The sequence below is a fragment of the Carya illinoinensis genome, chromosome 1, assembly GCF_018687715.1.
Source record: "Carya illinoinensis cultivar Pawnee chromosome 1, C.illinoinensisPawnee_v1, whole genome shotgun sequence".
Classification (NCBI taxonomy): Eukaryota; Viridiplantae; Streptophyta; class Magnoliopsida; order Fagales; family Juglandaceae; genus Carya; species Carya illinoinensis.
In genome coordinates this window covers 2,508,262-2,580,350 of record NC_056752.1, presented here as the reverse complement: position 1 = coordinate 2,580,350, position 72,089 = coordinate 2,508,262, and the positions used below count along the sequence as shown (strand labels likewise).

Here is a 72,089-nt window from a genome sequence, read left to right as displayed (position 1 = left end):
TTCGCTGGTGAGGGCTAGAGGATGCTTGGCTACGAACACGCGGGGTGTGGAACTGGGCATCGCTCGTTAGGTGTCACATGCGTGGTGGTACTCTGCGGTGTGGCACTGGAGCCAGGGTGTGCGGATGACCCCTAGGGGAGGTCATGGTGCATACAGATAAAAATGGATTTTGGTTTGAGACGGTTATAGAGGCTAAATGTGACTTTTGGCGTGGTTTTTGGAAAAGATTTGTTTTTGGACCAAATGGAATTTTTGGCGTGTGTGGAAAATTATGTTTTATGGGTTTTGTGCATTGGGCATGCTTCATGCATTTTGTTTGAGTTCTATATCTTTTTATCTGGTGGTGTTTGGGTTTTACTTACCTGCGGTACCATTTTTGGTTCCGTAGCTTTTGGTGCAGGTTTTGAGGATGAGGAGGAGGAGGCTGAGCCCGAGGATGCGGCTCCGCCGGGTTGCTGATGTTGTGCTTTATATTTGGTTTAAAACTATATTAGTGTTTTGTAATATTTTATGTATGTTTTAAACAGTTTGTATTACGTTAAGAGAAAAATTCTGGTACTTAGTTATATGACTTTCGTTATCCGCTGCGTGTTTCTTCGTGCACATATGTTGCCTTTGCACACACTTGGCACCGTCGTTAGGGTGGTGACCCGGGTTGTCACCATCCGGACGTCTCAACTTCCCCGTGTCCGTGCGTGGAAATTTGGGGGTGTCACAGGTGGTATCAGAGTGGTTTGGCTCTGGGTAAAACCACAAGTCCCGTAGGTAGTACCAGAATATTTTTTTTAAAGTTGTGTTTTGAAAATTATGTTAAGTACAGTTATTTAATTTGTTTTATTTGTTAGAGCTTGTTTGTTTGTTTTTATTTATTTGGTTATGTTTTTGCAAGTTGGTTTCTTTTGTTTTCTGTGATGTGGTGTTGGTCTGTGGTTCTGTTTTTGTTTGTTGTTGGTTTTATTTGTTTTTATTTTCTGAAAGGGGGTCAAAGGTTGTGGTGACAGGAAAAATGGAGAGACCAAGGAAATTTACTTAGGAGCCACGGGGCAATACCTCAAGGGATGACCCCATAGCCGAAGCAATATGGCAGATGACGGAGTTCATGCAGCAGAATATTAGGCCACAACAGACAGGGCCTTGGCCACAACAAGGAGGACCTTGACCACCACAAGGGGGTCCCTGGCCACAACAAGGAGGGCCTTGTCCACAGCAAGGAGGGTTTTGGCCACAGCCAGGATGTAACAGCCCGCTAGAAATTCAATTGTGAAATTTCTATTAACTTTAGGAACCTCGTGAAAACCCCATAAGTTTTCACGAATCCATTAATCGTATAGGTTTTTGTCTAACTACAAAGTTAGTGTTATTATTTACTATGGTATCAGAAGTGTGTTTTTGATTATTGGAGATAGTTAGAAGTGTCAAAATGTATTATGGTTTGTGCCATTAGAATCGGAGGGTTATTTAAAGTCTTATGGCGCAATAACATTTTTTTCATATTTTCGGACAAAACGTCTATTCAAAACTGTAGATATTATTAGATAAAAAGAAATATTTTGAGGTAATTTTCATGAATATTATTGGGTAAAAATATTTTGAGTTGATTTTTATAGATATTATTAGATAAAAATATCTTAAGTTGATTTTTTGTAGATACTATTGGATAGAATATTATGAGATAATCTTTTATAGATATTTTGGGTAGGAGAAAACTACACTCAACTCTCAACTCCAGCCTCATCTCTTCCATATCTCATCCATAAGTATCTCCAGCCACCTCTCCCCACGAAATTATCTTCATTTATACTTTCCATTGAAAGAATATCAAACACTCTCTCTCGGACAGCTTTTAGGAGGTCTTTTGCACACCCATTTCGAAGCTTTTGTAAGTGTTTTATCATAAAGTCTCCTCCATATACGTTGTTCCTTTTTTAGTCTAGTTTACATGAATATCTTATTTGCCCCATTTGAAGATCATTTGGTCAGTCAAATATTGTGTAAACTATAGAAAGGTCATTCTGGGAGATAAACTAGAGAATATGTTATAGTTTGGAGTTTTTGACCAAGCTAATGGATAGATATTGGTCCGAAATTTTTATGGAGTATTGTTAACATGTATATGTGACTATTGGTTGAGGATTTTTGCATGATTAAAGGTTTTGATGAAAGATTTTCTTAGATTTAGAAACTTAGAAACTGGAAGAAGAAAAACAGTTTCTGTTTTGAGAAAGTTTAACTCTTTGGTGGTCTAAATCTATTCCAATGACTTTGATAATTTTATTGGAGGATCCTAAACATCTTATATACATGTTATATTATTATTTTGAAGATATTTGGTGTTAGTTTCAAATATATGAAATTTTATGCAAAGAGATATTCAAATAAGCCAAAGTGTGGATATTCTTGGCTAAATTTATGTTTTGGTTAATTTCTAACCATGTGATCTTGAATTAGAAGATTATATATGTTTTAGGACATCCTTTTAAACCATGTGATGGTTTGGTTTGAAGATCATATATTTATAAGTCATAGATCAAGAGATTTATCAAAACTAGTTGAGGAAAAAGTTTCTGTTTTTGGACTAAGTGTAAAACCAAAAACTCCAAATGTTATTTTGTGATTTTGGTGACTTTAGTTTGATGATTTAAAGCATGGTTGATGTTAGGATGATATTATGAATATGTTAGAAGTAAGATTTGATTTTTGAAATTCTTGGAGATGTTTTGATTTAAGGTCAAAACTTGTGATTCAAGTGCTTGGATCTTTTTACAAAAAAAAGTTTGGTGTTAATTATTAACTTTTTCTAAATAGATGTTTTAAGTATGGTTTTGAACTTAGGATTGGAAGATGTTTGTTGCAAAATTTTGGTTTAAGCATGAGTTTTGAAGTTAGAAGGAATTGCAACAAAAATCAAGGGAAATGGCCTATGGATGTTTCGGCCATAGTGTGTTCTTCATAGTTGTGTTTTGTTTTAAATTTTTCTGAGTAGATATTTAAGTTTAGGACAAAATTTACATAAGGAATGTAAATTTTGAAAACTTTTGGAGTTAGTATGCAAAATCTTTAAGTTATGGGTAAAACGGTCATTTTTCCACATGTAGAGAGTAAAATGAAAATTTTACTCTTTAAGTTAGTATTTTTCATATTTTAAATTATTAGTGATTTAGTTCTAACTTTTAGAATCACTAATTACAGTTCCTCGTGGTCGCACTTGAAGTTTCATAAGAAACGCGGAGATCGAGGTAAGTTAGCTTTTAACTTACTAGCAGTCTACTGTGTATGTGTGCTAAGTAAAGGAACTACAGTGTATATATGTGTGTTATCATATATGTCATGCCATGCCAAGTTATCACGTAATTGTCTATTATACAGAATTTATTCTGTCATCAATTTTTATCTGTTACATAATATATTCTGTTATGTATTACTGTACATTACAAGTACGTCATGCTAAGTATGCCATCTATTACATGTATGTCAAGTCATGTAATATTCACTGTTGCAAGTATGTCATGTTAAATATGTTGTCTATTATATGTTATGCCATGTTACGAAATGTTTCTATCTCAAGTTGGTCATGTATTTCAAGTTATGTTCAAGTCACGTTATGTTACGTCAGGGCTTCAGTCCTTTCGTATTCTAGTCACGTTTCATCTTGATTACTTATGTATGGGGTCACAGCAATTGTGACGCATACACTACGTGAGATACAACAATTGTGACACGTAGAATACATGGGGCCACAACAACTGTGGAGTATGTATTTAAGCAGTTAAAGAATAAGTTTTCGTATAATATATGGGGCCACAACAACTGTGGAGTATGTGTTTACAAGTAGAATACATGGGACCACAACAACTGTGGAGTATGTATTTTTCATGTTAAGTCAAGTTTCAGAACAAGTTCATGATAAGTCAAGTTTCAGATCAAGTTCATGTCAAGTTAAGTTAAGTTAATGTTTCAATTTAAGTTATGTCAATTATGCTATGTTGTACGCTAAGTTATGCTTTAATTACTTATGAATTTGATTATGCATTTATGCTTTTACTGTCATGCATGCATCATTAGCTTGTGTGGAAGTTTTTTGTTAACTTACTGAAATTTGTACTCAAATCTCACTCTGGTAGTCCCAACTACCATTCCCCCCGAATGGTAGATCTTGTTACAGGACCTGAAGGAGAATCAGGAGCTGATCAACTAGACACAGTTGACTAAGCGACGGTGCGACGTCAATGTTAATATAGTAGTTACGTAAATTACTACTTATACAATGGAGTTGCATCTTTAGTACTTTTTGGATCATAACCATTTTGGACTAGTGTTGTGATCTATTCAATGAGTTTTTATGTATGAAGTATGTTTTAAGCATTTGGGATATTTTCAATTTGGTGCATAGTATTGCTATAAAAAAAAATTATCCGCTGCGAATATTGCATAATGTTAGATGCATGTTAGGAACATTGCATCTTATATGTCATGAACGGGAGCAGGTAACCTTGTGTTGCATGTCTCGACGCTTCAAATGTCCGTCCGATCCCAAACGAAATTTGGGGGCGTCACACAGGAGATCCTTGGCCACATCAAGGAGGGCCTTGGATGTACCCGGGAGGGTCCAGTAGCATGGTGCAAGCCGGATGCACCTATGAGCGCTTCCTGGCACATAGAACCCCACACTTCACTGGAGAAGATGATCCACTTCAAGCTGGAAAATGGATCAAAGATCTGGAAAGAACATTCGAGGTGTGTGGTTGCACCGAGGCGCAACAGGTACTCTATGCCAGCTATCTGTTGCAAGGCACCGCGTCTGATTTGTGGGATACCAAGAGGGTGATGCTAGAATCAGAATTGGGATCTTTCGCTGCTATGACCTGGCAGCGCTTCAAGAAGAAATTTAATGACCGCTTCTTTCCCGCAGCGGTAAGGAAGCAAAAGGCAAGAGAGTTCTCAAATCTGGTCTAAGAGGGCGTGACAGTGGAACAGTACGCCCGGAGATTCATAGAATTTGGGCGATTTGCTCCTCACCTTATCGCCACAGAGGAGATGCGAGCTGATCGTTTTCAGGAGGGACTACGCCATGACATACTCCGTATGGTGGTCAGCCATCGGATATCCACTTTTCAGGAATTAGTGGATGTGGCCACCCTTGTGGAGCGAGAAAATAATCTGAGTATGGGCTCCCCTCCAGGACATAAGAGGCGGAGTTTTTCTAGGGAAGGAAGCAGCTCGGGTTCGCCCCAGAAATTTGTTCAGCGGACCGGAACTCAACCTCAAACGTCCTTAGGTGTTCGTATGGGAGGACGGATACCAATTTGTGGAGCATGTAATAGAGCTCATGAGGGCGAGTGTCGGGTGAGTAGTGGACCCCAGTGTTACCGGTGCGGCCAAGTGGGACATATTGCTCGGGATTGCCCCGTCAGAGTTCAAGGAAGCCGTGGAAGTAGACACGGTGGAAGAACCAACCCGAGACAAGCAGTGCAAGCCCAGGTTTATGCTGTCACACCCGGAGAGGTGGATGATGAGGCGCCAGCGACCCATGATGCTGGAGTAATTACAGGTATGAACTAATTTAATTTTAAGTTGGATTTAATTTTTGGTGTATTTGGTTTCTCTTTTGTTTTTTTTTGGATTTCATGGGTTGTGTGTTTGGTTCAGGAAGAGTACGTTTGTATGAGTTTTATGCTTGCACTTTGTTTGATTCCGGTGCGTCGCAGTCATTTGTATCTTCCACGTTTGCTCGGGTGTGTAATTTGGTTACGGAACCGTTGCCGAAATCTATGGTAGTGGCTCTACCCGATGGTGAAATGGTGTGGTGTTCCAAGGTTGCTTTGGGATGCCCGTTAAATTTTGATGGAAGGTTCTTGGATGCTGATTTGGTGGTGTTTAAGCTGTTGGGTTTTGATATCATCCTCGGGATGGATTGGCTATACCGATATTCTGCGAGTATTAATTGCAGAAGTCGGATAATTACCTTTCAGCTTCCAGATGGTGATTGTCTGGAATTTGCAGGGAGTAAGTTAAAAGAAAAGCTGGTAATTATATCGGCAATTCAAGCAAAAAGGGAGATTGCATGGGGAGTGGATGCATTCTTGGTTCAGATGGTGTCCACGCCGTCCGAGGAGAAGTCTTTGGCAGACATTCCAGTTGTGGAAGAATTCCCCGATGTGTTTGTGGACGATTTGCCCGGACTACCCCCTGTGCGAGAAATGGAATTTGTTATAGACTTGGAACCTGGAGCGGCTCCTGTGCATAAAGCTCCTTATCGCATGGCACCGGCTGAATTAAAAGAGTTGAAGACTCAGTTGCAAGAGCTGGTAGAGAAGGGATTTATTCAGCCTAGTACTTCACCGTGGGGTGCACCAGTTTTGTTTGTTAAAAAGAAAGATGGAACCCTCCGTATGTGCATAGATTATCGGGAATTGAATAAGGTGACCATAAAAAATAAATATCCTCTCCCGTGGATAGATGATTTATTTGATCAACTTCAAAGAGCAGCCGTGTTCTCTAAAATTGATCTGAGGTCAGGATACTACCAGCTGAGGATCAGAGATAAGGATGTGCCTAAAACTGCTTTCAGGTCGAGGTATGGGCATTATGAATTTAAGGTGATGCCGTTTGGGTTAGCTAATGCCCCTGCTACTTTCATGGATTTAATGAATCGAGTATTTCGACCTTATCTGGATTCATTTGTGGTAGTATTCATCGACAATATTCTGATTTATTCCCGAGATGTTGAAGAGCACGTGTATCATCTTCGTCTGGTACTTGGGAAATTCATAGAACACCAATTGTACGCCAAGTTCAGCAAGTGTGAATTCTGGTTGGAAGAAGTTAAATTTCTTGGGCATGTAATTTCCCGAGACGGAGTGGCTGTTGATCCTAGTAAGGAAGAAGCCATTTTGTCATGGCAGCGCCCGACTACAGTCCGCGAGATCCGGAGTTTCTTGGGGCTCCCCGGGTACTACCGAAGATTTGTAGCGGGTTTTGCTCGCCTATCTGGACCTCTCACAGCTTTGACTCGGAAGAATACAGAATTTGTTTGGTCAGATAAGTGTGAGAGAAGCTTCCAAGATTTAAAGAACAGGTTAACTACGGCACCAGTGTTAGCGCTCCCAGAACCGCATAAGCCTTTCGTAGTCTTCAGTGATGCGTCTAAGTTTGGTTTGGGTTGTGTCCTTATGTAGGAAGGACGGGTTGTAGCCTATGCATCTCGTCAGCTAAAGGACCATGAGAAGAATTATCCAACGCACGATCTAGAATTGGCTGCGATTGTCTTTGCTCTCAAGATTTGGCGGCACTTCTTGTATGGGGAAGCTTGTGAGGTATTTACTGATCACAAGAGCTTGAAGTATTTATTTTCCCAGAAAAATCTGAATATGAGGCAGAGGCGATGGCTAGAGCTAATCAGTGACTATCAGTGTGAGATCAAGTACCATCCGGGGAAGGCTAATATAGTTGCTGATGCTTTGAGCCGGAAGTCGCACTTGGAAGATGAAGCCGAGCCGTCAGAATTGGATTCGCTGCTTTGTGGGATGAGAAGGCTCCTTATTGAGAGTTCGCAACAAGAAGAGATTTTATCTTCAGTTTTGGATATTTGGGTAACCGATTTTGAAGAATTGAAGACTCTTAAAAGGAAGGATCCGAAGCTGCTGAATATCAGAAAAAGAGTCAGAAAATCTCGAGGGCCGTTGCATTATAGCATGGATAACAATGAGATACTTCGGTTCCGAGATCGCAGAGTGGTCCCTAAAGATTCAGAATTCAAGGAGCGGATCATGGCGGAAGCTCATGTGGCCCCTTATTCAGTTCATCCCGGCAGTACAAAGATGTATCAGGACTTGAAGAAAAATTACTGGTGGGATGGAATGAAGAAGGATATTGCCTTATATGTTGAGAAATGCCACACATGCCGTCAAGTGAAGGCCGAGCATCAAAGACCTGCAGGTATGCTCCAACCCCTCCCTATTCCTGAGTGGAAATGGGATGACATCACGATGGACTTTGTAGTGGGTTTGCCGAGAACGCCTAGTGGGAAAAATTCTGTTTGGGTGATTGTTGACCGATTAACGAAAAGTGCTCATTTCTTGCCTGTCAATAACACCGATTCCTTGGGTAAGTTGACCCGCTTGTATGTCAAGGAGATAGTGCGGCTGCACGGCATACCAACGAGTATAGTGTTAGATCGAGACCCGAGGTTCACGTCGCAGTTCTGGAAGAGTTTGCAGGCAGTTTTGGGTACTAAGTTGAAGTTCAGTACTGCATATCACCCGCAGACAGACGGCCAATCAGAGCGCACAATTCAGACCCTTGAAGACATGTTGCGAGCATGTGTCATGGAATTTCAAGGGAGTTGGGAAAATCATTTGCCACTCATCGAGTTTGCGTATAATAATAGCTTCCATGCGACCATTCAGATGGCTCCCTATGAAGCTCTTTATGGGAGAAAGTGCAGGTCGCCCTTGTGTTGGGATGAAGTCGGGGAGAGTAGGATAATTGGACCCGAAATAATTCAAGAGATGCAAAGCCAAGTCCGGATCATCAGAGATAAAATGGCAGCAGCTCAGAGTCGCCAGAAAAGCTACGCTGATACCAGGAGGAGAGAGTTGTCTTTTGAAGTTGGTGATTGGGTTTATCTTAAAGTCTCTCCCATGAGAGGTGTTAAGCGTTTTGGTAAGAAGAGGAAGTTGGATCCGAGGTATGTCGGCCCTTTTCAGATTCTAGAGAAGATAGGGTCCGTCACCTATAGAGTTGCTTTGCCAGGATATTTTGGGGATATTCATGATGTCTTCCATGTATCATCCCTGAAGAAGAGCTTTGGATAGCAAGAGCCACGCTTCGTCGACCCAGCGGGTATTCAATTGCAACCGGATCTCACTTATGAAGTTGTTCCGTCGCAGATCATGGATTGGAATGAGCAACAGTTGAGGTCCAAGACGATACCTTTGGTTAAAGTGGCTTGGGGAGATCCGTTAGCTCAAGACTTCTCTTGGGAGCGAGTAGTGGACATGAGGGAGCAGTACCCGTACTTGTTTGAAGGATGAAGGTATGTATCTTAATCTTGGTCACAGATGGTTTGTGTGTTTTTATGTGGCTTCTTTAAGTTGGTGGTTGATCTTGCAAATTTCGAGGACGAAATTTGTTTTTAAGGGAGGGAGGATGTGATGACCCGCTTTCGCATGTATTTTCACTGAAAGGTTGTTTTTATTTTAATTAATATATTAGTTTATTTATTTTTAATTTATTACATTTTAAAAATTGGTTTTTAATTTATTTGATGATGTGTTTTATTTCTTTTAGTCTTTTTACTGTTTTTAATCTCGTTTCAGCGGGTTTGTTTTGTTTTCCCGGAATGAGGATTAGACCTCATCTTTTCCTACATCTCTTTTCCCTTTTTCTTTTTTTTTTCTTTTTCTCTTTTTCTTCTTTCTTTTTCTTTCTTTTTCTCTTTTATCTTTCTTTTCTTTTTTCTTCTTCTCCTTCCTCCTGATCGGCTCTCTCCCTCTCTCTCCTCACCCACGCCGTGCAACACCAAACCCCCCGACCCACCGCCGTCTGGCCACCGTGCGGCACACCGCCCATACCGTTCGACTCCCCTCCCTTCGGCGCAACCCCCCACCAATTCTCAGCCCCATCCGGCCAGCAGTTTGGCCGGAAAACCCCCTTAAAGCCTCCACGGTTTTTGCTCCGATTCGCCGCCGTCGCTCCACCTCCGGCCACCATTTCTTCACCACTTCATCACCGGTCCCTTGCCGTCCTAACCCACCTATTTTCGGCCTCTAATGGTCACCGGAACAGCTCCCACGAGCTAGCTTTCCTTTTTGGGAAATCCGGCCTCTCTCTGCCGTTTCTGCCGCCACCCACGGCCAACCACCACTTCCAATAGCTTCATAATCATCCTTAGACCATTTTCTATCAATCCCAAGCCCTGGTTTGTCCCCGTTCAAAAGTGGGTATTTTACAACCCACGGCCACAGTGAATTTTCACTGTAACGTTGCTTTTCCTCTGCCGTTTGCAACGCCGAGTGTTTTTTAAAATTACCGTATAGCGCTGTAAGTATTTTCCAAACTCTATTTTCAGATTTAAATATATATTGCTCATTCAATTATTTTATCTTCTGGTTGGTTGATTCTAGACTGAGTTCGAGGAGTTCGGGGGTCGGATGGATGGAGGACGAAGTTGCTTGTTTTATTGAATTATGTTGATAGTTTATTTTTTGTGCATTGATATGACATTACATGGTGCATGCACGTGTGTTTTTGTTCAAGTGTGAAAAGCCTGTATATTGGCGTAAGTGGACTTACGGGTGCGTGTGTATCACGACCCCAAGCCAGGATGAGGTATTATCCCAGTGGAGCTCCTCTGGTCACTCGGGAGTGGAATAAACTGAGTGATGTCCCCTGAGTTGTCGCTGGGCGACAACGGGAGCGGAGGCTAGGGGTTGCTTGGCTATGAACGCGCCGGGCGCGGAACCGGGCATCGACCTACGCACCGACTCCGTGGCCCTTCGCTGGTGAGGGCTAGAGGATGCTTGGCTACGAACACGCGGAGCGTGGAACTGGGCATCGCGCGTTAGGTGTCAAATGCGTGGTGGTACTCTGCGGTGTGGCACTGGAGCCAGGGTGTGCGGATGACCCCTAGGGGAGGTCATGGTGCATACAGATAAAAATGGATTTTGGTTTGAGACGGTTATAGAGGCCAAATGTGACTTTTGGCGTGGTTTTTGAAAAAGATGTGTTTTTGGGCCAAATGAGATTTTTGGCGTGTGTGGAAAATTATGTTTTATGGGTTTTGTGCATTGGGCATGCTTCATGCATTTTGTTTGAGTTCTATGTCTTTTTATCTGGTGGTGTTTGGGTTTTACTTACCTGCGGTACTATTTTTGGTTCCGTAGCTTTTGGTGCAGGTTTTGAGGATGAGGAGGAGGAGGCTCAGCTCGAGGATGCGGCTCTGCCGGGTTGCTGATGTTGTGCTTTATATTTGGTTTAAAACTATATTAGTGTTTTGTAATATTTTATGTATGTTTTAAACAGTTTGTATTACGTTAAGAGAAAAATTCTGGTACTTAGTTATATGACTTTCGTTATCTGCTGCGTGTTTCTTCGTACACATATATTGCCTTTGCACACACTTAGCACCGTCGTTAGGGTGGTGACCCGGGTTGTCACCATCCGGACGTCTCAACTTCCCCATGTCTGTGTGTGGGAATTTGGGGGTGTCACATTAAAGGATTCGAAACTACGATAAATACATCATTGCTATTCTTAATTTTGTTTCCTAAATAATTGGCGAGGAAAAAAAGGGATGAAAGTATTTCTTTAATCTTAATACCAGATCAATGGCATTGGAATAATCATTTGCTCTAGTTAGCCATATTTTTTTACAAGTTATCTTCATTTTCAACTACATTAGAATAGGCATGCATTAATGTTGCATTTGGATAATGAGATAATCTCATATATTCTGTAAATAATAATAAAATATTAAATAGTAATAAAAAATAATAAAAAGTAAAAAATAATGAATAGTAATGAAATATTCTCATAATACTCTAAAGCCAAACTAGCCCTAAATAGACAAACTTGTTTTTGTTTAAAAAATTTAAAAAGTAAAGTGTGCCCCTTTTGTCATATGCAAAAAGTAAAAAGATTAGGTTTGAATTTTTTGAAAAGTAAAGTGTGCTCCTTTTGTCATATGCAAAAAGTAAAAGATTGGGTTTGAATTTTTTTAAAAAGTAAAGTGTGCTCATTTTGTCATATGCCAAAAGTTAAAGATTATGTTTGAAATATTTGAAAAATGAATGATGTTGTCTTTGACAATTGAAAAAGAATAACCTTTTATTTGAATTTTTTGAAAAAGTGAATGATGTTGTCTTTGACATGTAAATCTTTTTAAATTTGAATATGAAGTCTTATATGCCTATAAATAGATCATTTGAGAGTTTCAAATTTACAACATCAAGAGTATACAACATTTATTCAAATATTTCACTCTCTCTTCTTTAAGTATTGAGCCTTAATTTTTGTTCATTTTGAGAGATATAGTTTGCACTGTATTGTTCTTATTCCACTCATTGAGGAGTGTTTTCTGATAACCTACCCACTATCAGCTCTTGTATCAGTAAAATGGTGTGTATAACTCTTGTGCGTGTAGAAAATATTCTACACAGGGAATAGTTGAATCACCACGTGTAAGGTGATTGCAAGTGTAAAGGGTGTTCTACACAGATCCTTTATAACAGTATTGTTCAAAGGTGTAATAAGTTTCTATCTCCACCTGAAAGAGATTGAACAATGAATTTGAGAATTCTCAAGGGGTAGCTTGAGGCGAAAACGTAGACAGTGGGGCCGAATCTCGTTAACATACTGAGTTTGCTTCTCTCTTACCCTTATTCTTTATATTTATTACTATTTCATATTTTGTTTATATTTTATATTGTATATTTGATTTATAATTGTTATTTTTTTTAATACAACTCAATTCATCTCTCTCTTGTGTTAGTCATCTAGGCAACACTTGTCTTTAGGTATAGTGATTCAACATACTTGTTAAGAAGTGTAAGTTAGATAAATAATATAATATTCTTATTTTCTTTCTTTGGTTTTGATTCTTGAATGCTATTTCCAATTTCTTGAGTTTGGTGTGGTTTTCATCACTTTTCTCTTTGTAACATCTCTCTCCTACTCTTTCTCAATATTTTGTTTTTGTTGGTTTCACTTTCTAAACTCTCGAGGATGAACTAATTACTCCAACATCTCAACTAGCTACAAGATGAAATGCAGGAAAAAATAAAATTAACATTTCACTTTCTATTGTCTTTAACTAAAGACAATAGAAATAAATGATTTGTAGAGAAAAGAGTTTTTTTTTTTTTTTTTCATCTTTTGAACTCTCTCTCTCTCTCTCTCTCTCTCTCTCTCTCTCTCTCTCTCAAACTCTAGCAAATCGCCCATCCCAGTATTTCGTACTCTTCGCCAAGGGGAGGAGGGTTGGTGCTTCGGCTCTACCTGCCTCCCCTCCTCACCGGTCAAGGCTTTCTTTATTTCCGTTTAGTTATGTCTTTTTTTGGTTTGTTTTTATGTGTTTTTCTAGTAACACCATCACTTACCGATCTACTGCCTTCCAGTGATCAAAGGCCGACACGCACCCCTCTTCAGCAGATTCCCCAGGTGCCGATAATCCTGCGAACGGCAGAAATTAGCTTTTTTGTGTGGCGCGTATGGCTCATGCGCGACCTATGCCGCGAGTAAGATTCACGCGCCTCCGTGTTTCAGGGAGTCTTCTGCCGCCACGCACGACAGTATCTGGATCAGCGCCGTCAGATCTTTCAGATTTGGCTGTTTTTCACTTTCTAGAGTGGTTGCTACGCTATGTTCTAGCTTTCCCTAATCTAGGATCAAGTAAAAGTGGATGTGATAAGATTATTTGACGGAAGGATAAAAGCATGGCGCCACCTTTAACCAAATGACAAAAACAACAAGATATGATAAGATTATTTAAAATTCTAAACCTTGATATGTTCTGATAAATCTTGTAAGAGATATGTACAACAAACGAGCCTATATATATATATATGTAATCTTTGAGATTTGGAGATGATCACCTTTTAACTGATTTTGACGTCGAAGTGTTTATAGGAAGAGCCCCCCTCGAGTCTCATCAACGAAGAACGACTGAGCAGTAGAAGATTAGAAGTGAGATACGTCCCAATAATTATAAAAAAAAAATCAATATTGATACTGAGTTTCAAAATTTTGTTGAGCACTACTGATTGATTTCCTCTCCCCTAATCTTTTTTTTTTTTTTTTTTTGGGGTACAATTGTGTCTATATTTGTCACGAGAAACTACAAAAATCTTAAATATATTAAAGTGAAGACAGAGACTATTGTGTGTCGAAGTAATTTCCATCGATCGTTGAAAATAATAAATTATAACGACCATTTTATTTTTGTCAAGACTTTACAAGAAAAACGATCCTTTAATTTTTTGTCACAATTTTACGATCTAAATTGGAAACGAGAAAATTTTATAAGTTGGGTTTTACATCATTTATTAAATAAGTAAAAAATGATATAGAGCCTACTTCGTATGCTTATATATCTTTCTCCCACCTAACGTTATTAAGTTTAGATTGAACATTGATTCCCTTACAATGACTTTTATGAATGCATTAAAAGACTTGACTAAATTTAAATGCAAAATGCTGATTTAATTTGATATGTTATATATATATATATATATATGATTAAATGACATTAATTTCAATTACATATATTATACAGCTGTACTTTTTTTTTCTAATCACTATACAGTTGTACTTGAGTGTATATATAGTGTAATTTTAAACAGCAGCCTGTATTTTTTCACATTATTTAAATATGTGATTTTATTTTTTTATATATTTTTATTTTATATTTAAAAAATTTTGATACATTGGGTGTGAGGCTGCTGTATAGTATGTCTCATATATATATATGTGTGTATGTGTGTCTGTTTAAATGAGAGCAATATTTACATTATATAATAATAATAAAAATAATAGGATGATAGATAATGAAATAATGACATTTTTTAAACTATAATAAATGACATTTACGAATTACATTTTCTTGCAAATGCATTCTAATAAGATGTAGCACACTTATACTCCACGCTCTTATCATATTCTTATTTTATTATAGACTATATGGTACATTTATTATTATTAGAATATAATAATAATGTAATGAATAAAAGTTTTAGATGGAGAGGGACTAATACGATGGACGAACGATTGAAACAGTTAAAACGGGCAGTTTTGGTCCCCCGACCCCAACTCATGGTTCCTACCGCAACAGCTACGTCTTAAAACGTTCTTTACGGACCTGAGATTCCGTCTCCCTGTCTCTCCCCTGTTTCTAGATTTCGGTTTGTTTTCCTGCAATCTTGTTGCACACGAATTCAGTTTGTGTGCATGGATCCAGATGTTTGGAGGGAGGGGAAGGAAGAGAAGGAGGGGAATGCGAAGCACGATACGGTGGAGGAGACGCTCCTGATATCCACGGAGTTGGACGACGTAACTCTGGCGGAGCTATCCAAGACTCCCAACTCCAAGCGCATTTCTTGGCACTCATCCTGCACCGTCTCTCTCTCTCTCTCTTCCCGTTTGCAAATCTTTTTCTTTTCCATTTTTTGTGTTCTTTTCTGGATGTCAATGATGTTTGATTCATTGTTGGCAGGGCGAGAAGAGGAAGGCCATGGATAATAAAAAAGAAAGGCTCTCGAGCATCAAGAAGGGCATTCCGGAATCGAAAATTAAGCATGTAAGAGTTTATATTTGCCTCATAAATCTGTACAGCATAATTTCTGTTTGTTGTGGTTTTTTCATACCCAGAAAACGACAGATAGGAGAAAAAGATTTTGGTTTCAATATGCTAAACGAAAATTTTACTTGATGATGGTATGCATGTTAAGTAGAATAGAAACGACATTAAGGAATTGATTTATGTTTTATCTAAAAGTTTACATGCATGCCTTATAACTTTCCGCGACAAGAAGATCAGAATGAGATGGAATTGTTGTTTTGCAAAATGGAACACACAATTAATCGTTAAAACTTACAAATGCCTGAGCAGGCTATATCGAATCAGGCAGCATGGAAGGCGATGAGGTCAGTTGGGCATCTTAAATATGCTTTTGATGTGCTTCAATGTACTTTTTCTCTATGCATTTTTTCTGTCTACTTCATGATGAAATTACGAATCTAATTCTGCTCCTTATTTAAGCTCTAAACAAGGTAAGACTCTAATGGATGGACATGCTGTGATTCGAGCTGAGGAAATTCGGTCAAATCTACCGCCTGAATACCCTAGCTTTGTCAAGTCATTGGTCAGATCACATGTTGCTAGTTGTTTTTGGATGGTAAGCTTTGTTCCAAGTGCACGAATTTAAACTCTTTAGCTGTGATAATGCTGAAGTTGGACAATCTAAAACCATTTGATAGAAATCCCAATGCAGCTGATAGTATTATTGTTGGTGAAACCGAAGGTATTATGTGGGTCAAATTATTTTTCTCTTTTTAAACAAAATATCAGGGGCTTCCTGTGGCATTCTGTAAGGCACACTTACCAGATAAGGATACTCCCATCATTTTGGAAGATGAATGTGGAAAACAACATGAGTTGAAATATATTGCCGTCAAGACAGGATTGAGTTCTGGTTGGAGGCAGTTTTCTGTTGCACACAAATTGCTCGAGGGAGATGTTTTGGTCTTCCAATTAGTTGAACCTACCAAATTTAAGGTGATGATTTTGATTGCTTCTTTTATGTTTATATCGACTGTCACTTCAGTGCTTCTTAATATTGATATGATATGCCAAGATAATATTATCATTAAACATTTATGAGTGGATGTACCAGGATTTGCTAAGTGCGGGGAAACTTATGAGATATCATAAAATACTAAAAATGTGTCCTTCCATGATTCTGTTAAATAATCTTAGAATTTTGGAAATATAACAAATGTATTCCTGAGGGATGAGAGTGCATCAGGTATTTTGATTCCCCTTCACCAGAATCAGTACAATGGATGGGAGAAATGTACTGCCACTGTTGCTTGCGTGTTTCTAGGAATGTGAAGACTCCACTGGTTTTGGCCTGTGTGGAGGATAAACTTTCCAGTATAGTCAATGAGTTCTTTGCTTTCCGGTGTCCACTTCTCATACAAATATACAATATATTAAGGTAGCTGGTTTTACCATCTAACCTTCTGCAAGAGAATACAGTAAATCAATATTACAGTAAGCTGAGCGAAGCACATGATGTCCTTTGTACCATACTTTTTTCTGGTGCAAAGGGATATCAGATTAGGATATCCTAATACAGTCTGCAGTGTATACTTCTTTCTTTTTATCATAATGATATTTTATTACCCTCTCTGAGTTAATATCAACCTTTTTTTGGGGGGCTAATTTATATATATCAACCTCATTTTGTAGGTTTACATAATTAGGCCAAATGATTTGAATGAAGTAGATGGGACTCTTGGCCTTCTAAAATTGAATTCTCAGACAAAACTAAGTGGTGCAGGCAAGTTCACTGATGTCTATATTTGAAAATTGCAATTATTTTCCCATGTATCACAGGAGGCATACATGCATTTAATTTTTTTTCTCATTAATTATTTGTTTTACTATTTCCCTTAGATGTCCTTATACACAAATAAATATAATCCAGGGATGGGTAAAGCAACTTCTAGTAATTCAAAGAGGAAACTGCCGAAGTGTCTACCTATTGGTATCGATGACAAGAAGAAAAAGAGTGGCCTCCCAAAGTCGGTTCCTTACCTTCGGCAGCTGGCAGAACAATCTCAAAGTGACAGTGAAGAGGTCGTTTCAGAAGTTATGGAAGACTTTAAGTTGCCTGGGCGACTTCTTAAGTTCGAAGACATCAAAAGTTTTTTGAATTTCAGCATTCTAGTTGATGGAATGTCCATAGATTCTGAGTTCCCCGATGATATTAGAAAGAAATACTACAAGCTATGCTGCAGTCAGAATGCATTTCTTCACGACCGTCTAGTGAAGGGCATCAATTACAAGTTGGTAGTTGGAATTATATCTGAGACTGTTAACATTGCTTATGCCATAAAAGCTAGCAACCTCATGACTACCTCTCAAGGGGAATTTTCTACTTGGGACAAGACTTTGCTAGGCTTTGAGCATTTGGGCATGGACGTCAAGTTCTTACGCTCTTGGCTACACAGTATCGCAAGCCTTGCCAATGAATCAGAAAGTGAGTCTTACACCAGAAGTTACTTGGAAATTAGAACTGAACGAGGTAGCATAGAAGATGAAATGAGGAATATCGAAGTAAAGCTATCGGAATTAAAGGAGGCATGTTATGGATTTGGTGCTTATATTGATAACATGAAGTCGAAAGCTGAAATCTACGAGCTCAATTTCCAGGGAGAGGTTACCGCTCCCTGGTGAAATTGTTGAAATTGTTCATATGTTTTGGCCTTTCTCAGTTGATCTGCATTGTGGATATATGCTCTTCTAGTCTCCCTGATCTGTAACGTCATAACTTAGAGACAAGAAGACAAGCTATATAAATATAAATATATATCTTCTATATATAAAAAGTGTGTATGAAACGGAAAATCTTGTTTTTCCGTTAAAGTTAACACCGTTTGTTTTAACGGTTTGACACATAAAATGAAGACATAAATGTTGAGAGAGATAGCATTCAATGTTGTTATATGATTTATTAATCTCAATAATTATAATATTAATAGTTTATATAATAATAAGTAATTAAAGATTAGTTATTATATTTTTCTCTCTCTCCTTAACATATACACGTGTATTAGGTGGATAAGAAATGAATCCCTAAATATAATATACGTGTATTATACGTTTCATTAACTCAAATTATTGAGTATTTCAAATTTAAAAATCTCATATAATATATAATATAAGTGTGTTTAATCAAAGTGTTTTTTTTTTCTCCATGGTAGTAGGGCATAGCTTCCGCTAAGTCATATTCCATACGTGGGCTTGTTATGATAGGCACGTGACAAAGGCCGTGATCCTTGAGCTAATCAAGAAAGAGTAAATTCGGCCAACAATTTCAAAATATATTTTATGATTTATATATATGCTATATATAGAAAATATTATACCACAAATTTTATAAAAAGATTATGTTTTAACTTTATGTTGTCCCTGATCGACTCAACCAACAACAAAATAAGAATTTCAATGTTGTCTCTATTGATTGTCTACAGGATGACATAAATTGATGAAATATAATTCAAACATCAAACGACATATATTTTGAACTACCGTTTGTGTTAAACTTTTATTAAATTTTTCATATACATCTTTACTAAAATTATAGATGTTATAAACATGTATTGGATTATAGGATACTTTGAATTAATTTTTTTATTTTCTCCAACATGCTTTAAATTATTAAGTGACATCAATAATTTTTATAAAATATATATTATTTTTTACAAATAATCATTTCATAAAATTAGACAAACGTGCTTTGCACGTTACTCCCACCTAGTATATATATATATAGTAACTCTCGACAAAGTCTTGCATTGAAGATGGAACAAGAAAATTTCCTAAATGGCAGGAAAATTGTGGATAATGTGAGAGTTTTGTATTGTCATTGGATGGCATTTTTCTGTTCCATTAATAAAGTCTTGGATATTGAGATGAGATGAGAAATCTATGAATACTAATGAAATAATATATAAATAGTAATGAAATAATTTAAGTTAAGATATTTTATGTAATTTTAAAAAATAAGAAAAAAAATTAAATAAAAAAATTATAAAGTTAAAATATCATTAGAATATAAAATTTTAATATAATTTTTCTTTTAGAATTTAAAAAATTTAAATTATTTTTTATATTTTCTTTAGAAGTTTAAAAAAATTATAATGATTAAATAATGATTAGATAAAGAAGTTAAAAATTTAAAAATATTTATATTTAGATGATATTTAAATGTTAAAATAAAATAAAATGAGATGGGTTGAAATATCAAAATGACTTTCTTCTAAATTGGAAAGTACAAAAATGCTACTCTTAATCCCGATTGGATTCAACACTTTTTTTTTTTTAATTTAATAATTAAGAAAGTATTTTTAAATGATTTTGTAATTTTTTTAATATTTAAGAATATAAAAATAAAAATAAATAAAAAAATAAAAAAATTCTTTTTACACTTATCGGGACCTGTCTAGTACTGCTCTTAAAAGTACTGTTTTACTGTTCTTTTTTATATTTTTCTTATGGTCTAGTCTACAATTCAACTTTAATGATAAGTACCGTAACGAATCTTTATTTTTGTGTACATAATATTCAGAGAGTATTGACTTGACAAGTAAGATTTTTCGATGCATTTAAATTCACGTGTTATGTCAGTACGTACTATTAAAATATTATATTGCAATAACATGATTTTATAATATATATATATATATATATATATAGAAAGATACTGTTTTAAATGTGCATTGGAACAGCTAGCATGCAGTTTAAATGCCTGAATAATATTTCGAGCAGAAAGAATCAAGTATAGACTCTCATCTTATGCGCTTTTGTAAATAGATCACAGTGCTTTTGGTAACGATAATGTCAATTTTACCTTAGCAAAATATTAACTAAAAAGTAAAAAACTTAATTAAAAATAAAACAAAGACAAAAACCTGAACGTGCATGGGAACGAAGGTTAGAAAAATGACAAACGACAGCTAATGCAGGTAAGAAGTACGAGCCAAGCTTTAAGCTTGAAGAGGAAAACGTTGACCGTTTGACTAATTTAATATTTATCGAGTTAGGGTAAGACAATTTACGTATGGACAGACCTCTGTACCCAATGCACTGCCACCCATCTAACTTTGAGATTGTGATTACTTTTCCTCCAACTATGTGAAGTGTGAACAGCCTGTGGCCAAGCTGTCACATTTATATCACCCTACATCCCAAGGTTGAGCTTTATTTATTTTTGGGTCTTTAGAATACTCATTTTTATATATGGTTAATTTGATAGATGCTGAAACACAAAATTCTTAAATTTGAATCTTGGAAAGTTGCATGGCTAACCAATCTCACATGGAGTTATAACAACTCTTATCTTTCTGTCCACAGAAGGCAATAAGAGTTCTAAAGCCTCCCAATTATATATATAAAAAAGGATAGAGATAGAGATAGATCCTCCAATAAAAGATACAAAGAAGGATCGGATTGGATTCCAAGTCAAAACAATAACCTCTTAATTGCTTAAGAGTAAGTTACAAACTAAATAGAAAATTGATCTAAAGACGGAGGCACATGAACATGATCATACCACAGGTCAAAACATGACTCGGGAAGTTCAATTAACAGCATGCATTTTGTACAGTAAACAGCTACACCAGCAGGAAGAAACATCCATCTAAGTTGAAAACCAACCCATGCACGTCTAACGCAACGCAGTTCAGGACCCTCAAAAGTTCATCCAAACGCGCCGCCTATTTTCCTTCCCAAAAGAATGCCACTCACCTCTATGTATCTATCACCTTCAACAATGCCAGCACAGTATCCCCATCTCCACTTTAATTTGTGTCTTGGACAGACTTAATTCAACATCTCCTGCATTAAGCGATTATCCCAATGAGACAAGTCCGAGATAATAAAACAAAGAGAAGAAAGCACAAAAAAAAAAAAAAAACACAAAGTGGTATTTTTCTTCCTCACCTGCGAAGTGTTGCTAGTATGGGCTTCCTCGTGGATCAAACCAGACCTTTTACTTTCAACCACTCTTTCCACAGACCCTTCACTCTTATCAGCTTTCTTGGACCCGATGTGGGTTCTTTTCAGACCCAGAAGCCCCTTCCACCGAGTCGATCCCTTGGGTGGCCTTGGAGAGATATGTTCATGATCATCATCAACAAGAAGCTCTTCCCTCAGAGTAGTAGTCCTCTGCATCTGGTTGTAATTGTCCTTGAAAGGCAAAAGTCTGCCTTTGAAGAAAAGCTCGTCAGCACTCATCATGGAATAGTTTGCCACGGAAAACTCAAAGTCCGAGGAAACTGGTGCTTCCCTGGAGCTTCTCTCTTGCTTGGTGTTCTGCTGGACATCAAGAAAGTCGCTGGAAAAGGAAATCCTTGGGCTCATTGGAGCGCAGTGGTGACCCTTATGCTCGGAGTTGTACATGTCTAAGCATGCCATGTAGTTTCAAACAAACATGGGAAAAATAAGAGTGAAACAAAAAATAAAACCCTAATAAATTCGACTCGGGACCCTCTTCTACTATTACAACCTCAGTAGATGTTTGTATTTATATCTGAGGTGGTGAGGACCTAAGGGGTAGAGCTTGATGGGGGCCTTTGTTTCTCTTTATCTTTTTTGGAATTACATGCAACACATGCAATGACAAGATGTTTTGTCTTGACTTGTTAAATTGCCATTAAATGATATCCACTAAGCTTGAAGATGCGGCCCCAAAATCTTTACTGTCAGCATCTGATGTTGGTGAAGTTGCTAAGAAGCCCTCTTTCATCTCTCGTAAACAAACCTTCGAATAAAAAAATAAAAAAAAACAAAACTTTTCTTTCTCTGACTCTCTTTGTCCTCTAATAGCCAATTCCCTTGTAGATGTCCGGTGTTTAGGGTACGTAACAATTGAATTCGAAGAGCTCAATAGGAGAGTTTTTACGAAGTTTCCAAGAAAACGCACCTTTTTACTGTAATCTTATCACAGTGGTCAAAACTTGCCGACTTTTGTCATAGATGTTCTTTGAACAATGTGGCAGAAGCAGCAACCTGACAAGATTCTATGCGGATGATCAGGAAGCATAAATCCAACGGTTGTAAATGATGTGGATAATATCATCTGAGTCATATTTTCACAACAATAGTAATTACATAGCACCATAAGCAAAGAATGCATGCACGATTAACAAGCTTACCCGAAATGTGAAAAAAGAAAGAAATGAAAAGGAAGAGTAAGATTTTTAATTTTCTCTAAAATGAGAAGGTGAAAAAAAGGTTGTGGTCAATGACGAAGGTCACTTAGTGGATGAGGACAGTGTATAAACCCTAAAAAGTACTGATGGTTGGGAGATATGAAAAATGGGTTAATGTCTATCATGTAGCCAGGTGTAATGGATGTGATAAGCAACTGAATTATATTTAACTTCAAAAACTTAAAATAAAAATCTCGAATGTCATTTCCAACTTAAAGTAACTTGTATTGGCCTGCAAACTGGCCAATGCTCTTAAATTTTTTTAGTTCAGTTTTGAAAGAGAGAGAGAGGCACAGTGGCAGAGTGCAGAGGGAGTTGGCATGCATTGGCCTGGTTGACTGAGCTTTGACCTATAAGTAAATTAGCAGTGGATGAGCTGGTGATGCCGACGGATCAAAGGGACCACGTGATGATCCGCAGGTTTATTAGGGTTTTTTGATTAAAAAAAAAAAAGTGTGTGTATATATATAGATATATAATTATATATACAGAACTTTTATTATGTCAATCGTAATTGCCAGCCTTTTCGTTTGTTGGCAAAACGAGTGATAAATGCCCTTTTTTTCTCTCTCTATAACCCAATATTTGGAATTACCTTAAAAGATCTTTGGTTCCTATGTGGCGGTAAGAATAATAGGAAAGTGGCTCTAAAGAATCCATAAAATAAAGAAAAAATAACTTCCACCCAAAGGACAATGGTTGTCACCCACATGGTTTAACCAGGACTACTTTTGCAGCTGGCCAGCCAAGTAGGGATAGGACGCGTGGCGTTTTCCCACAAACCAATGCCATTCAGAATACATTATAATGACCAGTCAAAAGCTGCTGAATCAGCAAGACAGAGAGCATGCATGCAAGGCTTTTTGGGGCTTTTTTTTTTTTTTTGTTTTCTGTACCTCGATTTGGTCTCCCATACTGTTAGCAAGCTAGAACTGGGTGTCTTTCGAAGCTCCTCATACTAATTTAAAACTAGCAAAGTTTGATTATATTATTCTCTACCCCATAGATTGTGTGCTTTTTAATTAATATAGGCTCAGTTTCCAATTTCAGATCTGAAGGAATTAAGATGGAGGTATTGGTCTAATCTTTGGGTGCCAATTTATGCAACATTATATATATATATATATATATATATCTATGTGCCCTTGGGCTGCTAGAGTACGGACTACGGAGGCGTACGACTAGCAATCTGATCTTGCAAAACGCTGGATTGGGTTAACACATAGCATGCACACAACAGCATATTTGGGCTATTTCTCATTTTATATGGACAGATTGTGCTGCATAACGTACACATTTTCAGTCTTCTCAATTAGTCAATGGAGGCATCTATAGCGAAGACGGAAACATTCGAATTACTTCCTTTGTTATTTTGAATTGCTTGTCTACTTATGAGATTGTGCTTCGGCTTCGTCTATAATTTGAATCGAAGTAGCTTTCGCATGACATCTTCGTAGATGTATACGATATCGAGTGTATGCCCTGATCTATTGATATTGGACTTGGATTTTCTTAATGAAGTTTAACTCATCCAAAATATGATTTTCATCAATACCCTTTCATCATCTTTTAATGGCATTAAATGATTTGCAGATAATTAAAGAATTAGAAATAGTTTTTCAAAAATTTGATACCATATGAAGAATGATAAAAGCATGATATATAGTTAAAAGGATGAGAATTGATAAATAGTATTTATTAGTTTACAAAAATAACATTAAGTTTTGGTATTGTTATTTTTAACCCTATCAAAATTATGTGACCTATTCAGAGGTGGGTCGTGGGGCACCACACCCCATCTACCAGCCCTCCACCGGCGGTCCCCACTTGGGCGAAAGGGCGACCTCAAGTGTCAGATGTGGGGTGTGCGCCCATATAGCACCTTAGCACAAACGTGGGGATGTGGCCAGGGATGGACCTAGGCCCGTTTGCATTAGGTCCCATCTGCCCGCTTAATGTATATATTAAATAAATTATTTACTTTAATAAAATGATGTCGTTTGGGGATTGACATTCTTTTGATATATGGTTCTAAATAAAAATCACCCCTAACCCTTCCTTAGTCCCTAGAGTCCTCTCTCTCTCTCTCTCTCTCTCTCTCTCTCTCTCTCTCTCTCTCTCTCTCTCTCTCTCTCTCTCTCTCTCTCTGCTAGTTTTATGGCATCGCCGTCATCTCTAATTGTTTATCGTTGTGGTCATTCTTTCCCTCTCTCCGCTGACCCTAGCCAATGTCTCTTTCTCTGATTAGTTTTTGTTCATTGGTTTAATGGTTTGGTTCATTGAACCATGGCCGAATTGTGATGGTTTGAAATTTTGTTTGGTTGTTGTGTCTGGTTGGTGTTTTTGGTGGTTGACTATGAATCTTGGTTGCTGATTGGTGATTTTTTCTCTGGTGACCAAGGGGTAGACAAACAAGGGGGCCAATCCGCCCCCGGCATGCAGATGGGGACGAGATTGGAGTCCGAAGGGGGTAAAACCTTCCCCCCTCCCCCCTTGCCAAGGGTGGGGTGTCGGAATGGGGTACCCCCCAGGTAGCATCCCTAGAAAGAATATTAAACAGACCAACAATTTATTAAATTTAAAATCACTTAATCAATTACTTACATGTAAAATCTCTTAAAAGGTGTCACATTAGTAATGTAAAGGTCTAATCAACAATTTCCAATTTTCTTAAAAAGAACATTTAAAGATGCTAATTAAGTGAAAAAGGATAATATCTCGGTTTTTCCTATGTATGCTTTTGATCTTATTCACGTTCATGCAAAATCTAGGTGCTAACATAGATGCAGGATTAGTTTTATCGGTAACAAATTGATCATCTCAAGCTCTTACTTAAATTTTTAAGTGTTTAATGTTGTCTAAAAAACTTATACAGACAACAATAAATATTATAAAGCTCATGTCATATGTTTATCTCTCACTTTAAGATATTTAAACTCAACAAAAACTTAAGGAGATTTAGCATGTTTTGCTTGTTCTTTAGTATATAAGCATTATTTTGATGTTATTACGATTTTACTCCACCACAAGTGAGATTTCTAATAAAGTTATCGGAGATATCCTCCTCCTTCCTTAATATATATTGGTTGGATCTCTGAAATCTGATTGTCTGCGTGCCCTGATCTTTGGTAGCACAAACCGACGCCGAAGTTCCGAGAGTAATGAGCTCATGACACTACTTCCATCACCAAAAGTGATAGCTAGCTAGACTAGTACGTACTGATCTGTACTTCACTATTTTCATTAACCATTATTATTTTCGAATACAAATTTACACCTGATATGCATTACAATATATAAAATATGTTGATCTATGGCCGTAAAATGTCCATGAAATATAACAGAATCAATTCTCGAGCTCGAGCTTTTTGGGTTATTAATGCACAACTACTGCGTTTAAAGAGAAATGATCATGGATATAAAATTAAAGTCCAACAAGCAACTAGCTGATGATCAGAAGCAAAAGCACCCAAGATGAAAGGGGAAATAATCATAATTCATACACAAATTAATCGATCCCAAACTCATACTTGGAACTAAAAAAGCAAGCTTGCACACATGCACGCACGCACGCACGCACTTACATTATTTAATTCATCAAACGTCGTCAAGATCGATCATTAAATATTTACTCTCGATTGATTTTCATGTGCAAACGTTGTTGGGCGTAGTTCACCAATTTCTCTATTTCGTCCATGTTTCGCAAGTCGATTTGGTTATCGTGATTGGAGTCAGCTTTCTTGATTCCTTGACGAGCCTTCCACCACGCAAACCACTTCCTCAAGCTGGCCAGTGCTTCTTTTAATTCGTCCCGGCTAATTCTTTCATCGTGATTCGCGTCAAACCCACGAAGCCAGGCTTTGAATTCTTCCACTGTCATCTCTCGGTGAGGCTCCACTTGCATGCAGTGCACATTAATCATAGCCATCTCTCAGATCTCTCTGCAGAACTGTATGGCAAATATGCAGATAATAAAGGCTAGGATAATGGTAGCTTAGGAGTTCAGGCAGCTTTGTCAAGCGTGGCCAGCTTTTCTGACCGCATCTTTAGCATTTCTTTAGGACTATATATCTTCTTTAAATAGTTTAAATCCGCACCTTTATTCTTGTAGTCTCTTCCCACCCCCTTTCTCCCTCCATTCTCGAAGGAAAAAATTCTATACCATCTCAATTTTATCCTATTAAGTATTACTATTGCATTGTTATCCTATTAAGTATGATGTGACATATTTATCATTATTAAATGATCATTTATTGCATATTTCTTTTTTATCTAATGGTGATAAATAAGTCACATCTTACTTATTAGAATGAAAATAGGATGAGAGTGTACCGTATAACATTACTCGAATTGTGGAATTCAGGCTTGATAGCTCAAGCAAAAGCCATATATTGTGTTATTCTCTAAGGAAAATAATTTAGCCACAAAGGGATTACACACAATTTAACCCTCAGATTAATATGCTATGATGTGGTATATCAAATTGTAAAGTTATTTTTATTACAAAACAGATCTAGCAGATTTCATGAAGTCATATCAGTTTGTGAGTTCATTTTATGTAATTTTTTTATATCTGTAGTAGCTCTCATTCTCTAATACGGCCGCCGCACTGCATTTACTTCTAATCTTAAAAAAAATCTTCTACAATTCAATAGACGTAGGCACATACTTACCTAACTGTGTAAACTTGATTTCGTGTGTGATTAATTCTATTTTTTTGCATTACTTTTATTCATATCATTCTTAACAACTGAATGACTATCTGTCTAAAATTAGAATAGAACATTACGTTTTAAAAAATAAACAAGTGGTACGTGGTCAGGCATTACGTACAGTAACAAAAGCAAGAACAGTGAGCTAGCTAATTAAGAGTACTGTAGAACAAAAAAAAACAATGAACTTCTGAGTAAGTACCTGTAAAGAAAAAGAAAATGTTGACTAAGTCAATTCAGGAACATATACTATTAATATATATCTTTGACGATTCTATTCCATGAGTGGCCACCCAGATCTGCAAAGCAGATGCTTCACTTGTTATCTGGATGAAGATCATGATATATATTCCCATTTCTTTGTCAATGCTTTTGATCGTTATCTTTGTTATAAACAGACCGGATATAGTAATTTGACCAGGAAAAAAAACAGGGCGAAAAAGAGTAAGAGCTTAATTGGATCGATCATGCAGCAGTAGCACGTAATATTATTATGTATACCATGAATTAAACGCATGGACCGACTAATTCCTGACAAATAATTTATAAACGTAATATACAAGTGATACGATCAAGCTACATCGATCGTTTGAATGGCATAAAATAATCGTAGTTTTTCTTCTGATAAACTTTTGTTGTCGTTTCCTTTAATTGCTTCAATGGAGCTGTAAGCTCCCCGAACATGATCATTAATCATTGATACTTCTTTATACTTTGCTAAAAGGCGGCCTTCAAGATATTCCTGCCCAACCTATTTTTCTATATATGCCCATAGAAAACCTGGCCCCTTATGGAAACTAATTACTCTAAAATCGTAGGGTACGTGGTTGTTGTTGTTATTATATATTAAGGTAATGCGTACCTATGATATCGATATAAGAAAGCAAGAAATTGTAACAAAATGATTGTTATTTTCATTTACATGATGAGGACATGTACATTTAATTTACTGTTCATCCAGATTCTAGCTAGACTGGTACCATGGTGTACTTGTCCTGGAACATAGATTGTGACCCGAGCTGGAATCCGGATGAATCTGGATTTTTAAAACCTAGAAATCTAGATTTTTTTAAAAAAATTTTTAACATAAACCTATTTTATTAAGTCTTTTCAACAAAAAAATAATGTTGAATGGAATATATATTTTTTAATCTAAAAGCCTATATTCTATTACAATTATATATATATATATATAAAGACTATAATTAAATCTTTTTCAAAGTCATGTTGAACATTGTCCATAATAATAAAATATGTCAAGATGGAAAACTAAATTTTATGTTAAAAATAACTAAAGTTAGAAACAACTAATTACCTTTTTCACTAAATGCATCTTAAAAACAAAAATCAATATTTATCATGTAAAATGCATGCAACACGATGTAATTCATTACACATTACATTATATGGTATTTGTACATTACATTACAAAACACAATCACAATATATGAAAATTATATATCTAATGGTCCTATTTTACTATAGGACCCATGAAAATTACATATCTATGGTCTTTTTATAAGCTATAGCAACTACCTATAGCATACCTTCATGTTCATTCAAAAGGAAATAATGTCAACAAATTATACAATAAAAACTAACTCAAAAGAGCATAATTACACAGTAGTTGTAACTGATATGATACATAATTAGCACTTGATGGGGACAAAATAAAAACTAACTCAAAAGAGGATCCTTCAACAGCTTCAAAGGCATTCTCATCTCAAAAGAGCATTCTTTCCCAAGTCAAATCATCAAGAGCATCAACAAGAAATTAAGCATAAAAAGGAAAAGTCTGACCATTTTCTTCAATCTCTCTTGCTCAAGTTCTCTACTTTCCTTAAATTTATTCTTCTCAATCTCATTAGAGTTGTGTCCACATTATGGCTCAATAGTATTAGCTAAAATCTCCACAGTATTAGTTGAAATCTCTTGCATCATTCACATTACATATTTGATAATTCTATGGTCGCCCACTTTTTCTAAAACCCCTTGATTTGCGTATTTAGTTTGGAAAAAATGTCAATAATTCACATCTTGAGAAAAGAAACCATCTTTAACCTCAAGTTGTGATCTTTCACAAGTGTCTTGTTGTACTAGTAACAAACAACTAACAACCAACATTGGTTGGTACCAATGGTTCCCAAACTTTGAGGCCCAAAAATTGAAAAAGGTTCTCATGCTCTGATGGTGCAAGAGCTTTTTGTCGTTTTAATATATATATCCAATAGACAACCAGACAAATATACTTAGGTCCTTTCAGGTTAAGGAAATTCCCTGTATAATTTGATTGTCATTGTCTTAGCTTTATTACTTTTGCAGTTTGTTTTTTCCACCCAAGCTCGTTCTAAACCTTATTTATTCCAATTCAATAAGAGGGTTTTAATGTTTTTTGATGCATTGTTTAAAGGCCAAAACTTTCCACACCAGATCTAGAAAGAAACTCCTAAATCCAATCTGAATAACAATACCCATATATTAGAGCACATCAAGGATTCTAAGATCTACAAATAAATAGAAAATAAATGCGAATTATGGGATGAGATCTAAGATCAGTAGATCTAGAACAAAAAAGCAAAAACAACTCAAAACCAAGTCTTAGATCTAAGAGTAGTAGGGTTTCGACACTCGACAGAGGAAGGCTAGGGTTTCGGCGAGAGAGAGAGAGAGAGAGAGAGAGAGAGAGAGAGAGAGAGAGAGAGAGAGATGAGAGAGAGAGAGAGAGAGAGAGAGAGAGAGAGAGAGAGAGAGAGAGAGAGAGAGAGAGAGAGAGAGAGACCCAATTCACTCACCATATGCTACATTTTGAGTTATCACTTAACAGTTCAACCCTGATCTACCCTAACTCGACAAATCCACTTTAGTCTTTTTCCATTTCGTATCTTCTTTGTTCCTTGCCCTCCCATCACCTACTTCCATGAAAGGCCATAACGCAAGAAAAATCCCATTAAAGAGAAAGGCGTAAGAAACCCCAATAAACAAAACACAATAGATAAACTAAAATTAATATGTTCACATCGAAGAGACACAAAAGCAAAGAGAACCCATCACAAAACTCAAAACTCATGACAGAAGCACATCATGAAATACCAAAATTTCCCTCACCTGCTCGTGGACTAGGACCTTGATGTGAGAGAGAGAGAGAGAGAGAGAGAGAGAGAGAGAGAGAGAGAGAGAGATGAAGATGACAGAGCGACAGAGAGCGATGAAGACGAAGACATGACCAACGGAGCTTTGATCGATAGAAGAGGCTAGGGTTTCGGAGAGAGAGAGAGAGAGAGAGAGAGAGAGAGAGAGAGAGAGAGAGAGAGAGAGAGAGAGAGAGAGAGAGAGAGAGATGACAGAGTGACAGAGAGCGATGAAGACGAAGACATGACCAACGGAGCTTTGATCGATAGAAGAGGCTAGGGTTTCGGAGAGAGAGAGAGAGAGAGAGAGAGAGAGAGAGAGAGAGAGAGAGAGAGAGAGAGATGACAGAGCGACAGAGAGCGATGAAGACGAAGACATGACCAACGGAGCTTTGATCGATAGAAGAGGCTAGGGTTTCGACGAGAGAGAGAGAGAGAGAGAGAGAGAGAGAGAGAGAGAGAGAGAGAGAGAGAGAGAGAGAGAGAGAGATCTGAAGAGTGAATTCAAGAAGAGTTTCGTTTTGCGTATTAGCACAAAAATGCCGCCATTCATTTTGATATGAGTTTCTTTTTTAAACCCGAGTACTAGGTTTTGCCATGCAATTATCGGGCTGGGAAAAAACCCAACTCAGATGAACAACCCTACTTAAATACAAGAAATAAGATAAATTATAGCCTAAAATTCAGAGATTGCATCATAAAGGATGAATCTATATAGTACATGATAAGATAAATATGGAAAAATAAAGTACATAATGTTATTTGCTTAGTAACTATAGAATCAATAAGCTGATCTTTAATTTGCAAATTTGTGGCTTGATTCAGACATAAATGTAAAGATGTTGATCAGCTGGAATTGTTTAAAGAGGTCTCGCGAACACCCCCCCCCCCCCGGGGGGCGCAAGCTAATGGGGAGCCAACAAATCATTAGCTTGTCATGAAAGCGGCGAAAACGAGTAGTGGTAAGTCCCTTGGTGAAAATATCATCATGTTGATCTGCAGAGGAGATATGTCTGAGCTAAATATCCTAGCTTATTCAATAATTTTTCTCTAATGAAGTGGAAGTGGAAGTGAAAATCCACTTCAATATGTTTGGCCCAAGCTGCATGGAATATTGGGTTAGAGGCAAGTGAGATGGTTCCCATTTTGATTTGTCGCATTAAACTGTTGGGTCTAAAGTAAGAAAAATTCACAAGTCTCGAATGAGTATTCTCAACCAATACAGTTAAGTTGTTGCAAGAGCTAAGGACCTATATTTTGCTCTAGTACTACTGCGTGAGACAAATGGTTGCTTCTTAACACTAAAAAAAAAAATGAGACAAGGACGAAGATAAATGCCAAAACCACTAATTGGTCTTTCATCATCTACAGAACCAGCACAATTCAAGTTACAAAAGGATGTGAGTGCAAGAGAACCTTTGATGAAATTCAATCCATGATTAATTGTCTATTTGAGATAACGTAAGACCCTTTTGGTTGGTGTCTAGTGAGATATAGTGAGGAAGTGTAGAAACAGACCGTTGATTGATGGAGTAGATAATCTCAAGTCTTATCAAGGTGTAATACTATAAAGGCCCCACAGCTTTTTGCCATGGCAAGGACCACTCTTATGGTTGCTGGTTTGACTATTGGGCTTAAGGTCTTGGTGTTGTCAATATCATCCATTTGATAAAAGCCTTTAGCTATAAGGTGTACTTTATACTTGTCAAGTGGGTCCATCGAACTTCTATTTAGCCTTAAGCACCCATTTGCAATGAATGAAACTTTGATTACTGGGTCGTGGACATGGTGTCCATGTTTGATTGGCTTGGAGGGGATTGAATTATTTGGTCATGGCTTCCTACCATTCTAAAGACTTGGCAACTTGGTTGAAGGTTTTAGGTTCAAAGGGCATAAGGGTTGTATGAAATGCTTGAATGTGATCTTTTGTAGAGTAATAGTGGTGGTAATTTGGAAATGATTTTGGATGAGATGTATTTGTTTTGGATCTTGTGGTCATGTAGTGACAAGGTTGGGGTAAATTGGAAGGAGGGGTGGTAAAGGATGTAAGGGAGGTTGGTTGAAAAGGTGAGGAGGAACAAAATCAGAGCGACATTAACTTTTGGCCCCTCAAGATTTTTTGAAAATTCAAAATACCCCCTAAATTTTATTCATACTTAAATTTTATTCATACTTTTCTAAATATAGAAAATGGCCTCCCAAAAAATTTATAATCCCTATATTCTCTCAAAAAAAATTTTAAAATTTCAATATATCTAGAAATGTTTGTCTCCAATTTTATTTCTCATAGTCCCAAAGTTTTGTATAATTTATATATATTATCTATTTTCAAGGATTTAGCCTTGCCAAAATTAAATTAAAACTAAGTTTAGTAGAAATAACAAGCTTATTAATATAAATCTTAAAGTTTTTTTATACAATATTAAGCTTCTTAATATGGAATCCAAAAATACAAGAAAACTCATTTTTAAGGTTGATGATTTATATGAAAAATGGTTGAGATGTTTTATTCTCCAGAATTCATTGAGCAAGAAAACTTTATTTAATGTCTAAATTATAGCATTACATGCTTAATGTGATACAAAAATATCTAAATCCTTAATGAAACTTGATAAGCTATTTTACATACTAAAATGAAATATGACCTTCTATAAGTTCACTTGATAGTTTCTATGAACAAAATAAATTCTAAATATTTTATTACAAAAATAATAATGCATAAATATTATTCCATAAAACATTATTGTTAGAAATCTGAGACATATATTAAGTTATGTTTTTGGAATCTTATTTCTATGTGTATGTAGCAAATTATTGAGATATAACTTTATATGTAGTTATGTTTTTATGATTTTTTTAATCTATTTTTATTTTACATAAATGTGTCACATGATAGAAAATTTAGCCCCCTCATAAAAATTGCTGGTTTCACCCTTGAGGAGGAAGGATCAATGTTTGTGTGTGAGGTGTTAGGTGATGAGGAAGTAAGGGGAGTTGATTTAGATGGAGGACTAATGTCATTAATAGTAGTGGAAAGTAGAGAGGGCAAAGAAATTGCAGATAAACCATTACATGAGTAGAATCCTTGGAGGGCAGCAAGGAAGTAGATGTGAAAATATCCCTTCCTAGGAAACATTATCCATCAAATGTGAGAGCTAGCATATGTATATCTTGTTTGTTGTGGGAGCAAGAGAGTGGTATCCATGAGGGTTATAGGGATGACAAAAAAATGCATTTCTTAGTTCGAAACTCTAGCTTGTGTTGATTGTATGGTGTGAGGTAAGGAAAACAAGCACAACTAAATGTTTTGAATGAACGATAATTAGAGAATTTGTGAAATAATTTGATGTAAGAAGGAGAGAGTTGAAGAACTGGAGTGGGAAGACGATTTATGAGGTAAACAGGGGTTGAGAAGGCATATGTCCAAAGTTTTTTTTGGTAGGTAAGAGGTGGAAAGAAGAGCTAAACATGTTTTCACAATGTGGAGATGCTTTGTTTCAACTAGTCCATTTTGTTGGGCTATATGAGGACATGAAATGCGATGATGAACGCTGTGTGTGGTGAGAAACCATTTGAATAGAAGGAAGGTGAATTCACCCCCCCCCCCCCCCCCCCCCTTTCTCTCTTAAAAAAAATAGATTGGAAGCTTTTGATCTTGTGGGAGATAGGGGAAAGAATCATGTGAATCTTGAGTAATCATCCACGAAGATTACATAATATTGAAATCAATCAACATATTTTATAGGCGAAGACCAAACATCATGAGGATGTATTAGGTCAAGAGGAGAAGGTCTTCTGAGAACTTTTAGTAAAAGGTAATATCTTATTCTTAGATAATTGACAAGCTTCGCATAGATGAGGAGAGCCTATAGTACTGACTGGTAGTTGAAATTCCTAGACTATGTGATTAACAATATTCTTAGAAGGATGCTTGAGTCTAGTGTGCCAATTGGGAAGGGAGGTTTGACACCAAGAAAAGCTACAGGTGGGTGGGCTTTATTGATAAGCAATTGTTTGAGATGCATGAGATACAATCCATATTCACTCTTGCCTTGTAAAAGGATTCTTTGTATGTGGTTGTCCTTCATAAAGAAATTATAAGCAGTGAGTATAAAACGACAATGGTTATCAGCACAAAATTTTTTAATAGACAACAAATTAGCATAAGCTTATGGACAATGAAGTATGTTATATAAGTGCAAAAAAGAACAATTAGTGAGGATAGAAGTTGGAACCCATATTAGAAATGGGCATATTTGACCCATTCCCAACAGTAACTGCCTCAGTTTCATAAAATGGTTGGTTGAGTAAGAGATTTTCAAGCTAGGAAGTTATGTGATTATTGGCTGCACTATCTACAAACCAAGGTTTATCAGTATCTTCATTGGAGGCCATATTGGTTTTGGTAATCAATGCAACTAGCTGGAAGGATTGGTGGTGTCCTTGTTCGGAAAAGCCCATTAGGTGATAACAATTTAAAACTTGACGACTAGTTTTTCCACAAATTTGGCAAGGAAGTCTATTTTGTGGAGTGAAACAGTAGTATTTTTAGACCTAGAGTTCTGGTTGGTGGTATTGGAGGAGGGTCAATTTTGCTAATATCAAGGATAAAAGTTCTTGGTAGAGGTTTGAGTTTTGATCTTGCAAAGAGGAAATGATTTTCTTGGTTTGTTGGAGAACATAGCAAGAGAGTTTGAGTTAAGAAGCAAAGATCGATTGTGGGATTTTAGTAAAGTTTCAAAGTTGAGGAGTTATGCTTGAAATTATTCAAAACTCATTAGATGGTCTTGGGTGGCCAAAGATAATGAGGTAATAAATGGGGTATAAAAGAGATGAAGACCATTAACAATATAGTTAATCATATCTTCATCATTAACTGCTCTTCCCACAGCAGCTTGTTGATCTGCATATTGGATGGCAAGTTGGAGACAGGAGGTGCATGGTTTGGACTCATGTCTAAATGCTTGGAGTTGCCTTTTCAAGTCTGCTACACGAGATCTAGACTAAGATGCAAACCAAGTAGCCAGAGTTGTCTAGACTTGCCTAGATGTATAGAGACCACACACAGTGGCCAACACGCCTTACGTGGGTGTAGCATCAAGCCCAGCTTAAAATAAATTATTAGTTTTTTTTCAAATTAAGGACATATGCAGAATTAATGGAAGGGACTTAATTATCCTTTGAGTCGGAAGAAAATGAGGTGGGCTTGGCTCAATACCATCGATAAAGCCCACCAACTCATAGGTCACCAACATAGAAAGGGATTGGGACAACCATAGAAGATAATTATGTTGATCAAGTTTGATTGAGATCAATTGAATAAAGTTTGCGATAAATCAAAGGTATCAACCACAAGGCTACTGATATCATGAGCACTAGTATTGGTTTATGTATCTTCATCTTCATTTTTAAATTTGAATAATATCTATTTAAATTCAACTACATTGACTTATGCATCTCCAAATTTTTGCATAGTTATGAATAATATTTCTTCAAATTTGAAGAAATATTATTTACTCTTTAAACATTATTTTACTATTTATTCTCTCTCCTACCCATTAAAATCAACTTTGTATAATTTATATTAAGATAATTTTGATATATGAAATTTGTATTAAATTGATAATACAAAGTGGGTGCTAATTGAAAAATATATATAAAAAAATAATTTTAGGAAAAGAATAAAAAATAAATAAAATAATAATATTTATTATCATTTGGTTCAAAGATGCATAATCCAATGTAGGAGTTTTTCTTGATAGGCAAAATCAATTTTCAAAAAATGTAATTTTGAAGATACATATAGAAAAACCAATGCTAGTGAGTTGGTCTTTAATTTGCTGATCTGTGCCCTGATTGTGGCATAAATGTAGAGATGTTGATGAGCTAGAACTGTCTGAAAAGGTTTGGTTAACAATCAATGCCTCACAATTTGAGGACAAAGAATTATCTCAAGCTTTTAAATATAGAGCAATCCTAAGCTATATATATATATATATATATATTTATCTTAAATTATGTTTTTGAGGGAGCAAGGTCAGTGCATGGTGGGCATCCTAAGCCCTAATCTGTTATTGGAGAAGCCTATTTTTTCTTCACAATAGTCATTAAATTGACTGGTGCCTTGCTAGAAGCACGACAATGATCATGAATGATGAATCCAATTAGTCCTGATCCATGATATGCTTATTCTTACTCCCTCTTTTTTTTTTACGAATCAGACTTCTTTAATTATTTTGCACTTTTCATATACATGATAATTAATTACAATGTGAAACCTTATGAGATCATGTTCAACAAGTATATAGATAATTTGCATAATTGAGATTTGGATTAGGACTTTCTGTAATCTTCTATCCATAAACACTTTCTATAATCGGGCAGAGACAGGCAAAATATGTGGACCTTACCGTATTTAATGTTAGATTGTCTATAGTGCCTAGCCAAGAACGAATTAAATATCGTGGAATCCACTTATTGTCAATTTCACACCAATTGTAGAACAGTTCTGCTGGGTACAACCAGGATCTCCAAGCGGGGGGTAATCAGTCATACATAAGAGCCTACTGGGAATAAAAAAATAAATAAAATAAAAGGCAAAAAAGCAAAATGAAAAAGAGAAAAAGGCATAAGCAAAAGCATCGTTTCCATTTATGCACTCTTTGAGACCTTTCCAATGGCAGACATGGAACGGCATTGAGTTTCCATGGCAATGAGTTTGAAATGTCGATGGATGGCTTCAGAGTCACAAGTGCTTCAGCATCCCCGTATCTGATCCAACAGGGAAGGGAAAGCAGTGAAGAAGAAGATGTTTCGTGAAAGTCGTTTGGGGGTTTAGGTAAAGTCCATGTTGACTCTTTAAAGTCCAAACAAGTGACTACCTGTAGATCTGAGAGATAATAAATGCATTTCTATGCTGATTCCTTAAATTTTCAATCTTCTTCCTTTTCACGCTCGCCACAACATTTAGCACCTCAAGTCCCTTTCCAAATGCTATTTTACTCCATACCTAGATGGTTATGAGTGTGAAATCTGGGTATGGAGTAAAATTTTGAAGAATTTGCACAAATAAATCGATATGTTCACCTTTTGAGTTTTGCGTTTGAGCTGAAAATTTTCATGGGTTGTTCGACAAAATCTTGCATCCAAGAAAAGAAAGAAAAAGTGAAAAGCTTTGAATTTTCTTCAGTCTTAATCAAACTCACAAAGCAAAATTTTTCAATATATATATATATATATATAGAGAGAGAGAGAGAGAGAGAGAGAGAGAGAGAGAGAGAGAGAGAGAGAATGTATTGCTAGAACTAATACTCATAGACGGTTCTGTACACTTTGCCTAACCCATCAAGTTTTTACGGTAAAGCAGACTTTGCCTAACCTCCATAAGAAAGGGGAGGATGAAGGAGAAGTTTGGAGAGAAGGAGTCAGATGGAGAGAAGAAAAAGAGAAAAAAATGCACGGCGGTTCCCCATCCGGTTGGATTCAGTATTGTTCATGGTAGAAAGTACATAATTGCAAGTAGATAATTGTAGTGGATCTTTGTCCTTGGGGTTCACATGGACATGATCACCAAATATTAGGTCTTTCTTTAATAAGTTTCAAGCCTTCCTTTGCTACATACGTTTCAAATTTGGGGCCCAAGTGTATGTATATCTTTGGAAAGTACCGTTCTTGCCTCTATCAATGGTAAGCTATTAGGAAACGATTGTTTAAGTTATCTAAGTGTAAGCTAAAACTTGTAATTATCACTTCAATGCAATTAGTAGGATCGATTGAGTTGTAGTTCAATTAATTAGTATATATGTCCTTATGTTGTAGGAGGGATGCTACTCATCATCCCATACTACATATTTTACGTATTTTAATATTATTTTTTATTTTTATTATTTTTATTTTATTCTTGTTAAACTAATTGACTTGTTCCATTTATCATCTATACACCACATTTTTTATAGGAAAAATTAAAAAAAAAATTAAAATATGTATGGTGTGTGGTGTGTATGGATAATAAGTAGAATTATTCTTTAATTAATACACAATTTTTGTAATGTGAACTTAGAATTATCAAAACTTATAAATGACGCAACATTTGCACCATTCGTTAGCCCAAATCACTTATCTTAATTTTCACCTACTTTTTCATCCATTCTAACTCATGTCATAATTAAGGTCATTTGGATCAATGGGCAACACTTTAATTTCTCACAAAGAGAACCGATCAAGGATCAAATCCGCCTCCCCAGGTATTAAAAAAAAAAAAAAAAGAACTCATGTCACAGTTGGGAGATCAGGCACTACATTGTGCAAATAATATGTAAGTTTTAATATTTTCTGAGGCACATTATAAAATGTGATCTAATTAGAGGGCGATGAGTATATTTTTCCCTTTTCTTATTTCTACTATTGGTTCGAAACTAATTAATGGGGCATATATATGAATAAGAAACTTAAAAAAGATATTGATTAATTATTATTCATTATTTAAATGAAGACATGATCAAACTATTTCCCTTGTACTCTAGAAACTTGAATGCTATCATGTTCTTAAGACAAAACCTACTAGCTAGCTATATGCTTATCCAGGTTCATTAATAAACACATCACAAATTGAGGTTTCAAAATACACACACACACACACACACACACACACACACATGAACAAGGAAATTAAGCACAATAATAGAAATTAATGGATCCCATTCAGATACATAAGCATTTTTATTATCTTACTTGATCATCTCATTTCAATTAATCCTATTGATCAGATTATGAAAAGCTAACACATCCACATGACATGCTCAAGTACTCCTAGAAAGTTCAAAGTGAAAACAATCATGGCCGTTTCTTGATGCCTGCCATCATGCTCATAAATTCATTTATATCAACAAAACCATCCCCATCGGTGTCTACTGCTTTCACCATTTTCCTGCAAGCCTGAAGGCTGCAGACCTCTCCTAACTTTTTCAGAATCTGCAACAATTCCTCAGCACTTATTTTACCATCCCCATCCAAATCATACACACGAAAAGCACTTTGAATGTCAGATGCATTTACCCCACCTCCAATGTTGAATACCTCCATGAACTCGTTGAAATCAATGAAACCGTCTCCATCAGAATCGATCATCTGAAATTCCTTAGCCATCTCGGTTTCAGGAACTTGAATTCCTCCATCCAGTAGTACCCTTTGTGCTAACTTATATTCCTCCTTCGAGAGTTTCCCATCTTTGTTGGAGTCAAATTTATCGAACACCCGTCTCATCTCCTCCACGTTTAGCTGTAAACACTTCGACGTGTTTGAGCATTGCCTCTCCTTGGAGATGCTCGACTGGACTGGTTTTGATGGGGGCTTGATTGAAATTCCATACTGGAAATTGAGAAAACTCAAGTTCGACATTCTTTAATGGTGCTGCACGTTGTAGTACTACTGTTGCTGCATGCGCGTATATATATATATATATATATATTTATACATATATCATGTAGGCTTTACATTCGTGGTTTCATCTTTCAAAGAAGATCAATTAAGTTTAAGGGAGAACTTAATATGAATTATTCTCTTTCTCGTTCTAATCTTAAAGGAGTGGACAAGCATGAAACGTCGCTTGGTTACATAGATGAGATGAGATGAGATAAGATAAGATGTTTTAAATAGTAATAAATAAAATATTATTATAATATAATTTTTGAATATTAATTTTGTATTGGGATTTGAAAAAGTTAGATTGTTTATTATATTTTGTATTGGAATTTGAAAAATGTGTAATGATGAGATGAGATGAGATGAGATGAGATGAAATTTTTGGTTTTGGCTAACCAAACAAGGATCACATGGAGATAAGGTATAAAGTTGAAAAAATTCGATTCCAAGCCTATGAAGCTCATCACATGGAGATAAGGTATAAAGTTTGTGTAAAGAAAAAGGAATTCTCTCTCTAAAAAGTTGAGATGCGTGTCATTGATTCTCCTTCTAAATTCCATATGCTTAAAATATATATGTTCGATCATCACGCCTGGAATATATAAAGCAGAAATATTATACATATATATATACATATATTAGGAAATTACTACTTAATACTCTTAAATCTATGAGTTTTGCTATAAAATCTATAAAATATTATATGCTAATTATTAAATTGTTTCGATTTCAAGATGGGCCGGGCTGGGCCGGGCAGTCAGAACGTACTTCCACTCTATCACAAGATCCATGTCCTTAAAATTATTTATGCCTTGCAATCACCATTGCTGACCAACATTTGCATTTCTTCTTCTTCGTCTTCTTGATCTTTTCAACAATATCGATCTCAACCAAAGTTAGCTAAGGACATAATTTGCACGATGATTAATGCACTTTCTTAACTAATAGTTAATTCACTCGCCTCTTTTATTTCGACCGCAACTAATTTTAATTGTCGTATTCAACTAATATTTCTCCGACTCTCCCACCAATGCATGCATGCAGAAAGACTCTTGTGTTGTAAGATCGTCCTGGTGATCATTTTATATAGATAAACTTCTCATTTTATCAGAAGACAGTTATTATAGTACGTATCGACAGTTTAAATTAATTAGAAATATTCAGTTTGGAAATGTGAATTTCTCTAAGATTTTTCAACATAACGGAAACAAAAAATAAAGAAATAAATCCTTTATAATGATGTAACCAGTTCTATAACATGTGTCTCTATATTATATATATACAAGCAAAAACACAAGACGTTGCATGGTGTCTCACTAAAACGTAGTACAGTACTACTGTTGAGGAAAACTAACCATCGTATTAGAAGAACTGCAAAATCCTTGTGGGGTGACCGAGGCTCCCTGTGGGTCCCCCTTGGATTCGTCCACGGCCACGTTGGTCGCCGCATGCAAAAACCGACATAATAACTTTATAAGTGATATAATTATATATTAAGATTCGAAAGGAGTTGGGTAATCAGCTTACAGTTTTGTAGTATACACACCAAACATATCATTAATATATTTATAAAAACGACAAAACTTCAATACGTTTAATGTAAGATAACATGGCAGACTTAATTCACATCAGTACCATGTTTGGTACATTAATAAAAAAAAAAAAAAAAAGTCTCATTTTGGTGATCTTGATCATGTCTAGATCTCACTCTTCGCAGGATAAATAAAGTTTGATCACGGAACTTAATTATATGAAATTTCAATAGGAAATTGATCACCTTTAAAAACATAACCTATTCCAAATATATAAGAACCATTTTAAGTTTTCCATATAATATATATATCAATTTCCATTAAGGAAAAAACTACTTGCATGAGGTAATCAATACAAATAATATAAATGGAAAATTCAAGTTATCCCATATTCCTTGACCGGAAATACATGCAGCCGGCCATGAAAAAACTTCTAGCAACTTAATTCGATGCATGCATTAATATTCCTTTTCTAGCTAGAACTTCAAATTACCAGATTCCGATACACGTACATATTGATCGAAGTGATGGTACTACGTACAATATATAGCAGAAACGTCTCGAAAGGACCTAATTATAAGCTAATTAGCATTAAGAAACTAAAACTACACTAATTTCCCACAGAAATTGCATATGATTCATGCTAAATTAGGAGAAGCGAATGAACTGAGCAACGCCTTCATGTCGTAATTATATAAAACTCATTCAAATTAAAGGAACTTCAAATTTACAAAACTCTTAAGTGCTGGGGATCAGTAAACACACGACTAAAAAAAAAGGACCAACTATATATGAGCTCTCTCTCTCTCTCTCTTCAATCGGCCTATGGTCTATAACTTAATTTACTGTGAACCTTTGAGCGCTAATCCTAATTTAAGAGCACGACTGATAGTAAGCCGTTAAGGTGATCACCTTCATTATGACTACGTGCTTCCACCACACAAGTACCAGTGAGTTCTTTGGCTCTGTCTACTTGTAGTGGCCAATCTGTTCTCATCAACACAACCACCATTACAGCAGCACACACAGCCTGGGCAGCTAGCAAGCCGAACCAAAGGCCTAACAATCCCATGTCCATCACGAAGCCCATGAAAATTGCCACCGGCAATCCGAAGCCGTAGAAAGACACCAGGTTGATGTTTGCTCCCAAACTTGGCCTTGCACTGCCCCTCAGCACCCCACAAACTGTGGTCTGCGGGCAGTTCCCGAGTTCACAGAGTCCCACCACCTGCATTGCCACCGCCGTCAATGACAGTATCTCTTCATCGGTGGTGAAAATCCTACCCCAAGCGTTTCTCATGGTCATCATGAACAGCATGGCCTTGAGGCCGGTGAGAATGGCAAATGAGAGTGCAACAATGGACGATTTCTTCGCTTTATTAGGTCGGTTTGCGCCTAGCTCATTGCCAACCCGCGTTGACACGGCTTGGTTCAATGCAATTGGGAAGTTGTAAACTAATGCAGTTGCCTGTATAAGAATTCCCATGGTGGCCACTGCCTCGGTGGCGTTTGCGAGGAGCCCTGAAAGTAGTATAATTATCTCGTACCACCACCACTCTAAGCACAAGGAGATACAACTAGGGATGGCTTGGCCGAGAATTGGTTTCCAATCCTTGAAGCATTGGCATGACCAGCCTTGCCATGATTGCTTACAAGTACCAGAAATGCGTATGTAAAGCAAAAGCATGACAAGGAGATTTAGGTCTGTTAAGGCGCCGGCCAAGGCAATGCTCCGGATGCCGAGATTAAGATTATGGACGATGAAAAAGTTAATTGGTGCGTGAAGAGTGAGAGAGAAAGCGGCGCTAAGCATGAGAGGGAGTGTTATATTTTGGGTTCTGAGGTAGATTTTGAGAGGGTTGATGAGGGACTGGAAGAGGAGGTCTGGGAGAGAAAATGCGAGATAGGTACTGGCAATGGATGAAATGGTCGGGTTTTGGCCACAGAAGACAAGGATGGGTTCAAAGTTCAGCCACAATAATGAAATGGGCATGCAGACTAAACTGAGCATAATGATTGTGCGCTGGAGGGTATGAGCCATGAGAGGCCATTGCTTGGCCCCGCAGGCTTGGGAAGATATCCCTTCCATGCCCAGCGCTAGGCCGGAAATGACAGAGTAACCGGAGATGTTAGCTACGCTGATTGCGAGAGAGCCACCAGCTAATGCCTCCTTCCCTAATTTCCCCATGAAGAACATTGATATTACAGATTTACCGTAGATGAAGAGGCCTGTGATTATCATTGGAATGGCTATGATGTATAGCTGTTTGATCTCTTCAGCGACCTGATCAGCGAGACAGATTCAAGATTAAAACAATATGAATGCTAGGGTATAGAGAACATCAGAGAAAACTACAAGACGGCTGGCGTCACAAAACTAACCTCTGAAAGACTGAGTCGGAAGTGTTGAGAATTTTGTTCATCGACACCTAATGATGCATCATTTTCTGCGCATCCTTCCAACTTCGAAGAATCGTAGTAAGATAATAATGGGGCTAAAGGCGCATCCTGGTACATCTTCGAAACGCAACAATTTCCACTCCAAATTGTTGTTGATAAAACTATGTTTGAGATTATATTTGCTTACTGGACAGCAAAGGAACGTGAAAAAAAATTTTGAGAAGATGACAAGCAAACTCGAAGAAGAGGAGATTTTTTCAGGAAATAAAGTTGGGACTCCCCTCCCTTTCACAATCTCCCTGCTACAGTGCTACTCTATCTCAGACGTTTAGATAGTTTCAGAGTTTCAAGTCCCTTCTCTCTCTCTCTCTCTCTCTCTCTGTGGGTTGGTTAAGTTTATACTGGTGAAGAGATCGAAGACGATTTGGGCAAGATACAGAGGTGGCCATGCGGGTTGTCGTCATTTTCTGGGAAGGACTTCAAACAGTTGGTGGCAGTCTCTGCAAATGCCAAAGCATGTAAAGCTGTCAACAAATCACAAAATCAGTGCCAATGCCCAAAACAGTGCATTTGATGTCGGGTCGGGTCTTGATTATGTATCAATGTTCTGCACGTGTGCTAGTGGACATTGCAACTCACCCACGTGCCTTCAAGGAAGAGATGCAGGGTTCCATACCATAAACAGTGTGCTGTATTAGGTACAGAGTTCTGCAGAATGTATCAGACATTGAACTTTTCAGGGGTTGCGTGATTCGTGCTATATATTTATGAAGTCCAGAAGAACTTTATGCACAAAATAGTAATGAAACCTGGCATTGTAGCATATTGCTAAATAAACGGAGCGCTTCATTTCTATTAGAATCTAGTCTTGCTGGGAAATAGAATCTTAGAATTGTTCAGACGTGGCTGGTGATTTTTCTTCCCGAATGCAGCCAGAAGCGAAGCACTGACATGTAAAAAATTAATATAATGAATAGCAAGACTAGATTATAAAATTTTTAAATATTTATATGTTAATTATTTTTAATATATAATGACTTCTTCTGCAAATAATATGTTGACTTATCATCTTATAAAATAACATGACTTGGCGAGCCATCATACACGCATTTATGCCTCGTTCGAGACATCTAATTCTTTATCTCATTTCCAATAATTTACATGCTTTTCTTCACAAATCTCCTCCTTTGGAAAAAGCGGATTTTCTTGTAATGGGTAATGTAATATATAATTATGGAGTGCGTAAATAATAAGTAGTCGCTTTGAAAAATAGTGGATGGCTACTGCTAAAAATTAATTAATTTCTTTTTATATGAATATCATATTTATTCATTTTTTTTAAATAAATTATATAGTGCTTACATACTCACGACTATAATTATCATTATTTATTTTTAAATTATTGAATGATATAAAACTACGTAATAGATAGGGTCAAGAAGCCGCCCGCCAGTTCAATAAGCGGACTAGGGTTGGCGCAAGGACAAAAAAAATGGAGGGGAAGAAAGAGTCCTCCCCGCCCAAGTGAGAACCGAACCGGGTGATCAGGGGAAAAGTTTTACCCAGCTAACCCATTTATTAATGGCTTATTACATGATCAAGTCCCTATATATATATATATATATGGTGAGTTCAAACAATACTTTTGACCGGAAAGGGCAATTCAAAACTAACTTCTTCTCCGACTACTTTTTATGACCCTTTGCATGATGTAAGCAATGAGCATTCATACTCCAAGGGCCTACGGTTTTACTTTGGTGATTAATAATATGAGTGCACGAGGAAAAGGAAGAGCGCTCTTCCTATGAACCTTTTTCAAGATATACATGGCTGAAACTAATGGCAACACAGCTAGCCGAGCCACTCTCTCTCTCTCTCTCTCTCTCTCTTCTGTGGGGATACGACTTACGAGTCTAGGGCAAATGGCAATACAGCCAAGCCACCAACGCCATATCTTTTTCTCTTAAAAAGTACATACATACGTGGCATGCAGGGATACGAGTTCTCGAACTTATGGAACAACGCAAACCATAATTGAAAATGAAAAATTTTATTTTTATGCTAACCTATTTAAGTATTTAAATGAAATAACTTGATTTAGAAAATAAATTTTAAAATTTAAATATTATAAATTAAACCTTACTATTTATGAGACGTGGATAATATAATCTACACACCGACTTGATAAAAGAATAACTTATTTTAAATAAAAGAAAATATGCAACACCAAGAGTCTTTTGCTGGTTTGATTTTTTCGTGCCCTTATTATCACATTCTGAAGATTCAAAGTCAATAACCTTCTCCAAATTATCGGGATATCAACTTTGAGATTTGAACTTGTTAGGAGCTCTGCACAGCGCCCAAATTTTTACTGTAGTTTTCTAATAGATACTCTTTGAGAAAAATAAAAGAAATGCAATAGACATTTTTAAAAGAGAAATGCTACATATCATCCCACACCACACTTTATATATTAAAATATTATTTTTTATTTTTTATTTTATTTTATTCTTATTAAACTAATTAAATTATTTTATTTATCATCCACACACTACATATTTATTATAGAAAAAATGAAAAAAAAAATAAAAATAAGTGTAGTGTGTGAAGTGTGAGGATGATAAATAGATTTTTCCTTTTTAAAAAGGTATCCTATTTTGAATAAACCAAAGAATACTGTTTTATAAGAAGAAGGTCTAGAATTTCAGAGAAGAAATGCAAAAGGCTCAAGAAAAATGCTAATTGAATCCATGAGTTTGCCTCTTCAATTTTACCGCTCGTGCATTTTATGTCTTTTTTTATTTTTTTTACTTAATAATTAATAATTAAGAAAGTGAATATTAGTAAAATTGATTTTTTTTAAAATTTTTCTTAATAATTAAGTATGTTAAAAAATCTATAAAAAAAAATTGAACAAAAAAAATATCTAAAAGCATTTTTAACTAGCGGTACGCCAGCAGTAAACAATGGGCGGTCTGCTAGCACGACCCAAAGCTCAATGTTGTATTTATTTCCATTATTTTGGTCCTGTGGACCAGCGTAATCACTATATCTATTTTGGGTCCATCGTGGAATAGGCCTAATTTTAACACAGGTGAAAACCCCCTTCTCTACAATATAGAATCAGCCCATTGAATTCTTCTATCGGCAGTTTGTAAGCTGTTTCGTGGTATATTTCATCAAATTTTGTAGTGAAAATCTATATCGATCACATTCTGCCAGCAGGAATGGGAAACAGTTGGGTTTTCCCTCAATGTTACCAATCCCCTCCCTGGGACATAACTTTTCTTTCCTGAGATACTACACGAACTAGAGCATTTTGTTTTCTACCTCCAGTTTTCCCTTGCTTCTGCTTCAAAGTTTTGTGATTGAACATCTACCTTAATGGAATCAATCAACCTATGCAACCAAGCCAAGGCATTGCTTAAAATAACACATAAATTAGGATGAGCCTGTCCCTTGATCAAATTTTTGCTATTTCTCTTGTTTCCATATTTCTGGCTAACCAAACAGATCATTCACTTAAAGGTACAAGAATCTTGGCTATTTTTAGTAAGCTGAGCAATTCAGGGCAAAAACTCCTCACTGAAAATACGATTCGCAGGTGCCTCAGCCATTAGAAAGAGAGTACATGGAATAAAGTCCCCTGACATGTTTCTGGCATTGCAAAAGACCAAACATCTTTCACAAAATCTCAGAGATCTGCAGCAGACCACATTTCAAAACCATCTCAGACCCAAAAACAAAACGCAATGTGAAATAAAAATGAGCCAGTTAAATGTAGTGTCATTAAATTTACAAGTAATTATTAATCGGAAAAAAATTAATGGCAAGCCCTCACTGTAAGATGCAGTTGATTGGGATTTAGATTCATATTTGTCAAAATTCATGTTGAAACATATTAAGTAAGGGAACAAAAAGAAAGGAAAGAACTTACACTTATTGGCATTTCAGCTATGACAAGATTGCTGCTTTCTTCTATGCTTTTGAGAGTCACCACTTCACCCCCAACCACCATATTGATTACAATCCCATCTGCAGATATTTATACGATGTTACTGTGAGTGCATACCTCCATGCCATCTGACTAGTAAAATGTTTATGGCATAGGTAAAAGAACCTGCTGCCAAGCAAGTTGTCGTGCGCCTCATGTATATTTCCTGAAAGTCAGCACAAACATGGGAAACATGGCTAGAATCTGTTAGACAGGGTATCCCTTTATTACTCTTGCATATCACACTCAACACAATTTATGCATATAACACAAAATTCAAACAAACAAAACAAATGGACATGCATCAAAGATATTTCAGAACATAGAGTCCGGCAGTCTTTAATGATCCTTTGAGTGATTGCTCTGAAATGACCACGTTTGGCAAGGTAAAAGAAATGATTAGGCAAGGGTCATTTGTATCAAAAATCAAATACCACAAAGGTATGTTTCTTCCTCCTGCACCCACCGCAGCCCGGCCTGCATTAGAGCGGAAGATTAGAAAAGTGAGGTTTTTCTTTCTTTTTTTGATGAATAAATAAATATATTGATCCAAGAAAAGCAAAGCCAGTTACACTAGTCTAATGCCCTAACTAGGTAGGCACATTAGAGACAAGAAAATCATGAAAAACCATGCCATTAAAATCCACAGCTATAGCCCAACTACAAAGAGTTCTGAAAAATAAAACTTTTAGTTCCTCTAAGGATCTTTCTCGGTCTTCAAAAGTCCTCTCATTGCGCTCCTGCCATAAGCACCACATAATGCATAGAGGAATCATCTTCCACATTGCTTTGATTGGTTGCCTTCCTCTTAAATTTGGCCAACTCGCCAAAGCTGTCTTCACCGTCTTCGGCATAACCCATGCCAGGTCTAGTCGAGTAAATACCTCATTCCATAGTATTCCGGCTGTATCACAATGCAGGAGAAGGTGATCTACCGACTCTCCCCCTCCTTTACACATACAACACCACTCTGTAATGATAATCCTCCTTTTCCTCAAGTTATCAATTGTGAGAATCTTTCCCCGAGAAGCTGTCCAGACAAAGAAGGAGACTTTGGGTGGTGCTTTGTGTCTCCAAATCTTTTTCCAAGGAAACTGAGCATTTGGCTCCATAGTAAGAGCCTTATAGAATGAGCGAACAGTGAAAGAGCCTTTAGCTGTCGGCTTCCACCACATAACATCTTCAAGCTGCCTGTTTGGTCTGATGGCATATAATAGGCTATAGAAATCAGCAAAGCAACTTATTTCCCAATCTTGGGCCGCCCTACTAAAGGTAACGTTCCAGTGAATGTGTCCCCCCGATGTCTCCACAACATCTGCCATTGAAACGTCCTTTGCGCTTGCTATCTGGAAGAGAGAGGGAAATAGATCTTGCAATGCCCTATTGTCACACCAAACATCACTCCAAAATTTTATCCTTGAGCCCACACCCAGCTGTAACTTAACAAAGCAATTAAACACCCCCCATCCCTTTCTTATGTTTTTCCACAACCCAACACCATAGGCCCCCCTTACTTCTCTAGAGCACCAATCCCCCCATAGAGCACCATATTTCTTTTCAATCACCATTTTCCATAAGGATTCTGGTTCTGTCGCATATCTCCATAGCCATTTTCCTAGTAAAGCTCGATTGAACACCCTTAGGTTTCTAATCCCCAACCCTCCACCCGAGATAGGACGACAAACCTCTGCCCACTTAACCAGATGAAACTTAAACTCCTCCCTCATCCCCCCATAGGAAGTCACGTTGGAGTTTCTCAATACGGGCTGCTACACTCGCTGGTATTGGGAAAAGAGATAAAAAGTAAGTTGGTAGGTTAGAGAGTGTACTCTTTATTAGAGTAATCCTACCACCTTTAGACAAATACATTCTCTTCCATCCCGCCAATCTTCTCTCAACTTTCTCAATCACAGTATTCCAAACTGATAACGCCCTTGAGGCGCTTCCCAGAGGAAGTCCCAAATAAGTCATGGGTAATGACGTTAACTTGCACCCCAACAATCTAGCTAGCTGGCGCTTGTTAGGCACTACCCCGATTGGCACCAATTCTGACTTCTCAAGATTCACCTTCAACCCGGACACTGCCTCGAAACAAAGGAATAAAGCCTTCAGTGCTTGCATCTGGTTCTGTTCCGCTCCACACATGATAAGTGTATCATCTGCGAACAATAGGTGAGAAATATTAATAATGCCCATCTCCGGAGTTCCAATCTTAAAGCCCTCAATGAAGCCATTCGTAACCAAGGCCGTGATCATCCTGCTTAAAGCTTCCATGACTATAACAAACAACAAAGGTGACAACGGATCCCCTTGTCTCAACCCACGTGAACTATTAAAAAAGCCCACTGCTCCGCCATTTACCAACGCTGAAAACTTCGCCGTCGATATGCACCAATGGATCCATTTCCCCCATCTCTCCCCAAAACCGCATCTCCTTAGCAAATTGAGAAGAAATTCCCAATTGACATGATCATATGCCTTTTCCATGTCTAATTTACACAAGAACCCAGAATTTCCAGTCTTCAATCTACTATCAAGGCATTCATTTGCAATAAGCGCAGCATCTAGAATCTGTCTTCCTTTTACAAAAGCATTCTGCGGATTTGAAACAATCTTCCCCACCACCTCACTCAGTCTGTTCGCAAGAACTTTTGAGATTATCTTATATACCCCATTCACTAGACTAATAGGTCGATATTCCATGATTTCCAAAGCCCCTACCTTCTTCGGTATCAGTGCAAGGAAAGTAGTGTTTAGACTTTTTTCAAATTTTCCAACCATATAAAACTCTTGGAACACCTTCATCAGGTCCTCCTTTATTACTTCCCAACAATCCTGAAAGAATCCCATAGAGAACCCATCCGGTCCTGGAGCTTTGTCCCTAATCATTTTCTTCACTACCTCAAGAACCTCTAACTCCTGGAACTCCCTCTCCAATCTCAACACATCACTTGGCTCAAGAGTATCAAAAACCATCCCATTCAAAGGAGGCCGCCATCCCGCTTGCTCTGTAAGTAAGTTCTCATAAAAGTCAACTATATGATTGTGAATCGTCTGTTCATCTCTACACTCCACCCCTTCAATTTTCAGCATCTCAATATTATTGTTTCTTCTATGTGAGTTTGCAATCCTGTGGAAAAACCTTGTGCTTCTATCTCCTTCCCGCAACCATAATGCCCTAGACTTTTGACGCCATGACACTTCTTCTAGAAGTATCAACCTCTCAACATCTGCAATCAGCTCAGCCTTCCGACCTAATTCTTCCTGTGAAAGTGGATGCATCCCTTGAAGCCTCTCGATCTCTTGAATTTCCAGCAACTTTATTTTTCTGTTTTCTCCTACATTTCCGAAAGACTCCGTGTTCCATACTCTTAAATCTCTTTTGAGTGCTTTCAACTTGCCAGCAAAAATGAAACTGGGCGTACCTTGGAACTGGTAGGAAGACCACCACTGTTTAACCCTCTCCACAAAACCTTCAGATTTAAGCCACATATTTTCGAATTTGAAAGGCCGCTGGCCACTACTTAACCCTCCGCAATCCAACAAAACGGGCCAATGGTCTGAACCTATCCGGGGCAGTCGCTTTTGCCATACATCCGGAAAATGGCTTTCCCATTCTGGGGAGATTAGGAAACGATCCAGTCGAGACCATGATTGATTGTTAGACCAAGTAGCGGTACCTCCGGCTAGTGGCAAATCTACCAAATTCAGATCAGAAATACATTCCGAGAACTCCTCCATGGCTGGCCTCATTCTTCTACTTCCATCCACTTCACTACAGAATCTTGCAACGTTAAAATCTCCTCCAATGCACCATGGAATATCCCACCAAGTATACACCCCGGCTAATTCTTCCCACAGTAACCTTCTATCCATGTCTACATTGGGGCCATAAACACCCGCAAAAGCCCATAAAAAGTCATCGGACACACCCTTAAACGAACAAGCTATCATGTATTGTCCAATAAACTCATCTATCTTTTCCACCACCCTCCTATCCCACAACACCAACACCCCACCCGACGCCCCGTTAGATGCCAAGTATGCCCAATCCACATGTACTCCACTCCATAAACTCCTCACAATCCTCCGTGAATTAGACACACAGATGGCAGAACATTAGGTAGGTTCTTGTCAGCTAGTCCTTACATGCCCTTGAAAGACCTCTCTAGGCAACAGGTAGAAGAGCACGTTGGAATGCTGTATTGGAAGCGGGCATATTATATCTGATCTGAGATAATAAATTAATTTTCATGATGCTACTATCCTTTAAAGATAGGGTCCATCTGTGCCAACAGGACAATCAAGAGGGAAAAACTCCACACAAAAGTTTCATTCATTAAGAGATGCGGTAGCATGGGGTGCTCAACATGCAACAACATAAACAATGTGTACAAACAACAAAACATTGATCTCACAGTTGCAATCTACTGAAACAGACCTCAGATCTGTAGGATCATTGCAAGGCCAAACAAGCTGAAAATGTAATTGCAAAAGGATATAATGTGACTTATTACATGACAAGAGGTAAAGCGTTATGAAAACAGCAAAAGTAAAATGTGTAAAAAAAAAAAAAGGCATGGAATTGTCCCACATTTCAAGTCATAAATGAAGGATGGACTGCACCTTCTTCGTAGGTAATTCATAATTTATCAAAACACGAGCAGAAATGGGCAATTCCCCAGAAGCAAGAAGTGGGAGGCAAACGTCAGTCACAACTATCATATGGGACTTTTGTTCTTCTTTATCAATTTCACTGTCATCTCCTGGTTGAACACTGATGTTCTTGATCCAGTTCATTGTGGCTTTCCGAAATTGCTCCAGAACTAGAGCACGTTCTACTTCAGCAAGGTCACTGTACTGGAATTTTGGAAAACAATATGTATGTAATATTAACAAACATTCAAAGTTCAGGGAGTCAATAGTTCCCTAGTTTCAATCTTGGTAGATATGGGTGCTGATGGTCAAAAGTACATTTCTGAAACGAATACCACAAAACAGAGTTTAACAGCATGTGTCAACCCCTCGCGCCTGCCCCCCCCCCCCATTGCCCCCAACACAACAAAAAAACAACAAAGAAAAGAAGAAGAAGAAGATAGAGAGAGCTATGCATGTGTTGCAAAACAAAACATTTAGGTAGAATGAGTAAATCTAATTTCATAATTTTCATAATGGGAGAGGCCTATGATATATACTTGAATTTCAAGGGGAAAAAAAAAAACTGTCCTACTAAAATGCAAATCCATAAATGGGAAGAACCATGGCCAGTTTTACATGAAATACCATTAAAATTAAGCATTAGATAAAAGTAGCGCTATAAGAGAGCATGCTGGATTTATAAAATGACTTGATAACATCTGTAAGGCAAGTAGAGCACACTTTTGATCCAAAGAATGTGGATTGGCCCTCATGGAGAGGACAACAAGGAAGCCAATCTATCTTATATGATTGAACAACACCTATCTTATATTACGTTTCAGGTTAAGGAAGCCAATCTTTGGATCAAAAGTGTGTTCTACCTTGCCTTACTGATGTTATCAAGCCATTTTATAAATTCAGCATGCTCTCTTATATCGCTACTTTTATAGGTGAACGTCAGCTAAACGCAATCTGCTAGACAGTAAATTGAGAGGAATATATGCAACTAATTACAATACAAAATTGCCCAAATTATGAAAGAAAATGAGAGAAGAGTTACCAGAGGGGCCAAAGAAATATAGGGGAGGTTGGATACGGCGGAGCAAACTGCGTCAAGCTCGTCGCGGGAACTACAGCACACGGCCATCGGCAGGCATGGACGCCGTCCCGCCACGCCTAAAAAATCCACCAACGTCTCCTGCGCCCCGATTCATACAACAAAATCAAATAAATTGGTTTTCGAACCATAATTTGAAATGGGTTATTGTTATATTCAATTATAAATGGAGAATAAAATGGAAAGAAACCGAAACCATTTTGAACTGAAGCCTGTCCACAGCAACATAGAAATGGCGTTGTTGACTGCAATAGACAAGTTTTAAAATTAGTGGAAAGTTTTAAAAGTTATATAAAAATGGAAATAGGGAAAGACAAATAAAAGAAAGAAACAAGAGCAAGATTAAACGGTGCCTGAAATGGGAAGAAGGCTGAGAAGGAGGAGAGGGAGCTTCGACGGCGTCCATCGACACCTTCCACAAACACTCCCTTTTGCTCTGCGTCTCTCGACTTTGAGTGACTATACACACGTCGTCGTTTCACAGCACACTTTTATTTCCTTTCCAAGCTCTAATGAAAACCACGAGGTGTCAATTTTTTATAGGAAAAAAAAAACGCATATATAAGGAAAAATGTATACATTATATTATCATCTTTTTTTATTCTATTATTATCATGAATGATAATAAATATACTATATTTTATATAGTGAGATGAAAAAATGATGAGTCATACTCTCATCTTATTTTCATCTCACTATATAAAATATGACATATTTATTATTATTTGATAATAAAAAATTATCTAATAAAATATCATATAATACTGATAAATATGTCATATATTATATAATAAGATGAAAGTGAGATAATAGTGTAGTGTATAGAAATTTCCTAACTTTAGGATGAGAATAGAGACCCTAATTTATTCATCCTCCTTTCAACAAGTTACCTTTCTTGTAATATGATTCTTGTGCTTTAATTTTTGGATATGTGTTTGCTTATTGCTGAAAAAGATAGAATTTTATTTTCACAAAGTCTTCTTTCTTCTTTTTTTAAGATAAAACAATGATCGAAGGACAAAACTAACACTAGCAGAAAATAGAGAGAGAGATTTGAGCAGAAATTCACTTTTGTTGTATTACTTTTGATAAATCATTTATAATAAAAAAGAAGTATTTACATGTACTAAAATATAAAGGCAAAAATGTAATTGTACATATAAAAAAAAACTAATGTATTTCTAATAGTCTCCCTCAAGATAGAGTGTATATATCTAAGACACCCATCTTGTTAAACAATGAATGGAATTGTTGAGACCCAAGTGTCTTTGTAAAAATGTCACTAAGCTGAGAATGGGAAGCAACATGAAGAGTTTTGATCATCTTTGTCTGCAGCTTTTCTTTCACAACATGGCAATCAATTTCAATGTACTTTATCCTTTCATAAAAACCGAATTAGCAGCAATGTAAAGAGCTATTTTGTTGTCACAAAACAATAGAGCTGATTTGGCATAAGTAATCTAAAAATTTGCCAACAATGTAATTAACCAAGAAATCTCACAAGTAATAGAGGTCATAATCCTATATTCAACTTCGACTGAGGCCTTTGAGACAGTTTGTTGCTTCTTAGACTTCCAGGAAATTAAAGAATTCTCAAGGAACACAAAAAATCGGTAATTGATACTCTAGTATCCACACAACCAGCCCAATCTGAATCACAAAATGCTTTAAGATGGAAATCAGAACTGGCTGGAAAGAAGAAGCCTTGACCAGGTGCTCCTTTCAAGTATCTAAGCACTCGGTGTAAAGCATTTAAATGTGGTTGCCTTGGTTTATCCATATATTGACTTAGAACTTGCACAGAATAGGAGATGTCTGGCAGAAATATAGTGAGGTAAATAAGCCTCCCAATTAACCTCATATACAAAGAAGGATCCTCTAAAATTTCACCATCGAAACTTGAGAATTTTGTATTTTGTTCCATAGGAAAAGCAGCTAATTTGGCAGCCAGAAAACCTAAATCTTGCAAAATATCTAACATGTATTTTCTTTGACACAATGTTATGCCTTTGGAAGACCTAGCAACTTCCATCTCAAGAAAATATTTCAAGTTGCCCAAATACTTGATTTTGAATTTATTGTTTAAAAATGTCTTTAAATCAGAGATTAAGTTCAAATCATTACTAGCTAAAATAATATCATCAACATAGACTAATAAAGCAATGAAGGAACTGTTTTCTGACTTAATGAAGAGAGAATGATCAGATTTAGCTTGCTGAAAAGCATACTCAATAATGGATGTGGATAACTTGGAGAACTATTGTCTAGAGGCTTACCTTAACCCATAAAGGGACTTTTGTAACTTACAAACTCTAGAGTCCCCCTGTTTGGCATATCTGGGTAGAATGAATATATACACTTCTTCATTTGAATCTCCATTTAAAAATGCATTATTTTACATCCGATTGATGTAAATGCCAATTTTTGGCAGCTGCTCTGGCCAATAGACATATGACTGTAGTCATTTTAACAATTGGAGAAAAAGTCTCTTGAAAATCAATACCCTCAATTTGGTTGTACCCCTTTGCAACCAAACAAGCTTTGTACCTCTCAATGGTACCATCAGCTTTATATTTAACCCAATAAACCCACTTACAACCTATCGACTTCTTTCCCATACGTAAAGTAGTGAGAGTCCAAGTTTTATTTGCCTTAAGGGCTTTGATTTCAGCATTCATAGCTTCTTGCCACTCAGGGATTTGGTTTGCGTGTGAGAAAGTTTGAGATTCAGAAATAGAAGAAATGGTTAAAGCAAAATGTTTGTGAGAGATAGAGAGTTTGTCATAAGAAAGGACATTAGAAAGAGGAAATTTGATACCTGAAGACTTTTCCTACAAAGAAACAAATTGTGATGAATGTTGAGAGGCCAATTGACAATAATAGTCTTGCAAGTATCTTGGTGGTTTTATGATTCTTGTAGAGTGTCGAATTGGAACATTGGAATTGTTTGAATTTGAAGGAGAGTTGTGACGCCCCCAAATTCCGTTTGGGATTGGACGGACATTTGAAGCGTCGAGACATGCAACACAAGGTTACCTGCCCCTGTTCATGACATATAAGATGCAATGTTCCTAACATGCATCTAACATTATGCAATATTCGCAGCGGATAATTTTTTTCTTTAACAATACTATGCACCAAATTGAAAATATCCCAAATGCTTAAAACATACTTCATACATAAAGACTCATTTAATAGATCACAACACTAATCCAAAATGGCTATGATCCAAAAAGTACTAAAGATGCAACTCCACTGTACAAGTAGTAATTTACGTTAACTACTATATTAACATTGACGTCGCACCGTCGCTTAGTCAACTGTGTCTAGTTGATCAGCTCCTGATTCTCCTTCAGGTCTTGTAACAAGATCTACCATTCGAGGGGAATGGTAGTTGGGACTACCAAAGTGAGATTTGATTACAAATCTCAGTAAGTTAACAAAAAAACTTCCACACAAGCTAATGATGCATGCATGACAGTAAAAGCATAAATGCATAATCAAATTCATAAGTAATTAAAGTATAACTTGGCGTACAACATAGCATAATTGACATAACTTAAATTGAAACATGAACTGAACTTGACTTGACATGAACTTGATCTGAAACTTGACTTAACATGAAAAATACATACTCCACAGTTGTTGTGGCCCCATGTATTCTACGTGTAAATACATACTTCACAGTTGTTGTGGCCCCATGTATTCTACACAAACTTGACTTAACATGAAAAATACATACTCCACAGTTGTTGTGGCCCCATGTATTCTACGTGTAAATACATACTCCACAGTTGTTGTGGCCCCATGTATTCTACACAAACTTGACTTAACATGAAAAATACATACTCCACAGTAGTTGTGGCCCCATGTATTCTACGTGTAAATACATACTCCACAGTTATTGTGGTCTCATGTATTCTACGGAAACTTATTCTTTAACTGCTTAAATACATACTCCACAGTTGTTGTGGCCCCATGTATTCTACGTGTCACAATTGCTGTGTCTCACGTAGTGTATGCGTCACAATTGCTGTGACCCCATACATAAGTAATCAAGATGAAACGTGACTGGAATACGAAATGACTGAAGTCCTGACGTAACATAACGTGACTTGAATATAACTTGAAATACATGACCAACTTAAGATAGAAATATTTCGTAACATTGCATAACATATAATAGACAACATATTTAACATGACATACTTGTAATGTATAGTAATACATGACAGAATATATTATGTAACAGATAAAAATTGATGACAGAATAAATTCTGTATAATAGACAATTACGTAATAACTTGGCATGGCATGACATATATGATAACATACATATATACACTGTAGTTCTTTTACTTAGCACACATACACAATAGACTGCTAGTAAGTTAAAAGCTAAACTTACCTCGATCTTCACGTTTCTTATAAAACTTCAAGTGCGACCACGAGAAACTGTAATTAGTGATTCTAAAAATTAGAACTAAATCACTAATAATTTGAAATATGGAAAATACTAACTTAAAGAGTAAAATTTTCATTTTACTCTCTACATGTGGGAAAATGACCGTTTTACCCATAACTTAAGGATTTTGCATACTAACTCCAAAAGTTTCCAAAATTTACATTCCTCTTATAAATTTTGTCCTAAACTTAAATATCAACTCAGAAAAATTTAAAACAAAACACAACTATGAAGAACACACTATGGCCGAAACATCCATAGGCGATTTCCCTTGATTTTTGTTGCAATTCCTTCCAACTTCAAAACTCATGCTTAAACCAAAATTTTGCAACAAACCTCTTCCAATCCTAAGTTCAAAACCATACTTAAAACATCCATTTAGAAAAAACTAATAATTAACACTAAACTTTTTTGTAAAAAGATCCAAGCACTTGAATCACAAGTTTTGACCTTAAATCAAAACATCTCCAAGAATTTCAAAAATTAAATCTTACTTCTAACATATTCATAATATCATCCTAACATCAACCATGCTTTAAATCATCAAACTAAAGTCACCAAAATCACAAAATAACATTTGGAGTTTTTGGTTTTACACTTAGTCCAAAAACAGAAACTTTTTTCTCAACTAGTTTTGATAAATCTCTTGATCTATGACTTATAAATATATGATCTTCAAACCAAACCATCACATGGTTTAAAAAGATGTCCTAAAATATATATAGGCTTCTAATTCAAGATCACATGGTTAGAAATTAATCAAAACATAAATTTAGCCAACAATATCCACACTTTGGCTTATCTGAATATTTCTTTGCATAAAATTTCATATATTTGAAACTAACATCAAATATTTTCAAAATAATAATATAACATGTATATAAGATGTTTAGGATCTTCCAATAAAATTATCAAAGTCATTGGAATAGGTTTAGACCACCAAAGAGTTAAACTTTCTCAAAACAGAAACTGTTTTTCCTCTTCCAGTTTCTAAGTTTCTAAATCTAAGAAAATCTTTCATCAAAATCTTTAATCATGCAAAAATCCTCAACCAATAATCATATACACATGTTAACAATACTCCATAAAAATTTTGGACCAATTTCTATCCATTAGCTTGGTCAAAAACTCCAAACTATAACATATTCTCCAGTTTATCTCCCAGAATGAACTTTCTATAGTTTATATAATATTTGACTGACCAAATGATCTTCAAATGGGATAAATAAGATATCCACGTAAACTAGACTCAAAAAGGAACAACTTATATGAAGGAGACTTTATGATAAAACACTTACAACAGCTTCGAAATGGGCATGCAAAAGACCTCCTAAAAGCTATCCGAGAGAGAGTGTTTGATATTCTTTCAATGGAAAGTGTAAATGAAGATAATTTCGTGGGGAGAGGTGGCTGGAGATACTTATGGATGAGATATGGAAGAGATGAGGCTGGAGTTGAGAGTTGAGTGTAGTTTTCTCCTACCCAAAATATCTATAAAAAATTATCTCATAATATTCTATCCAATAGTATCTACAAAAAATCAACTTAAGATAATTTTATCTAATAATATCTATAAAAATCAACTCAAAATATTTTTACCCAATAATATTCATGAAAATTACCTCAAGATATTTATTTTTATCCAATAATATCTACAGTTTTGAACAGATGTTTTGTCCGAAAATATAAAAAAATGTTATTGCGCCATAAGACTTTAAATAACCCTCCGAGTCTAATGGCACAAATCATAATACATTTTGACACTTCTAACTATCTCCAATAATCAAAAACACACTTCTGATACCATAGTAAATAATAACAGTAACTATGTAGTTAGACAAAAACTTATACGATTAATGGATTCGTGAAAACTTTTGGGATTTTTACGAGGTTCCTAAAGTTAATAAAAATTTCACAATTGAATTTCTAGCGGGCTGATACAAGAGTTATCTATGGAAGGTGCTGAATTTGGAAATGTAGAGATTGGAGATAATTCTGCTGAATTGGGAGAAGGGATTTGTGAAGAAGATAAAGAAGAAAATATGGAATCTGGAAAATCAGAAACTGGTTTGGGAAGAACAAAAGAGCTATAAGGTTTAATAGGAAAAATAGAGGAAGAGAAAGGGAATATATGTTCATGAAATATAACATCACGAGATATAAAAGTTTTGTGTGTTTCAAGATCATATAATTTGTATCTTTTTACAGCAAAAGGATATGCAATGAAGATGCATTTTCTTGCTCTTGGATCAAATTTAAATCTATTACGACGCAAGGTGGAAGCAAAACAAAGACAACTAAAAACTTTGAAGTGATTATAAGAAGGAGGTTTAGAATACAAAACCTCATAAGGAGATTTATGTGAGAGTAATGGAGTTGGTGTTAAATTTATTAAATGGACAGCAGAAAGAATGTAATCACCACAAAAATTTAATGGCAAGGAAGCTTGGAATCTGAGGGAACGAGTAACATTTAGCAAATGTTGATGTTTCCTTTCGACGACTCCATTTTGTTGTGGTCTTTCAACATAATTTTTCTGGTGTATAACACATTAGGAGGAAAGAAATTCTGACATGTGAAATTCAGTCCCATTATCGGTTCTGATTTTCTTTATTGGAGAATTGAATTGAGTTTGAACTAATTGGAATAAAGATTACAAGTAAGGCTTGCTTTGGGATTTATGTTGTAGAAGATATACCCAAGTAATAGAGTAATCATCTACAATTGTAAGAAAATATTTTGAACCATCTAAAGCAGAAAAAGAAAATGGTCCCCACAAATCATAGTGAATCAATTCAAATGGATAAACTGAATTTGATTCACTAGAAGGAAAAAGTAAACCTTTTTGTTTAGCTAAAGGACAGATGGTACAAGTACAAGAATTATTGGATTTTGATATGTGTAAATCTAAAACACTACTGCTAAGCAATTTTAATTTGGAAAAAAAAATATGGCCTAACCTATAATGCCATAAACTAACATTCTGATTTATTGAAGGACACGAAATAGAACAACTAACCAAAAAACTTTGCTTTAAGTAAAAGAGGCCAGCCTTCTCCTCAGCCATCCCAATCGTTTTTCATGTAGGTAAGTCTTGAATGAAATAAAGATTGGAAACAAAAATATGACAGTATGAATGGTTACAGGTTAATTTACTGGCAGATATTAAATTGAAGAAAAAATCAAGAACACAAAGGGCATTGTGCAAAGTCAAGTTGTCTAGTAGTTAGATAGTACCAGTATGTGTAACGAGAACTAAATGGCCATTTGGTATTTTGACAGCAAAAGAAAGATTAGAAGTTATGAAAGAAAATTGATCAATGGAGCTAACCATATGGTCTGTTGCTCCAATGTCAATTATCCAGGGCACGAGATTACCTGCAAAATTATTAGTGGAAGGTGGCTGTGGAGTTGGTAAAATGCCAGAGCTGGCTTGATTCATTAATGATGAAGTAAATTGTGGTTTGAACATGGCAAGTAGTTGCTGATATTGATCTTGAGACAAAGAAAACTTCGAAGCATCATCATTTGATTTACCCATGGATTAATAAGATTGATAGGCCGAAGCATTATTTCCTCTTTTGGATTTAAAACTAAGAGGAAAGCCATGAATCTTATAACATTTTTCAGAAGTGTGACCTGTGTATCCACAATGACTACACACAGGTTTATCCTTTCTAAAATTGGTTTGCGTAGAAGCATTAGTAACAATTTTCATAGGCTTTGCTGTCAAAGCAGCAACCGATTCAAGACTAGGGATAGAAGTCTCCAAAGTAATCTCTCTATGTTTCTCTTCTTGTAATACCAAGGATATGACTTTGTTCATAGAAGGAAAATGATCAATTAATAGTATCTGACTTCAAATACTATTAAAAGAGTCATTTAGTCCCATCAAAAACTGCATTACATACTCTTCTTATTGAATTTCTTCAAAAAACCTTAGGGTTTCTACAGAACACTGTGGCAATCGCATATAATTTGCTAGCTCATCCCAAAATGATTTCAATTCAGTGTAATAATTACTCATAGACTTCTGGTCTTACTTTAGTGAACTAATCGCCTTACGTAATTGAAAAATTCGTGGATGATTATCTTGTGAGAAGCGGTCTTGTAAGTCTTTCCACATATCGGAGGCATAATCAATGTAGAGAATGTTTGATCCAATGTTCTTTGCCATAGAATTGAGGATCCACGAAACTACCATGTCATTACACCGAATCCATGGCAAATAGAGTGGATTTGCTTCAGACTTCAGCTTTTTGTGAATTCTAGTGATAAATCCAGTCTTGTTCTTCGCACTGATGGCTTTGGACATGGACCGTGACCAAGAATGGTAATTATCACCATTTAAACGATCAGTAACAAGTATAACACCAGGATTTTCTCCATGGTGTAAGAAATAAGGGCTTGAGGGGTTATCAAGAGAAGTAGGAAGAATAGAAAATGGAGAATCAAAATCAGATGAATCAGAATCCATGACAAATCTCGTAGAGCAGCAGTTTATGCTCTGATACCATGACAAAACTAGAGTTCTGCCATGGATTTATGATCAACTTGATGCACTAACAGAAAACAGAGAGAAAGATTTGGGCAGAAATTCACTTGTGTTGTATTACTTTCGATAAATCGTTTACAATCAAAAAAAGTATTTATATGTAGTAAAATATAAAAGTAGAAATGTAATTATACATATAAAGAAAAACTCATGTATTTCTAATATCAAACAAGCTTATTGTACTGTCTTGACTCTCCCTACAAATAAAGTGGATGCTGAAAAAATGGCTTCCTTGAAGGCGGGCAAATGGAGGGTGATCTGTTCACCTGTTAACATTATTGATAGGGTGGGGTCTCCCACAAATCCACTTGGACAGGTGGCACCCTTGGTGTTAGAAATGCAATGGAAAAGATAGGGATCCACTTTCCATCGATTGACTCACTAACATATGTTGTATAATATCATCTCAGTCAAACCTATTAGTGTAAAGATAATATGTTGTCATATGATAAAATTTAGTCTTAGGTAAATATGTTGAGTAGAGTTTAGGTAAGATTGCAAATTCACAATATCTAATCAGATCAACCTATTTATAGTAAATTGGTCATAACTTCTAATTTGCATACCGAATTAAGTTGATCTTGGCCATGTTGAAAAGCTAACTCAATTATATACAAAATTATTTCTTACAAGAATCTTCAAATTCGAAGGTCAAAGAAGATGTACAGAAAGTTCATTCGACACTTGTTCGACAATTTGCTTGAGTAAGAATTTTGAGATTTGCTTTTTCATTAGGGTTTGAACTCTCTAAGTGGTCTATTCAAGCCCTAAGTGTATATATATAGAATAATATATACGACTTTTAAGTCGTATAGAAAGGTCATAAATGTTGTATTCATTGTATTCTTAAGAGAAAATTTTAAGGAGATCCTTTGCACATTAAAAATTGATTTTTTTTCTTGATAAACATACCTCCATCATATTATGCTTATGTTTATACTCAAGTTTGAGCACCATTGAGTCTATTGGTGTAAAGTGTAAACATGTTCTTTGGCCAGAAGGATTTTTGGAGCTGTTGTTGATGCAAAGATTAAGTGGGATATTTATGTTGCTGCAAGCTAGATTTAGTTACTTCAAGGGTCTTGTAAATATTTCTAAATTGGTTGTAACCAATTCAATTTCTATAGGGGATTTTAAGTGCTTGCTTATAGATACCCAGAGTGGTTTTAGATTTTGAGGAGACTTTCTTCAAATAAGATTGCACTTCGTTACCAAAACTGTTTTGTTAATTATTTCTTATGATTTGATTCATGGATTGGTTTATTATTAATTTAAACAATCAATTAAATTTAGAAAACACATATTCACCCCCTCTAGATCATGTATTTGGGATCTAAACTACTAGTTTTTCACAACCAATATATTAGTTTTGTTTCTTGTTAGAATTACTGCAGTCATATTTTCACTTGTAATTTCAACCAATTAGATAGTACCTCAACGTGTATATAAACCTGGAGGGACTATTCGGACCAAAAGGCCCGAGACTCTAAAAGGGGCCCATTATATTACAAAAGCCTAGAGGGCAGATCTAGGGGCTGCAATAGGATAAGGAAGAAGAGTCTAAGAGGAGATGTGCCTCTCGCCATCTTTTACAGAAGGATAACAACACCGGGTAGTAACATGATTATTCAAAATACCAAGTAATGATCTATACCGATAAATCCTAGATAAGATAAGTATCGCGAGCAGTTCTATATATACTAAGTAATCTTTGATAATTGAGAGATTAATTTGATTATTATTTCCTTTCACTAACTTAAGTATCGGATTATTTTCAGATAAAGCCCCACCAACCTCCTTGTTGATTTTTGGTGAACAATTACAGATTGGCCTGCGAGACACATCTTTAACAAAACCCATACTCATGATACTGTGTAAACTGCTACAATAGAATATCAATAATTCATCACTACACGTCGCTTTCTTTCTGTTTCTTGCTCATGTTCTGTTTTTTTATATTTCCCCTGTACAAAATATGTTAAAATAATAGAAGAATAAAATAAATTCTTAATTTTATTTGGCTGAAGAGAAAAAAAAAAAACAAAGAGATGAATGAACATTTATATTAAATTTAGGAGTACTGCACAAAAAATACAATTAATTAGCACTAAGACATAATTAAAAAAAGTATTTATCTTCTTAATAAATGAGGATATTCGAGATAAAAATAAATAAATACACTTATGGTAACAAAAAAAAAATCACGTTCTCATTGATAATGTCATATCTTATTCAAATGCAAATAATTAGGAGAAAGAAAGGATCTACATAAACACCTAATTAAATATTGCAATTTGCAAAAGCTAACTGGCCGGTGTACCCCCACAAGCTAGTTTTTAGAATTTCGACTTTGCCATTACACGTACGTGGGGGTAGAAATCCAAGATCTACACGGCTCACTCAAATAGCCCAAAGCATAAGTAGTATTTGACCAAGAGAAAGCGTACGCAACAGGATGAGAAAGATCATCATGCATGGGGGACTTTCTAACCTTAATTTCTACGAGCCGAAGCTTCATGTCTAGATCCCTGTATACGTTTTCCTTCCATCTTCTTTCGGTCTTATTCCACCTGTTCTGTTTTTTGTATTTGTAAATATATAGTCATTTCCTTGAAATGGGTGATTACGTACCTAGGCGCTACTCTATATATAATCGCCACTTTTGTTCGTTTTGATGTTACAGCTGGAGATGTAGCTTTCTCTGGTACTGGTATATGGAAAATAGAGGGAGGAAAAGGGCCTTTCCTGGTTGGCAATTGATTGAGTTGATGAACCATTAAGGGACACAAGTGGCTGTTATAAGCACGTACGCGTTTGTAAAGAAAAAGATGGATCGATAGACAAAATAAAAAAGAAAAGGTATGTTGGGCGCGCAGCCGGATGCTGATCAATGTGGATCGTTAATATAACATGTAAAATCAATACCAAACCGACCAGTTTCTACTAATTATTAGCACTGACTCTAACTTTGAGTTCCCATATGCATGTAAAGGCGTCTAAAAATAAATTAATCTTCTAATTATTAAAGATAAAAGTAACTTGCATTAGATTAGTCAATTTCAAACGATAGATCGAATTGGGATCTCCTAGCTAGACTATTTTCAAAATTAATATATATGCGGTAAAAGTATCGATCATAGTACTATTTTTACTTATTCTCACAAAAGAAAAATATTCTTGTTATAAAAAGATTACATAAAATCAATCCAATAAATTGATATTGTAGTTTGATCATGTGGTTCATCTTATTATAAATTTATTTTTATTATAAAATAGATTTAACAAATAACGTAAAATTACATCAATTTATAAAATTATTTTATATAATCTCTTTATATTTATAACAATTCTCTTTTTAAAAATGGTGGTTCTACAGACACTACTGAGACCTCTCAATAGTTGATTTTGTGTTTTTATTTTTATTTTTTAACAATGTGTTATATAACATTTGTTTATAATATTCTAACTAGAATTTGATAATGGTTTTTCCAAACGTACGTGTACGTTCCTAGCGACGACACAAAACGCTGACTAGTACGTACGTACGTAGTTTATATATACACAACGCGTCACTCTCTAAGATCACTAGCGGCCAGCTATCTCGCATGGAGTTTGACCTCAGAAGTCAGAACCCTCCAAACATCGATCGACCCGTCCGCGTTTCCTCATTGACCCCTGTACGTACCTACCAAGATACGATAGTCTAGTGAAACTTGGACGAAACTGGCAAAGGTACGGTTTTGACCCAAACATTGCAACCCCGTTTGACTTTTCTTTCTTTGTATATAGGAAAACACTATGGCCACCGCTGGTGGCTCCCGCCGGGGGCCACCGCTGGCCCAAATTTTTTTTTTTTTAATTTTTTCTTTTTCTTAATAATTAAGATTTTTTTTTTTAATATTATTATAATTTTTTTTATATTTTTTTCAAAATATTTAAAATTATTAAAAAATAATTTAAAAAAACAAAAAAAATAAAAAAAATTTTTTTGCCTAACGGTGGCGGGAGCCACCAACGGTGACTGTAGCAGCATCCTTATATATATAATGTTTAATTCACTCCTGATCTCATCACTCTCTTCAATATTAAGAAAAAATTTAATTATAAATATAATTATATATTAATATATATAGCAATCTAATATAATTAATTAAAAAATAAATTTTATTAAAAATAATATTAATTTAAAATTTAAATAAAAAAATTAATATTAATATATATATTAATATACGACTTTATTTATATATAATAAAATTTTAATATTAAATACAATAATTTACGTGATCTATTCAATTTGATCCATACATGTAAATTGAATTTCATAATTCTCCTAATTAATTAACAAAATAAATGCAATTTAAAGTACAGAACCTGAATTTACTAATTCTAATCCCATCATTACTGATAGTCTGATTATTATTATAAACTCCAAACTTAAAACCGAAATATTTAATATTTAATTGCGGTTTTCGCTCATTTTGAACTCTTAATTACTAGGGATTAAAAAATCCCCTCATTTTTAATTTCGACTCACAAGTTCTGAGCACATATTTATATACCTAATCCACATCTCCTAGCACCTAAAACGTCGTCGTGTTTCCGTCCAGTTTGTTGTTTGTCTGGTTATCAAAGCAAGTCATCCATTATTCGTCGAAGTTCGTCCTCCGTTAACATATCCCATAGCTCCTCTTCCTTGCTGCTCTCTCCCACAGCATTAGTCTCTCTCTCGCTCGTTGTCTCCGTTTTATTCGACTCGGTCGCTACGTTTGGCTTCTGCTGGCGAGCTTCTTCATGCTCTGCACTTTGCCTTTTCTCTGTGTTGTAGTCTGACACTGGGAAGTTGAGCTTGGCTCTGCTTCCCCGGTATTCTATGGCGGCTTTGTCGTAAGCCCTTGCCGCTTGCTCCGCCGTCACGAAAGTGCCTAGCCACACCCTCACTGCTCGCCTTGGGTCTCGAATCTCTGCCGCCCATTTCCCCCACGGCCTCTGCCTTACTCCCCTGTAGTTCCTCTTCTCCTTCTTCTTAGTCTTCTTCTTCTCGGACGTATGGATGTTCGAATTGCAGCCCGAACAACTGTTGGAACTACAAACCGGGCACGCGACGCCGTTGGAGACTGGTAACATTCGGTTGGTACAGTTGGTCCAGCTGGTCGAAGGGAACGAGGATGACGTGGCAATCAGGGAGGACGCTGCAGGTAGTAGTAGTTGAAGCTGTAGCTCTTGGGTCAGATCATCAATGCCGCCACCGCTGATCACGTGCTTGAGAGCTGACACCATGATCTCATGCTCCACTTCCAAAGACACACTACGGTACGGTGTCGCAGGAGAGGGCATGCCCGTATGAATCCGATTCAGTCTGGAGGTCGTCGTCAAAGAATTTCTCATTATGTTGGGTCTGCTCGCGAAAGGAAAATAAACAGAAGAGAGTACGAGGAATTTCTAAATGGTACGAGTTCGGAAGGCACGGAAAAGAAGATCGAAAATATTTATACGAGGAGATCGGGGAGTCCAACGGGTGCCAGCTGGTACGCCGTTTACACGCGGTCTTATGCCAGGGTAAAAAGGTTCTAGATGTTTCAGAGTGAAATCGCTTTGAGAGTGGGATCCGAATGCTGACCCGCTTGATTTTACTGCCACGTATGATGCTGCTGAGTTTATGGCTTACGTTGTGATGTGACACGCGGCACCTTCGACGGGTCTTAAACCACATGATGTCCTTGTCCTTTTTAAGTGTCGTGGCTACCCTGAAACTTTACAGCGCAACTTTTCTCAACTGTCTGAAACAGTCAAACACCTTATTGGATAACTGATATTAATAAGACAAAATATCTGCTAGAGTGGCTATACATCTTCTGACTCGTACCCGACATGTGTAAAAAGGATTTTTTTATTCATATATTTTTTAGAATATTTTTTAAAAACAAAATAAAATTCATAATATCAATAAAAGATACTTATTTAATTATTAAATTAAAAAAATGCTCGAAACCTACCTATTATCATAATCTCAAGCATTTCTCTGTCTACTTGCATACTTGTTTTCTTGACACACCCAATATATTATTAAAGTAAATTATATAAAATATTATTTATCGTAAAAAAATATACAAGTGTCGTATATTTTTTTTTAAAATAGTGTGTTATATGAGGCAAATATAAAAAATTTAATTTTTTAATAGTAGACCTCGCTCATTTTTAAAATAAGTGTGCAATATTTGCATAGCTCATGATTATATCTAGCATTACTTAATTATATAATAATAATAAAGAGTTTTGTTATATATAATCATTTTTACGTATTTTTTATATACTTTATGTATGTATTGACCAAAATAATTATTTTATAGTAAAAAAAGTAAAACGGTTAAATACATTATTGTTTTTTATTTTCTTTTAAAGAGTCGTCAACCACATTTTCAAAAGTAGTCTATCTCCAATTTTATTAAAAGCACCCTCATTTGTGACGGAGGAAAATCGTAGAAACAAGTTCAACCACAACAAAACTAACTTTTTCCACTATAGCCAAACACCCGAAAAACATACAAAAAAAACAAAAAGCAACTATAAAATAAAACCCCACAACCCAATATTCAAGAAATACGAATATCTGCCAAATACCCTCAATCCATTCTATATAAACTACGGAGAATATGAGGCAATAACCTTGTCTCCTTAATCATATTATTTTCTTCCAATGCATCCATTTTAGCTAAAAAATCAGCAACCTTATTTCCCTCTCTAAAATAGTATTTAATTGAATAAACAAAATCAACTAACAAAGAAGATAATTCATCCCAATAATCCCAAAGATACCAAACAGTACATGACCAATTTATAATCCAATTAACCACCACTAAAGAGTCGCTTTCAATGTCAATGGCATGAAAATCCAACTCTTTACACCTTTGAAGACCTTCAATAATCACTCTTATCTCTGCTTCATTATTAGAACATATTCTAAAATATTTAGAGAATGCAAAAATTAAGTCACCACGGCTATCTCTCAAAATTCCACCCCCTCCCCCCGCCCGGTCCGGATTACCAATATTACTCTCATTCAAATTAAGTTTTAAACGACCCCGAGGAGGTTTATCCCATCATACAACCTTCACTACTAGATCTCTAAGTTGAACAACATTCACACCAAGCCGAAGAAGTAGAGATCTATCCTATGTCGACAATTGCTTAACTTTATTTACCTTATTAGACAGGGATTTAATGTGTGGTCAATTACATTAATAAAATGTGTAAAGAATATGAAAAAGTGATCACACATAGTTTTTGAATGATAAAAAACAAATCCTAATTTAACATTTTTTTAATTATAAGATACTTTAAAACAAATAATGTGTTGACATACAAGAGTTCAAAACAAATAAATAAAATTTAAACAAAAGAAATTCTCTCGCATTTCTTTTACAATTAATAATTATAAAGTAAAGAGGAAGAATATTCTTTCAACGATTTTTATAATTTTATAGAATATAAACGAAGGAATTTATTTTTTAAATGAAATGACACTATCATATTAGTTTATTATAAAATAATTGTAGAAATGCCATTATTAAACACAAAATAATTTATAACATTATATAATAATATTACTTGTAATACCATGGTCCATAAGTATAAACACTCACTACACATCATACATTAATCACAAAAAGTTAAAGATTTTAAAAGTTATACCAAAACCTTTAATTTATATATATATATATATATTTACTTAACGATGCTATTCATCATCCTCTATTTATCCATCATCTCATCATCTAATAAGGTGAAATCAAATAATGAAAAATTAAATGTTATATTTTACATGCAGTTGCTAATTAATTGATGTTATGAAATGTTGAGCGATAGGGTCAAAGCATAATAATTAGGATTATTTTACAAATGATACCTTGTTGCTCAAGTTATTAGTACACGCAGTATTCTCTTAAGGGTTATGCTACACAATACCCCAACACCCCAACACCCCACCTATTTTTTAATTTTTATTATTTTATTTTTTATCAAATATTTAATATATAAATAATAAATAAAATAATTAAATTAATTAAAAATAAATAAATTCAAAAAAAAATATTAAAAAAATATTAAAAAATAAAAAAGGAGTGGGGTGTTGGGGTGTTGGGGTGATGGGAAGATTTATTCTTCTCTTAAAAATGTCGGAAATTTTATTGTTGAACTTCATGTTCAATTTTACTTGAATACGGGGCTTTTTCGAGCATTATCTGCCTGACATCAACCAGCTGGTCACCCAAATATGTGGCAGCTGTATATAAAATTAATGTACTCGGGAGGAGAGATCGAATGCTTTGAGTTTGAGATGAGCGAGACCAAGTCAGACCGCGGAGGAAAAGGCCAATCGCTGCATCTAAAACTGCCATCCCCACCAATGCTTTGAGTTTGAGATGAGCGAGACCAAGTCAGACCGCGGAGGCAAAGGCCAATCGCCGCATCTAAAATTGCCATCTCCCCCAAGTTTTAAAAAGTCAACAACTGCAAAGTGGATAGGGATGACTAGGACATCTTTGTGTGAAGTGTAGGTACAATCAATGTGGTGGCTGCTTGGGCTTTTTCCAACTAGATTTCTCCTTTTCCATTTGTAATTAATGGGCTGTCCGCAAACTTTTGGGAGGATGACGCAGCGGCTGAGCTATTATAGATGTGAGTGGATGTACAAAGTGTCAAAATCACACGATGTTCAAACCTCTAGTGGCAAAACCAAGTGCGTACGTACGCGTTCCTCCAAGGTTACCTGGCTACCTAGCTGGTTTTACCAGATAAGAGTTTGCCAACTTTACTGCCTCCCTCGTTTTTTATGTTCCATTTAAGCACTTCCAGGCTGGCTAAAGCTCTCATCTATAATGTTTCCCATTGCATGAGCCAATCTGACCAGATAGTAGATACCCATAACTTTAACGGTCGGTGCGAGTAGAGACCGACCAAATTTGGGTTTTTAGACATGGCTGTTCAGTTCTAGGTAGACCGAAGAACTGACTGATATAACTGATCGATTATTATTGTATGTCCTTTTTTTTTTTTTTTTTTTTAATCTTAAACATTAAGAAAAACATTTCTTAATTCTTAAGAAAATAAAAATAAAAATAATAATTTAATACATTTTTTAACAGTTAACAAAAAATATATATAATTTTAAAAAATAAAATAATTAAAAAAAAAAAAGCGTGCAAATGCTTATGGCATCCACCTTCGGCCTTTGTATGGGACCTGTTGCTAGCAGCATTAGGCCACCATGCCATGATTCGAAACAAGTATGCCTTCTCTCGGTTTTATTTTTTAAAAAGAAAAAATCTTCACTTGTTTCTATAGAATACGGAATGATTATATATTAAAATATCTTGAAAATATAATCCAATAATCAAAGTAAAAAAAAAATTAATTATTAAATGAAAGATTAAATGTGTCCGGTTGTATCATTATATATGAAACTATTAATAAAATAGGTCGGATTCGGATTTTTAAATTTGATTCTTTTAGTTAAATGAGTCAGATTTAAGTTGATACATATAATCTAATACCCATGATACGAGATGACACAAAGACCACCTATGAATACAAATTGCCACCTCCATGTGTATTTTCCCTTTTCCAACTGTTTTCGTTC

General features: G+C 36.0%; 6 protein-coding genes and 1 pseudogene across 8 annotated transcripts; 1 reads left to right on the top strand and 6 right to left on the bottom strand.

The window, feature by feature from the left end:
- Positions 1-14,750: 14,750 nt before the first annotated feature.
- On the top strand, positions 14,751-18,133 carry LOC122305664 (B3 domain-containing protein Os01g0234100-like). Its single transcript, XM_043118240.1, has 7 exons — positions 14,751-15,111; positions 15,209-15,292; positions 15,605-15,639; positions 15,755-15,890; positions 16,064-16,270; positions 16,967-17,057; positions 17,205-18,133. The coding sequence occupies exons 1-7, from the start codon at positions 14,944-14,946 to the stop codon at positions 17,954-17,956; spliced, it is 1,473 nt and encodes a 490-aa protein (XP_042974174.1). The 5' UTR covers positions 14,751-14,943; the 3' UTR covers positions 17,957-18,133.
- Positions 18,134-20,707: 2,574 nt separating this feature from the next.
- Positions 20,708-21,804, bottom strand: LOC122305653. Its single transcript, XM_043118233.1, has 2 exons — positions 21,224-21,804; positions 20,708-21,118 (listed from the first exon to the last, which is right to left on the bottom strand). Exons 1-2 carry the CDS (start codon positions 21,695-21,697, stop codon positions 21,104-21,106), a joined length of 489 nt encoding a protein of 162 aa, XP_042974167.1. The 5' UTR covers positions 21,698-21,804; the 3' UTR covers positions 20,708-21,103.
- A 13,295-nt stretch (positions 21,805-35,099) lies between these two features.
- Positions 35,100-35,214, bottom strand: LOC122293908 (annotated as a pseudogene).
- Positions 35,215-39,001: 3,787 nt separating this feature from the next.
- On the bottom strand, positions 39,002-39,863 carry LOC122301473 (calmodulin-like protein 30). Its single transcript, XM_043112855.1, has one exon. The coding sequence runs from the start codon at positions 39,728-39,730 to the stop codon at positions 39,167-39,169; it is 564 nt and encodes a 187-aa protein (XP_042968789.1). The 5' UTR covers positions 39,731-39,863; the 3' UTR covers positions 39,002-39,166.
- Positions 39,864-41,970: 2,107 nt separating this feature from the next.
- On the bottom strand, positions 41,971-44,184 carry LOC122305640 (protein DETOXIFICATION 49-like). The gene is made up of 2 exons (XM_043118225.1): positions 43,669-44,184; positions 41,971-43,570 (listed from the first exon to the last, which is right to left on the bottom strand). Exons 1-2 carry the CDS (start codon positions 43,801-43,803, stop codon positions 42,155-42,157), a joined length of 1,551 nt encoding a protein of 516 aa, XP_042974159.1. The 5' UTR covers positions 43,804-44,184; the 3' UTR covers positions 41,971-42,154.
- Positions 44,185-47,145: 2,961 nt separating this feature from the next.
- Positions 47,146-53,949, bottom strand: LOC122305622 (eukaryotic initiation factor 4A). 3 transcript variants are annotated; one of them, XR_006241182.1, is made up of 8 exons: positions 53,789-53,946; positions 53,632-53,680; positions 53,379-53,516; positions 52,307-52,540; positions 48,115-48,157; positions 47,807-47,846; positions 47,624-47,721; positions 47,146-47,388 (listed from the first exon to the last, which is right to left on the bottom strand). XR_006241182.1 is itself a non-coding variant. In XM_043118214.1 (7 exons), exons 1-7 carry the CDS (start codon positions 53,839-53,841, stop codon positions 47,371-47,373), a joined length of 630 nt encoding a protein of 209 aa, XP_042974148.1. In that variant the 5' UTR covers positions 53,842-53,943; the 3' UTR covers positions 47,146-47,370. The 3 variants fall into 3 exon arrangements, 1 of the variants encoding a protein (XP_042974148.1); XR_006241178.1 differs by having other exon boundaries at positions 47,624-47,846; positions 53,789-53,949; XM_043118214.1 differs by lacking the exon at positions 48,115-48,157 and having other exon boundaries at positions 53,789-53,943.
- A 12,857-nt stretch (positions 53,950-66,806) lies between these two features.
- On the bottom strand, positions 66,807-67,927 carry LOC122305612 (ethylene-responsive transcription factor ERF098-like). Its single transcript, XM_043118205.1, has one exon. It carries the CDS (start codon positions 67,838-67,840, stop codon positions 67,082-67,084), a length of 759 nt encoding a protein of 252 aa, XP_042974139.1. The 5' UTR covers positions 67,841-67,927; the 3' UTR covers positions 66,807-67,081.
- Positions 67,928-72,089: the final 4,162 nt, after the last annotated feature.

Bases quoted from the DNA above. Each gene is read 5' to 3' on its own strand.
- LOC122305664 (XM_043118240.1), top strand. From the start codon at position 14,944: ATGGATCCAGATGTTTGGAGGGAGGGGAAGGAAGAGAAGGAGGGGAAT. The intron at 15,640-15,754 runs GTCAGTTGGGCA...TCCTTATTTAAG, and splicing joins GCAGCATGGAAGGCGATGAG to CTCTAAACAAGGTAAGACTC. The intron at 17,058-17,204 runs GCAAGTTCACTG...AATATAATCCAG, and splicing joins GACAAAACTAAGTGGTGCAG to GGATGGGTAAAGCAACTTCT.
- LOC122305622 (XM_043118214.1), bottom strand. From the start codon at position 53,841: ATGGACGCCGTCGAAGCTCCCTCTCCTCCTTCTCAGCCTTCTTCCCAT. The intron at 52,541-53,378 runs GTAACTCTTCTC...CCAAAATTCCAG, and splicing joins ATATTTCTTTGGCCCCTCTG to TACAGTGACCTTGCTGAAGT. The intron at 47,847-52,306 runs GTGCAGTCCATC...GCTGACTTTCAG, and splicing joins ATGAATTACCTACGAAGAAG to GAAATATACATGAGGCGCAC.
- LOC122305640 (XM_043118225.1), bottom strand. From the start codon at position 43,803: ATGTACCAGGATGCGCCTTTAGCCCCATTATTATCTTACTACGATTCT. The intron at 43,571-43,668 runs GTTAGTTTTGTG...CTCGCTGATCAG, and splicing joins TCCGACTCAGTCTTTCAGAG to GTCGCTGAAGAGATCAAACA.
- LOC122301473 (XM_043112855.1), bottom strand. From the start codon at position 39,730: ATGTCGAACTTGAGTTTTCTCAATTTCCAGTATGGAATTTCAATCAAG.
- LOC122305612 (XM_043118205.1), bottom strand. From the start codon at position 67,840: ATGAGAAATTCTTTGACGACGACCTCCAGACTGAATCGGATTCATACG.
- LOC122305653 (XM_043118233.1), bottom strand. From the start codon at position 21,697: ATGGCATGCTTAGACATGTACAACTCCGAGCATAAGGGTCACCACTGC.